The 72089-nt window shown below is 38.0% G+C and overlaps 4 protein-coding genes across 10 annotated transcripts in view; 3 read left to right on the forward strand and 1 right to left on the reverse strand.

The window, feature by feature from the left end:
* The first annotated feature begins 14498 nt into the window (after positions 1 to 14498).
* Positions 14499 to 16055, forward strand: LOC144980327 (MFS-type transporter SLC18B1-like). Its single transcript, XM_078927990.1, has one exon. It carries the CDS (start codon positions 14499 to 14501, stop codon positions 16053 to 16055), a length of 1557 nt encoding a protein of 518 aa, XP_078784116.1.
* A 15198-nt stretch (positions 16056 to 31253) lies between these two features.
* Positions 31254 to 46431, forward strand: LOC144979573 (uncharacterized). 4 transcript variants are annotated; one of them, XM_078926314.1, is made up of 4 exons: positions 31254 to 31358; positions 36042 to 36394; positions 39171 to 39297; positions 40487 to 42924. In XM_078926314.1, exons 2-4 carry the CDS (start codon positions 36146 to 36148, stop codon positions 42031 to 42033), a joined length of 1923 nt encoding a protein of 640 aa, XP_078782440.1. In that variant the 5' UTR covers positions 31254 to 31358; positions 36042 to 36145; the 3' UTR covers positions 42034 to 42924. The 4 variants fall into 4 exon arrangements, with proteins under 4 accessions (XP_078782440.1, XP_078782436.1, XP_078782437.1 ...); XM_078926310.1 differs by having other exon boundaries at positions 31304 to 31481; positions 40487 to 46431; XM_078926311.1 differs by having other exon boundaries at positions 31304 to 31494.
* A 4448-nt stretch (positions 46432 to 50879) lies between these two features.
* LOC144979574 (ubiquinol-cytochrome c reductase complex assembly factor 5-like) lies at positions 50880 to 55985 on the reverse strand. 3 transcript variants are annotated; one of them, XM_078926317.1, is made up of 3 exons: positions 55614 to 55700; positions 52957 to 53212; positions 50880 to 51198 (listed from the first exon to the last, which is right to left on the reverse strand). In XM_078926317.1, the coding sequence occupies exons 2-3, from the start codon at positions 53062 to 53064 to the stop codon at positions 51070 to 51072; spliced, it is 237 nt and encodes a 78-aa protein (XP_078782443.1). In that variant the 5' UTR covers positions 53065 to 53212; positions 55614 to 55700; the 3' UTR covers positions 50880 to 51069. The 3 variants fall into 3 exon arrangements, with proteins under 3 accessions (XP_078782443.1, XP_078782442.1, XP_078782441.1); XM_078926316.1 differs by lacking the exon at positions 55614 to 55700 and adding an exon at positions 55302 to 55320; XM_078926315.1 differs by lacking the exons at positions 50880 to 51198; positions 55614 to 55700 and adding an exon at positions 55730 to 55985 and having other exon boundaries at positions 53010 to 53212.
* Positions 55986 to 66820: 10835 nt separating this feature from the next.
* LOC144979576 (RNA exonuclease 4-like) overlaps positions 66821 to 72089 on the forward strand; it is a 14859-nt gene continuing 9590 nt past the window's right edge. The window contains exons 1-4 of one of the 2 annotated variants that reach the window (XM_078926320.1): positions 66821 to 66987; positions 68126 to 68528; positions 69100 to 69155; positions 71132 to 71217. In XM_078926320.1, the coding sequence (XP_078782446.1) occupies positions 68300 to 68528; positions 69100 to 69155; positions 71132 to 71217 (371 nt within the window). In that variant the 5' untranslated portion in view covers positions 66821 to 66987; positions 68126 to 68299. The remainder of the gene's footprint in view (positions 66988 to 68125; positions 68529 to 69099; positions 69156 to 71131; positions 71218 to 72089) is intronic. The other variant, XM_078926321.1, reaches the window with a different exon arrangement.

Below are 72089 nucleotides of genomic sequence, written 5' to 3' on the forward strand. Positions count from 1 at the left end.
TCGAATTGTGAATTCATATGAGACTTCAAAGTCATATAGTAGCACGCGATAAAGAAGAATCTCCTCCAGCGAGTACCAACAACAAAGACGATTAGGATGTTCAAAGATCCTCCGTAGAATCCCTCAGAAACAAGGCTAATTATTATTAGTAACCCTTCTCTGTGCGACCAAGTTGGCTAACTTCGGATAGGCCCTTCATAGCCCCATCCGAATCCCACCTTATCCAACTTTCCTATTAGTCAGCGGCCTCTTCCTCCTAATTATCCCCCTCTTCCCCGTCATAACCCTATACCTCCACAGCCGCCTCATTCTAATTCTATCCATCCGTCCCCGCGGCAACTTCATCAGCGCTCCTAAGCGCTCCCATGTGTACCGATCCCCTCATATTTACCCATATATCAATATCATCCCATCTTCCTCTCCATCATCATCGCTCCCATGTGTACCGATCCCCTCATATTTACCCATATATCAATATCCTCCCATCTTCCTTCTCCATCCTCATCGTAACATCCTCATCTCCTCCTCATTATTCTCATCACCCCCTTTATCTTTATCCACTTCCTTCTTTCCATCCGCCTCCTCGGCCACTTCATCACGCTCCTAAGCGCTCCTACTGTGTGCTGATCCCTCAATCATAACACACTTCCTTATCCTCAATGCTCCTCATCTTCTCTCCGTCACTCCTCCTCTTCCTCTCCGTCATCATCCCCTCTTCGTCTCCCTCATCATTATCACGTGTTATAACACCAATGTATACAAAATACTCCGGTGTCATAACATATTGTACCACCCGTCTTCCCTCAAATTAATATTTCCCTTGAACACGACAAATCTACCCTTAAAATTAATTGAACACTAACACAGTCAGAAACAAATTCACCATATTTATTACATTCTAATTATATAGGCAATAAACGTCATGTCGAAAAATCAATACAGAGAGTAATAACAACATCTAAAGTCACAACAACCATAATAATAATAATAATAATAATAATAATAATAATAATAATAATAAATAATAATAATAATAATAATAATAATAATAATAATAATAATAATAATAATAATAATGATCCTCCTCCTCCTCATCATCATCATACCCCTCACGATCTTAAGTCCGAGGATCAATATAATATATATATATATATATTAAATATATATTATATATATATATTATATAATATTAAATCAAATTGGAAATTGGCTCCGAATATGGTCCCAAATTAGCCAGATAAAATAAAGCCCCATAAATGAATCATGTGACCCTCACGCATGCTCATTAGCTACGATCTCCCTTTCCCTCTTAATTTAAAAATTCAATGTGGCCCATGGATAAGAGATATTACTATACGCCTTAATAATTTACACAATACATATATATTCCAGCTAAACGGATTAAAAATGTTTATCAAAACAATGGATTATAAACCCTAATTGGTAAGTACTGCCTCATCCTGTAAACACCTGTTACTGTTACGCTCCAATGCACACTGTGTGTAACAATATCCAACCCAACTTGTTGACAATCAGTAGGGACGAATTATTTCCCCGAAATAGATGAATTCAACACCTCCGCCGCAAACAAAGACTTAGGATCTCTATCCTCTATTTGTTTATTATAAAACTTAGCGAAGGTAGTCTCACTCGCCCATCCTATAGCCTTCAACACTGTCCCTATATCAATAGATTTACTAACCAATGAGGCCACCGCTGCTCTGGTGCTATGTGCTGAGAATCGACTGACATCAATCCCTGCCAATTGAAGTGTATTTTTAAGCCACCTGCTAATAGTATCTAACGAAACTTTATTATACGGCTTATTCAGACTAACGAATAAATGAGAAGGGAACGGAAATCTTTAGTTTTCTTAATATAGTCATTCATACAGCGTACGACACAGATATTCTCCTCTGAAAATTTAGGCAAACACATGTGAGTATTAGAAGTTTTCAAAAGTTGATCATATACCAAAATAATACCCTTATCATCCTGAGTCATACGGTCTAGGTTAAGCGCTCCTAGCGCCTGAACTCTTTGTCCTGAGGTTAAAGCCACTAGCATGACTAATTTATATGTGAGCAATTTAAGAGATAACTCCTCATGAGGGAATAAGCCCCTTAGATAGTTCAGCACTAAGCTAGCGTCCCAAATACTAGAATACCGAGGAAAAGAAGGTTTTGCGTTAAAGCAGCCCTTCATAAACTGAGTCACTCTCTGCTTATCATTCTCCCTAAGCTCGATTAATAATGAGACAGCGGACTTAGCCGAATTAACCGCACTGTAACTAAGTCCTCTAGAGTGAAGTTCTAACAAGAATTCTAATAAATCATCCAAACTCCCCTTAATAGGGTTTAAATTCTTCCTTCTACAATATTCTCCCCATTTCTTCAAGTAATTATTGTATTGTCTGTGGGTTGAATCCCTCCATGCCAGCAACATAGTGTCGATGACGCCTATACTCATTCCTTCCTCTTCCAGTTTCTCCCTGACAAAAGGCATGCTAACATTCTTAGCTTTGGGAGAGGATGAGGAACCTGTGGCATCCTGGGGTGGATAAGAAAATGAAATTTATGGTTAAGGCATAAAGGCTCTGTAATCAAAAGATCTTTCAATAATGGGAACCACACTTGACTGTCCCATCGAGGAACAATCATAAGTACCTTCTCTGTCTCGTCCCTCTTAATTTTATTAATAACTTTCAAGATAAGATTGAAAGGTGGAAAGGCGTACACAAACGATTCCCATTTAAAAGTAAAGGCATCCACTGCCCAGGCCATCGGGTCTGGATATAAAGAAGCATATTTATCCACCTTGAAATTGAGTCTCGATGCAAAAAGGTCTATCTCTGGATTACCACACTGAAAAGTGTCAGTAATAAACTGAAAAGTACTCTGGCTAATTGACCATTCTAAATTATCATTAATCTTCCTACTCAGCGAGTCCGCTGTTTTATTACTAGAACCCGGTATATGAGTAGCCGAAATCCAAACTGCCTTTGACTCACCCCATAACAAAATGTCCCTAGCGATCTCATTACATAAGGAAGAATGTGTTCCTCCCATTTTATTAATAAAAGATACTGCAGTTTTATTATCTATCCTAACTAATAAGTGGGTATTCTTAATATTCTGGCAAAGGGCTAAAATTCCAAACCATACTGCTTTAAGTTCTAAAACATTAATATGGAGGTCTGATTCCTCCTTTGACCAGACTCCCTGACAGGTCAATGACCCAAACACTGCTCCCCAACCGACTTTAGAAGCATCTGTAGTAAGTATGTGCTCGGGGTTAATAATGCCCACCTTCCTGCTAGATTCAAGTCCCTCTTCTAACCACCATGAAATATCTCCCAACCCTTCCTCCGAAATGAAGCACACATCATCAAAATTTCCGCATGTTTGAAGACTCTATCTATCTTCCAATAATCTATAATGAATAATTTATGGGACCTGGAAATTGCCATTAAGTCCGCTGACAGAGCTCCTGAAACTCCTTTGAAATACGACGATAAGAAAGGGGATATTCCTCATGAGATTTTCTCAAATCGTATGGAACTAACAATCCCAGGAGAGGTCTCTGTTTTTGAGCATATGCGAACATGCATGACTGTTTGGTTTTCGTTTTGAGACTGATTCCTGGCTCCCTGTTTAGTACTCACTGATAGGCACAGCACTTTTCGAATCCATAAGTAATGTTTACTGTCGTATGAGATCTGCAAAGTGAAAGTCTGACGGAGGTTACTGAGGGCATGACATTATTTGATCTTAAACCTATTTAGAATTATTATGTGAATTAGTAGAAGTAGTATCATCTTCTAAGAATTTGGTAAGCTTCTGATTAATCCATGGTGTCAAGTTCACCATTTTGAAATCTGTATGTTCGACAATTTGCTGAATTTCTTGTAACTTGGCCTTAATGAACTAGTTTTGTAGATGTCGTCGATTGTCCTAATGTCATGTTCATTATACCCTCTAACCGCTCCCTCACTTCTCTAACAATATGGAATGAGTCACTGACATCTCAAGGTTTTCATCTTCATATGAATTCCTTTAAATAGCGTGGATACGTCATAATGTAATCTTACACCCTAATGAACTTAATCTCTGTCCTTAGTAACCATAAACCACTTATTATGAACTAGTATACACAATATATTCTTTTGATCCTCTGTGATTTATCGTCCTAGATACACTGCATTGCATTGTGTTTCACGATAGTGCTTATAACTCCCCCCATCATCATGTCGTTATATACTCCGTCTTCATCTAGGGCTCTGAACCCTGACTTCGATCCAAAAAGGAAAAGCCTGTTCTATCACAGATACACAGGCGTGGTTTCCTAACGGCTGACACTCAAGGCGTAAAAATGTCCCACGATATCACACTGCAAATGATGCCTAGTTTCGGACACTCCCGAACAATCTGCGAGTGACGTCGATTATGTGAAGCATCCGCACATAGCACGCCCATGCCATCCTTGTCATTTGCTTGTCCTCCAAAGCCTGACCCTAGCATGCGCAATGAGATAACTTTAAGAGGCATGTGGCTCTGAAATTTTCTTGTCCTGACTACCATCCGCATGTGTGAAAACTTCTCTATTACAGGCAATAGGAGCTAAACGAGGACAATTTGATGGGACCTGGTATTTGTCCTTAATTGTTTTCCGCGTGATGTAGTCCAATCCTTTGGACAATACTGACGATAATGAGGCTGATATTCCCTCTGAGATTTCTAAATCGTTGGAACTAGCAATCCCGGAGAGGTTTTTGAGCATATCCGACATGCTGACTGTTTGAGTTTTCGTTGTTGGAGACTGATTCTGGCTGCCCGTGTTTCGGTCTGCACTGGATGGCCCAGCCACCTTTGTCGAATCCATAAGTAATGTTGGGGTACTGTGCGTATGCAGATCTGCACAAGACGAAGAGTCTGACGAGAGGTTACGTGGGGCATTAGAGCCATTATTAGATTTAGCTAGTTCTGAATTATTATTATTTTTAGGAGTGAGTATCATTCTCTAAGGGAATTTGGTAGTTGTGATCTACCTCCATGGTGGATAGTTGCACCTGTTGTGATAATCTGTTGTTTGACACATTTGGCGAATTGTTTGTATCTGGTGGCCTTAATGAACTAGGTGGTTGTGAGATGTCGTCGATTGGGTCCAACTGGTCCTGTTCCTTATACGCTTCAAACGCTTCCCTCATCTCTAAAATAGTCGGAATGAGTCCGTGAACATCTTCAATTGTTCTTTTATTTCTTTAATATCTTGATTAGTCATAATGTCACTTCCCCAATGTAACTTCTGTGGACATTAAAACCAAAGAATAATTATGAATAAATAAAATTTCTTGTTGGACCTTGTATATTATCTGCCTTGATAACACTTCAGCATTTGAAGCATAAGTGCATCAGCCACAGCCAGACATATTCAATGCTCTATATACTCCAGATTACAGAGGCTTAATCCAATGAAAAATTCAGATCCAGAAAGCAGAGATAAATGTCTACCTGCATACTATCCCTGGTCCGGAACAGAGGCTGACTAACAGTCAAAGCCCGACTGAATAAACCTCAAATGAACCTAGATTGCGTGATACAAGCAATCAGGCTGATGAAGGCTAGGCAGAACACCTATACCTCTTAGGTCAGGTCAGGCTTATCTAAGGCTGACACTCAGCATGAAATGTCAGTAATTATAGCAGAGATAGATGACTAATTTCGCACCATCTCTGGACCAGTGCAATTAACACTAACACAATCTAAAAGTCAGGCAAAACAGCAGAGATAGATGACTAAAGACATACTATCCCTGTTCCGGAACAGAGGCTGACTAACAGTCAAAGCCCCGACCGAATAGATTCCGATGACAATCGATTGCTTGATACAAGCAATCGGGCTGATGAGGCCTAGACAGGACACCTGACGTCTAAGGTCAGAGTTGTCTAAAGTGTAAACGGCAGAAAAACCGTGCCGGTGATAGGTGACTTAGAGCACACTACCCCCGGACCAGGACCAAAGATTAAGCACCTAGAGTCCCGTAGGTCATTAGAATCGTAATGACTAAAAACAAAGGATGATCAATCCTGGACATATAAGCTATGTCTGGAACCTCACAAGAGGGTTCCCTGGCATTGACAAATTATACCCATGCTTGCTCCAAACGCCATAGCACGAGTGTAGCAGCATGGATCTACCTAATAAATCGAAAGATAAAAAGGAAAACACACACACACACATATATATATATATTATATATATATATATATATATATATATATATATATATATATATATAACTTATTGTATGAATGACCCAAGCAAATGAGATACAAAAGTCTCAGATGTCTTACCTACTGACATGCCAAATAGCTAGAAAACGGCAGAAAACCGTACCATTGATAGATGACTTGCTTAGTCTATACTATCTCCGGTCCAGTGCCAAAGGCTTAAGCAGCCAGAGTCTGGAGAGTAAGTGGGTCATACATAGAGATTGCTTGATACAAACAATCTGGCTGATGAGGCCTAGACAGAGCCTCAGGCATCTAATGTCTGGGTTGTCTAATATACAACGGCAGAAAACCGCGCCGGTGATAGGTGACTTATAGTGCACACTACCCCCGAGACAGGACAAAGGATTAAGCACCCAGAGTCCCGTAGGTCATTAGAGTCGTAATGACAGTCAAAAAAGGATAATCAATCCTGGACATATAAGCTATGTCCGGAACCTCACAAGAGGGTTCCTTAGCACTGACTATATATACCAATGATTGTCCCAAACGCCAAAAACACGAGTGGCGACCTCATAAGTGTCCCTATCCAGACTCCACATTCCCTGTATCATAAATAATTATCCAACAATACCCACTACTATTACTACTTACCAAAAACATTTACTCCTATAAAGAATTTTATCATAATATTACTTATAAAACATTCCAGCAAATCGTAAGCATGAAGATATAATTTGTAGACATGGTCATCATCGTCAAAATAGTAATTGTTCGCCCAAGATATCAGAAAATAGTGGTATCCTAGTTGAAGGACTACAACTTCACATAGGACTAATCTAATAATATTTGACGACTCAAATTGGCCGATCTGCCGAAACAGTCACCTCACCAAGCATAAAAAGCATCCAAACCCCGCTAGCGATAGATGTCAGCAGCTGACACCTCAGGTCAATGTCGTCAAAAAAGTAATGTCAGCAAACTATGCTGGCGACCGATGACTAAGTGCCCTATTCCTCCGGGTAAGGACAATAGGTAGCACACCTAAGTCCCGTAGATCCTGAGAGTCGTGATAACAATAACTCAAATATAGTCCCTTCTAGACTTCTAAGCTATGTCCGGAACCTCATAATAGGTATCCCTGACCCAAACTATATCCCTGCTCTGTTCGATCTCCAACAGCACGAGAATAGCTGCATAATTTACCTAAGACAAAGGAAACAAAACTGCTGTATGACCCCAACATATGAGACAAAACCGCCTCATATGTTTATTAATGCCAAAAAAGCTAGAAAACGGCAGAAAACCGTACCATTGATAGATGACTTGCTTAGCCTATACTATCTCTGGTCCAGGGCCAAAGGCTTAGGCAGCCAGAGTCTGGAAATGATGTGGGTCATACATAAAGATTGTTTGACACAAACAATCTGGCTGATGAGGCCTAGACAGAGCCTCAGACATCTAATGTCTGGGTTGTCTAATATACAACGGCAGAAAACCGCGCCGGTGATAGGTGACTTATAGTGCACACTACCCCCCGAGCCAGGACAAAGGATTAAGCACCCAGAGTCCCGTAGGTCATTAGAGTCGTAATGACAGTCAAAAAAGGATAATCAATCCTGGACATATAAGCTATGTCCGGAACCTCACAAGAGGGTTCCATGGCATTAATAAATTATACCCATGCTCTCCACTCGTAATAGAACAAGTGTAGTAGCATAGATCTACATAATAAAACAAAAAGAAACTTTAACCATTATATAACCCACACATTTGAAACACAAAGCCGTCTCAAATGTCCTACCAATCGAAATGCCAAAAAAGCTAAAAACGGCAGAAAACCGTACCATTGATAGATGACTTGCTTAGTCTATACTATCTCTGGTCCAGTGCCAAAGGCTTAAGCAGCCAGAGTCTGGAAGTTATGTGGGTCATATAAAGATTGCTTGATACAAACAATCTGGCTGATGAGGCCTAGACAGAGCCTCAGACATCTAATGTCTGGGTTGTCTAATATACAACGGCAGAAAACCGCGCCGGTGGCAGGTGACTTATAGTGCACACTACCCCCCGAGCCAGGACAAAGGATTAAGCACCCAGAGTCCCGTAGGTCATTAGAGTCGTAATGACAGTCAAAAAAGGATAATCAATCCTGGACATATAAGCTATGTCCGGAACCTCACAAGAGGGTTCCATAATCCGGCATGTGGCACCTATGACTGCTCCAAACTCATTATCACGAGTGAAAGCAGCCCAGGTCTACTAACAAAACAAAAATTAAAAATTATGTGTGACATCCTTACAGCATCTAATTAATGAATGTTGAATCCAAGTCCCATGTATTCCCATATATATATAATAACCAGTTATCTATAAGTGTCGCCTATACATTAGGTATAATGAGCTATACTGATAAAAATGCCCCCAATCCTATAATGATAATTGATCACAAACCACATGTGTGTACCCATGTACAATCTCACTAATGTGTAAGTGCCATTTATTAGGCACCGTGTGATATACTAACATAATGATCAGCGTCCTCTACTTGACATAGTAGTCTCCAGCAGAAAATCACTCTGATACTATAAATGAAGTCTAGTTACTCCTTAAGTTGACCTATCTCCCCCACGTTATAAACTATAATCCGTGCTTACCTCTCCCATCACTTTATATTGTCATGATGTCATAGTCATACGTAGGCAGAAAGAAAACAAATCCATACTCATATCCTGGTAACGTAAAAATACTACCATAATGTTCCAGACTGGTAGAAAGTATATCATACATAATCACTGTAATATGCCATACTAAAAGCATACTAAGAATATTAAAGAACTATCAAAGATATATATATATATATATATATATATATATATATATATATATATATATATATATATATTTATATATACAGTTCCAAATCCCATATTGCCATAATATCATATATTAGGCATAACGAAGAAAAAGTCTTGTATATCCCTCCGATCTGAATTACATAGTGTAAAGGCCGTCTGATCATCTAAAACATTACTTCCAACAACTTCCGATGAATGTAAACATCAACCCCTCCTGTATTTATATTTTACATTCACTTACCTCTATGTTCTTTGCCGGGAAGAACTTTCAAAGTTTTTTGCTGACAAAAATAGTTGAAGTTCAAAAATCGTCAAAGTCAAAGTGAAAAAACAGTGTCACTGGATGTCGCCGTCCGACGTAAATGTAAAGGATGCACTAGCAAGTACACCCTTATAAAACCAAGACCCAACCGTCATCACAATCACGTGATTGGGTGTACAAAAATTATTAAGACGCTTCCCGTTATCACGGCCTCCAAAGTAATGCGTCCTTTGAGACCTATTTCATTGGAGGAATATTAAGTAACGCTAAAACCAGAGCATGCTCAGTGTACCCGACGCTGAGTAAATGCTACTTGATAGGTCGAGGGACAGTTGATGAACATGAATATTAATTATATTAATCAATATTCATCCCTTCTTCTGCTTTAGGGCCATGTTACAAATCCTATCGAATGACCAAACATATGAGCTACATGTATCCCAATCTTTCATTGGATCCCTCTAAAACTGGAGCCCCGCCCCCTGCCAGGTTCCAATCTAACCAAAGTTTGATAATACATAACCTTATATTCCCGTTAAATCTCACTACCCATGTAATATACTGTCATATTACAAGATCACAGGGGCGACAATGGACTCCACACCCTGCAAACGTCACGTTCTGACTGAGTAGAGATTCCTATCACAGTGCGTAACTAAAAACTTCCAAGAATTCAACCGACCGAGAGAATCAGTGAGCATCTCACGCATCTGACATAATCCGTTCCTGCAGTGACATAGTCAAAAAAAATTGTAACAGGACCGATCCTGTGACAAATAAACCTGTAATAGTCCAGGGTTGCCATCCAAGCATATTAGTATGCTATTATCCCCTGTGTACGGAATTAGTCCCGTTTTCCCAAATAACCAATCCCCGAATAATTGAATTATTTAATTCTGATCCTCCTATATTCCAAGTAATAACCAAGCCTCCTACAATATGCCTACCAATTAATGATTATATGATAAATAAAACATGTGATTGTTTCTATGTTCCATGAATTATACAAATTTATCCTGAAGCTTCTGGAGTATTTAACCACCCAGAACAGATTAAAGAATAATAGCAATTCCTGTAACTCACCAGCAATCCGCGATATAATAGAGGGGTTTCATTTATCCTATGTGTCCCCCTATCTTCAAATTACTTCCTACATAAGTACTCAAACACTATTATCAAAATGCTGAGGTTGGCAGCCCTGATAATATAGTCTTCCAGTCACCCCTAATATTGCATCAATTGAACCCCCCCCCCCCCCCCCCCCATTTCCCTTAGCTTCCTCGCCGCACCGAAACTTCATCCCTAGCGGTCCATTGTGCAATAAACGTGCCGCCACCTCCTATTGTCAGTCTAATTGAAGTCGTGCGGTATCCCGCTTCAACGCCTCAACCGTAACTTCCCGTCGTTTGCGTGCGTGCAAAACTCCCTTATCTCCAAACAAAAAATATCTACTAAACGATCCATGAGCCCTAAAATACATAAAAACGTATCTATTAAACTATGTACTTAAATTCTCCCTAGCTACCCCCCCCCCCCACCCCCAGATAGGGCCGTACACCAGACTCCTATGTAAACAGGCCTCCAACCATAGTGCAAAACAGAAAGCCGCGTACGTATAACGACTATCAAACTGTTAAAGTAATGGGTAACTTACCAGCTCTATGGTCGACTAACAGAATACACATAAACAAATTTCTACAACAAATGCCATATAATCCATCGAAATAACTAAACTATCTAAATAGACACCATAACATCGTCGCAATAATGATAAAACTATATCAGATAAAAATCCCTATGCTCGCTCGTTGGGTAGCACTAAAAATCTCGTCTGCAATACGAGAGAGACCAAAAATGCGTGTGATCAGTTAGGCTGAAAAATTCCAAGTGATTGGTAGCTGGGAAGTTCATCACTCATATGAATTCACAATTCGACCAATTGTGTTGGAATAACATGAGATATTCTGAGATAGCGTTAGAACTACAGAATGGCGATTTCTTTAAACCGAAACCCATTGAAACCTATCACATTATCTCACGATATTTCAGTAGTTCTCACGTTATCTCACGCTATCTCGGGATATCTCACATTAGTTGTTAAATGATAACGAATGCCTCATATATCATATTTTGTGCGTGATTCATACTCCTCAGCAGATACGTGAAAATCTCATGCCACGATTGTATGTCGTTGTGGGGAAGACATTCCACGAACATTACTTCTTTCTTATTGAGGTGTGAATAAAATGTTGGTTATTGATGCTATGCGTTTATAAAATAAAACAACTCACAGCATCCACCTGCCGGATAGAACGTACCAACACACAAAACTATATGTAACCTTGAGCGTTTCATGTCCGACTGATAGAATTTAATGAAATCTACTCATAAAAAGTGTTAGCTAAAAACAGCGACAAAGAGCTAAATGACGTCAAGTTTGTTCCTCCAATAATATTATTATAAGAATGCTGATAGAAAACAAATGAGGTCTAACCGGAAGTTCATGGGGTGAGAATCAGCTGGTTTTATCTCCACTTTGAGAAGATTTTGAGATATTGCATGCATTACAATATTATGTACGACTTTTTTAAAAAATATTGTCCGCAAAATTGTTAATGCATGCCTTTTTGAAATGTTTTTCTCTCATTATTTTTATATTATATTTTAAACGTATTTTTCAGTCTTATCATTTGACATTCTTTTATCAGTTTGGCTATTATGTATACATTTTTGTTAATGTTTATAATAATAATGTGAAATAAATTTTCAACTGCAATGAAAAAAAAATATAATATAAATTTTATTTTACACCTGAGTACGGTGAAATAATCTGAGTAAAGAGTCTTTTCCAAGGACTCAACTATGCGCCGAGAGAGACTCGAGCGCAGGACCTTCCAATCCGACAGCGAAAGTCCTAGACCACATAGCCGTATACAACAGTGTTCTACTGTAATACTCGGCGTCAGAAAAAGGCTAGGGCTATTGGTCAGTACTGACTCCCAGGCGCTAGCACATGCGGGTCAGTACTGACGAACAGACGCCAGTGCCTGGAGGTCAGTACTGACCAATAACCTGGTGTCTATTGGTCAGTATTGAACAACAGGTGCCACCGCCCACAGACAACCTCTCTTCGGTCTGTGCCACCGCCCGCCATTGATCAGCACTGACGAACATCGGACCTGTTCGTCAGTGCAAAGACCTCTTCGCACTTATTCGTCACTTCCAAAAGTATACCATTTAAAAAAAAAAACAATTAAAATTCCAGGCTCTCCAGGCCAACTTATCCGATGGCACAGAGTAACACTTGGTCACCTAGATAAGTTTGATTTCTAACGCGTTAGATGCCGTTGGGGCAACGATATGACTCGTTATTTCAAGCCACCGTAAGATTCTATTTTATTTTATGTTGTCCATTCTATTTCTTTGGGTTATTTTGTTTTTATTGTTTCTTTCCCCCGTATATTTTCGTTATAGCTTTATTTAAAGAAAAATATAGGAAAATGTGTTATAATATTTCCTGTTACGATTCGTTTATAATACTTTGTCCATTCTATTACTACTACTACCACTACTGCTACTACTACTACTGCTACTACTACTACTACTACTACTACTACTACTACTACTACTACTACTACTACTACTACTTATATGTCTTTTATCTTCCATTATTTTCTGGAAGGTTCTGTTCCCTGACGCTGACCTTTTCTTATCAATCAGATCACCCCCCCCCCCCCCCTGGGGCACCCTATCCTCTACCCACGCTGACATTTCATTCATACTGCAACCTCAACCACCATTGAGTACAGACGACAACGTTATTTTTCATTATATTTTATTTGTTTTCCACGTTTATTTGTGTATTGTTGTGTTAATGAAGGGTTTGTACCCGAAACGTCCATTGTCTGTTTTGTTCCCATACGAAGCCTTTCATTTTCACTCTTTCGTTAGTATTTTACGATCACCGGCTTCAGGCAGCCCTTACCGTTTTCTACTTTTCCTGTCTCAGTAAGATGCGAGCAAGCCGAATTTCAAATGACAGGAATGAAGAAAGACGAGACAATGAAAGAGCTTTCACTTTCAGTTCTAGCGCCACGCATCAGTGCAGTGAGCATGCGCGTTGGATGAACCGAAATATAGGGCTTCCAGTTTGGCGTTTCAACACCAAATTTGGTCTTTTTCTCAGGATTGGACAAGTTCACTTGTTTAATTAATTGATATATTTATTAAACAAATCTCACGTAAACCGACAAAAAGATTTAGTGAAAACAAGGGCTTCCCTGCGACTAGTATGGGACAGGAAATGCTGATTTATTTGTCGTAGAGCAAGTTATTTTAAAAAATGGCATTTTTCCATAATTTTGGTACCGTCAACGCCCGTGGCCAGGTCAGAACTGACCAATTGGCATCAGTACTAGTAATAGTAATAGTATTAGTCAGTACTGACCCCCAGACGCCGGTGCCTGTTCGTCAGTACTGACCCGCAGGTGCCAGTGCCTGGGGGTCAGTACTGACGAATAGCCACTCCGTTAGAAAAATGTGTATCATAAAATCATAAAGTTCTTTTTCATGTCATTTTTTCATCTGTCAAAGTACAATTATAGCCTCGTTTCAACTTACATAATAAAAATCTGCACAATTTACATAACAATACCTTGTTGTAGAAAACAAAAGACCTGGCATTGGCCCTTTTTTATTTAAATTCAGTCATATTAAAGTTATATATATTATTATTATCATGAAGAGTATATTTAAGTTAAAACAATATGTGATACAGATCTGTGTCGAGACCTAGCAGTTAATACCAGCTTAGTGTTTTTCGTATGAGTTTTAAGTTTCCACATCTGACGGCCACTGATACTTGTGTTTCATTTTCAGTTTCTGGTTTGATCTTAGGTTTTTGCCCTTGAAAAGGGATTATGCAACTCGCATAATAATAAAGTTAAGGCTATTGAATGTTAAATTAAATTAAATAATAATGTTTAATTAAGCTTTTAAATGAAGCAATGATACTCAAATTAATGTGATTTATTTCGTCATATTTTAAAAGTTTGAAATAAAACATTTTTCCCTTTCAATTATTGGATATTACGATTGCTGTTTTTGTTGTTATTTTTTTTTATTCGGATTCCTTCTCTTTGTAAAGAAGATGGCGCCAACATTCTTAAAGACCGAGACAACCTCTCTTCTTGAAGTTAAAAGAACAAGTAAGGTTAGCGAGGAGCAAGCTGGTCATCAAAATATAAGTGCTAGCGGGGATATTTTCGACACAAGTGAACATTTTCCAAAAAGAGACAAGCCAGGAAATCTTGAAACAGATGCCAGGGATATCGTTCCTATAAATGAGAATTTTGAAGACACTGGGCGTATATTAAAAAGCGATTCTAACTTGGACCAAGACAAATTTTCTCCAGAAGAAGGGAAAAGTTCGAAAAAAAGGTTCAAATTTGGAGAATTGAATCATCGAAAGAAATATCTTTTACTCTGTTGTATCTTGAGTAACTTTATGTCCGGCCTTTCGACATCTCTGCTGGCGCCATTTTACCCACAGGTTGCCCAGGAGAAAGGAATGTCCTTACTTCTAATCGGAGTGACAGTTAGTATTTTTCCAGTAATTATTTTTATCACCTCTCCATTTTTCGGTTTGTATATGACAAGGATTGGTCCGAAATGTCTCGTTATAACTGGGTTAATCATTGCAGGCGCGTGTAATTGTCTGTGTGGAACTTTAGACAAATTTGGACATGGAGTACCTTTCATCGTAGCCAGTTTGGTTTGTCGTCTGGTAGAGGGTCTTGCCTTTTCTGCTTATTGTAATGCAGTCTTCACAATATTGTTAAGTGAATTTTTAGAGCACGCGTCTTTCACCTTATCTTTTTTACAAACCTCTGGTGAATTGGGGATCATGCTGGGCCCGGGTATTGGAGGATTTTTAAACGAACTTGCTGGATTTGGTACTCCATTTTACTCTACAGGAATAGCCGTTATTCTAATCGGGTTGGTGTTACTCAAGGCGATACCGGATTTTACGGTGAAGGAAAAGGAGGGGAAAAAGACGAACCATTACATTCCCTGTAATGGATTGGTCCTGGCAGCCATCGCGAGTTTATCCACAATGTCAAGTGGTATCAGTTTCTTAGAAGCAGCGTTAGCCAATCATCTGTCCCCTTTAGGATTATCAACGGGAATGATTGGTTTATGTTTCTCTATTGTTTCCTGCATTTTCGTCATTACTTCCCCGATCTGTGGTTATCTCACTGACGTGAAAGGAATCCAAGCATATCTTTTGGTGTTCGGACAATTCCTCTTTGGGATCGGGTTCTATCTGGTTGGTCCTGGATTTATATTTCCTTTTCTACATCTTACAATTTGGGCAGTGGTCCCTGGTTTGATTCTCATCGGAGTCAGTTTTGCCATGGGAACTATTCAGGTGTGCAAGTGTTTGCTTTTGAGACTTCTGGAATCCGGATGGGAGAATAACATGGATACGTACGCAGCTGTATCGTGTATGACCAATACATCCTATTTCTTTGGGGCAATCGTAGGCCCTCTAATTGGATCGGCCATGCTTCAACAACAAGGATATTCATTTGGATACACAGTGATGGGAACGTGGAACATGGCGGCGGCTTGTTTGTGTCTAGTTATTTTCATATCTAGGAGCCTGAAGTCTAAAAAAATAGAAACAAGTAGCAGAAAGTTGTGAATTTTAAATTTGTGACACATCGCCTTCAAAACGGTAATATTATGTCGGAATGAATTAAATGACAAAAAAGTTAAAATATTTTTAAAATGTTATATTTTACTTTTTAGCCGCCTACAATTGTATATGCTTTCTTCTATATGTGAACAGAAATGTTATCACGTCCATAATATATTCATGGCTAGACATTTCGTTTTTTCGATCTAAAACCGTCCGCACAATATTGTTTTGATGCGATGAGTAACAAGTTAATGTTAATGTTTATAAAATCTGCAACCTAAAGAATATGTAGTCCACCGACTCAAATCAGTATTAATAAAATTTAAATTGAGCTGTTTTATAGCGCAATATCCACTAAACGTGCTCAAAGCGCTTTGCAAGGGGTCCCTGACCAACAGCAACACGTAACATGTAGAACGAAACATAACGCCTTTGAGGCGATGTTACAATTTTTTCCGACAGAGACACCGCTGTTCACGGCTATGTACTCATTTTACACCTGAGTACGGTGAGGGAATGTGAGCCTTTTCCAAGGACTCAACTATGCGCCGAACGGGGCTCGAACCCAGGACCTTCCGATCCGAAAGCGAGCGTCATACCACTAGACCACAAAGCCGCACATATTTCGGGATGGTCTAGGGGTCGCAATTGATTTTATAGCCAAAGATATGAAACTTGTTGGTGATTTCAATGCGTTATAGAATAAAGAATAAAGAATAAAAATTAAAGAATAATATTCAGACTTCTTTTTTTTCTTCTGATCATTCCAATAGAGAACAATAGTGCGATGTCGAATTACTGGTTCCAATCTCCTTGGAAGCGTAAAACCAGTCTTTCAGAGGACTGGATACATACATTGCACAATTGATCTTCTGGTTTCAGAGTAATGGCATCTTATTTTCCAGTCTAAATGAATGCTGGTCGTCAATAAAAGACCATCCATCCTCGCTTTTTTACGCCGCGTAATCATAAGATATTTTTTAATGAGCTTTTATATATATAGCGCATGAGCAATATCCACTAAACGTGCTCAAAGCGCTTTACAAGGGGTCTCTGGCCAACAGCAACACATAACGTGAAGGACGGGACGTGACGCCTTTTAGTCGATATATCATTTTTTTCGGACAGCGATAGCGCTGTTAACTGCCAGGTACTCATTTTACACCTGAGTACGGTGAGAGAATGTGAGTAAAGAGCCTTTTCCAAGGACCCAACTATGCACCTTCCGATTCTTTGAGGTAGGCGTTAGATGTTGCTCAAATTTCGAGATAATTTGCGGTGCTGCTCTGCGGCTGACGCCTGGGTTATTCCAATCTTCCTTTGAATAGACGCTAGAGACAAATTTCCCGTTGGGATGAATAAAGGGAATTTTATTTTTATTTTTTATTTTTTTTTTAGATGGTGTTATGTTAGATCTCCCACATTAAATAAATAATAAATAAAAGTCCCTTTATTCATCCAAGGGGATCTATTTGAAGTTAATCGGGTGATTTTTCATGAAGTTATGGTCAGATGTATGGGATAGGTATCTATCAACTTTTCTAAAATTTTATTTTAAAATATTTAGAAGTAAAATTAAGCTTTGATATTTCCCGAAGATGTAAAAAAGGGTTGATTTAATCATTTATGACAAGAACTCATTTTTTGATAATAATTGATCTTTTAAATAAACTTGGCAATATCTCAGTTCAAACCATTTCACCATCTGACTGATTATGTCATTCACTGTATCATATTGTTTATTGGACTTGGACTATATGGATGTGAGAGTGAGAACTGAGAAACACGCCGGTTGGATTACCTCGGCCTTTCGCATCAAGGAGGCAAAGAAGGAAATGGTCACTATTTTTTTCGGGAAAATGAGATTTCTTGTTTTAAAATTTTTGAAAAAAGAAAAAACAAAACAAAAAAAAAACATATACGAGAATTGAATAGTATATAAATCACCCATAGAGAAAAAAAAAAACAAAAAAAAAAAAAAACATTATATGAGAATTGAATAGTATATAAATCACCCACATACCCCCCCCCCCCCCCCCCAAAAAAAAATAAATAAATAAATAAATAATAATAATACAAATAAAAAAACTCTTACCGAAGTCATATTTGTCTTTATTGTTTTGTTGTTGTTTTTTGTTTGTTTTGTTTTTGTTTTGTTGGCAGAAGATGGGTTTTTTAAGCTGTTATATTAAATTTTGTTTATTACCCGTAATTACTATTCGTTATGCAATGGCGAACTGAGACATATATATTCTTTTACAGCTTTACAACAGTGTGACCTACATGTGGGTGACGGAAGTTGATGGAAGTTAAATCCAAGTCATATTCGCCTGGGAACTGAAACGAAGCTTGTCTGCGCGTGCGCTAGTACTATATTGGGGCATGAGGGGGGGGGGGGGTCTCCCGAATGACAGCATTCCGGAGGCCCTCCGCGGTTCTCGCTCATCGCTTCCGATAACGGCAACTATCTGTTTAAAATTACATTTCGGCATCTTATCAAATTCATCCCGACATTAAAAAAAAAGTTTAGAGGCAAAAACAAACAAACAAACAAAAGATCTATTGAAAAAAAAAAAACAACAAGAAAAACAATCGTCCTTCAGATCCAAAAAGCGTGTGGAGTCTGCCCATTTTCACAAATTTATTTGTATCAAATATTATCTCGTTTGTGATCCCAAATCAACGTGTACTTTTTTGTAGGTCTGATAACCAAATTGTTATAGGACATACTCCCAAACAAACGCAAAATATTATCCATTACAACAATGTTCATTCAAGTCCATAGTTGTCTTTGACTACTTACCTGTAAATATGTGTACTCAGTCTAAACCGTTAGAAATTTAGCATGTCTATAGATTAATACTAAATTGATACGACTTTTATCTTCAGACTGAGAACTGGACACAACCAGTTAAAGGAACATATGTGGAGGATGTCCAGAGCAGGTGCCTCTGGACAATGTGACTGCGGACTTGGAAATGAAAATGGACATCATGTCCTAATGGAATGTCCAAGGTACAACCAGTTGAACTTCTGGCCTGACCCAACCCCATACTCAAAGAAGCTGTACGGCAGTGAGGACGACCTCAGGACCACTGTGGGCTTCATTCACCAGACCGGACTGACCATGTGACGTGACGGGAACGAAGAAGAAGAAGATGAAGAAGATACGACTTTTGATACCAATTTTAGTCAGGGGGTATCGATGTTAAGTGTCCCGTCTATGTAGGAGAGTGGCATGTAGGAGTAGACAAATAGGAATCAGATAGTTACCCCATAGATCAAAAGTTATCTGGAGTCACATCTACCCTTTTATAGTCGGGTTTAAAGTTCCTGACAACTCGGCAGAAAGTAAGAAAAATGGTTTTAAGATTAAAGAAATAAGTAGTAGAAGTTGTGGTAGATTAGTGGCAAGTTATATAGGGATAGGTAGGTTCAGGATGTAGGTATAATTAGTCCCCGTTAAAGCAGAAATACTTTAATATAAATCAACAGAATAACCTCACACAATGGCAAGTTATTAAATAATTAGCCAAAAGAATAATGGTGCTTTTTTGATTAATTAAAGTTAGGCTGTGGGTAGATAGTTAATTTCATCCCGTATCGTAAACTATTCATTTTGTGTAAGGGGGGGGGGAGGATGCTTATCTGGTTGGGCGTGACTAGTGGCGGCGTTAAGGTTTCTTCTGGTTAGTTCGTGGAGGAGCCTTTTCCATTCCAGTTGTCTCAGTGGATTGCTTGTTAGATTCAACTCTTGATCAACTTGCAACCAAATAGGTATTTACTCGGTCCCCAGATGAATGTTTGGTCGGTACTCCGATCTGTGAATATACAGAAACAAATCTTTGACTAGTTGCAACATTTTTATATTTCCTATGAGTAGTGATGTCGTGAGGGATTTCAATTAATACCCTTGACATCACCACTGATCTAAATTTTGCTAGTCAGTAATTTGATTAACGGGATACATGAAAGTTAGTGGGATGGGGAAAGATAAGTAATAATGAGAGCATAATAATCAATACATATAAACACTGAATAGAACTGTCGCATATTAGCGATAGCACAGTTGTAAATGTAATTCGTGTAATGTATTTCATTCATTTGGAAGGCACACATACAATAATATATACATATATAAATATATAGATCAAGAGAGTGGATGAAATATTTTGTTATAATAACATAAATTATCAATTACTGCTAATAACATGAGTTATCAATTTCTGTTATTTTAGGCAAACGCAATATTGATTATCACTCACTACACATACTAGTTTTAAATGGCATTAAGTAATAATAACACAATGTAAGTCCACCACTATAAGGTGGATATATTTTTTCCATACCCCTGTTCACACAATAATTCTCGCTAAGAATAATTTCGAGTTCCCACTAGAGGATGTGAGTGATAGGAATGATGAAATGGGAGAGAGAGAGAGAGAGAGAGAGAGAGAGAGAGAGAGAGAGAGAGAGAGGCCTGACATAGCCCGGTCTTTGTTTATATTATAGACTTATCACGGGAGTTAGTGAATCACATGAACCAATGATGTTCCAGGATTCGGCAGTGCCAGGATTTTACTGATGTTTTTTCGAGACCAATCATATTCTGCGTACGTCATCGTGGTTAGCGTCCGGTAATCTTGTGTAATCCTAATTGTCTTTTATTATGCCTGTTGACCACGGGCGGTCAACTCCACATGGCTCTCCCGCCTATCGACTGGACGTTAATCAATGCAGCGAAATCTCGTAGTTATATAATAGCAGATGGCATTTTAATTATGCAAAGGGCAATAACAACAAGCATATGATCGACGCTGTGAGAAATATATATTGAGTTATTTACAATCCTGGGAAAGTTGAGAAGGATTTGAAATAGATCACTACATTAAGCCGGCATTTTGCATTTTGTTACCAGACTTTCAACATTGATATCTTCAATATCATCATTATTCGGAAGTACTCTAAAAAAATAAATAACAATATGAAATTGAATGTAAACTTCAATTTAATTACGAAAACGTTTCGGGTTTCCCCTTTATCAACAAACAGGACGAATGAAACACTACAGATGAATGAGATAATGTGGCAGTGGCGTTGTTAAGATGAATAAACAAAACATTGGTTGGCAGGAAATTAGTATGCTCCTTTGTAAGGAAGCACGAATTAAAATAGAATACTAGAAATTTCTAAAAGGTGCGCAATTAGTTATGTGATAAGAGAGGAGGCGGAGAGGAACTGTGTAATGCAGTTTAGAAAGTGAAATATAAAAACGTGTAGACTATTGTTGGAAAATAAATACAATGGAATTGGAAATAAATGTCGGTATAAGTATAATCATTAGTGGCAGTACTAGCAGCAGAAGCAACAGGAAAGACGTTAAAAAAATTAAGCCCAGAAAAAAATCGTCCTCTAATTATCGATCAAATAAAATGACCTCATCCTCTCAAAAACTCCCAAACTTAGGACTGTGAAATCCCAGGTTTGAGAATTTTTGACAAGTTTATGGTAAATTTAAACGATCGATAGTTGAAGGGAGAGTTTTCTGACCAAAATAGAAAATTTGTGGGAGTTTTTTGGGTTTTTTTTTTTTTTTTTGTTTAGAGTATGGTAGAAAATTATCATTAATTTTCATAAACGTTATTTCCCTCTTCCCATATTAAAGTCTTCCTGGTATTGTTTTTAATGTTGTAGGTCGTTAAATCATAATGATAGGGAGATTTATACCGTTATCATGATTAATAATCCTATCTATAAGGGAATTTTTAATACTCTGCATTGCTCATTCCTTACATACGGCAATACAATACCGTTGTATACGGGTAAATGTAACATGAAGCCTCCAAATGGTGGTATGTCGGGGAGGACAATCTATTCTTTATATATATATATATATATATATATATATATATATATATATATATATATATATATTGAATCGTGTTTGATACAAATATGGTACGAAAAGTGCTCGACATGCAGTAAAGGAGCGAATTATTATGATTTAAAATATTTACCACACTGTTGTGGTAAATATTTTAAATAATAATAATAATAATAATATATATATATATATATATATATATATATATATATATATATATATATATATATTTATTTATTATATATATATATATATATATATATATATATATATATATATATATATATATATATATAAATTATGGATAATTCTATTCACCATTGACTCAATTGGTCATCTAGATTTTTTTTTATCCACGGTATAGTGCTCGATCCTTAATCGGAGCTTGGATTTGGGAATCGTCATCTGGCCACGCTGTTGCCAGATTCATTTTCCCTGGACCTCCAAACTTTATGACCTTAATGAAACTTGTATTCATCTACTCAATAACACATATTATAAATTTAATTGATTATCAATAAAATCTGTTAGGGCATACTGATCCTTCCTTTGATGTTAAGAATAGCCATCTGTCACGAGACTCAAATCCTACTTCGACAAGTGGTACCTGAAGATGAACCCTTCAAAAACCGTGGCCACTGCATTCCATCTATGTAGTGCATGGCACACCCGTAAACTGAACGTCCCCGTCGGGGACCAGCCACTCCCATATGAGCCGCATCCAAAATACTTAGGCGTGACGCTGGACCGCAGTCTTACCTATCGGATGCATCTCGAAGGAGTTGCCCGGAAGATAGAGAAACGCAACAGAAAGCTGGCGGGATCGACTTGGGGTGCTAACCAAGCACACCTGAGAACGTCCGCCCTGGCACTATGCTATTCCACCGCGGAGTATTGTGCTCCAGTGTGGGGCAGAAGAAGAAACGTTGAGACGGTTGATGTAAAACTTCGCAAGTCGATGCACATAGTGTCAGGAACGCTGGCAACAACGCCTAGAGAATGGGGCCCGATAATGGCAGCGATCCAGCCCCCCGATGTCCGGAGGGAAACGATTACGGTAAACTGGCTAAATAAGATCCGAGAGGGAGGGAATGGGGATACCCCTCTGAAGCGCATTATGCACGGCGACCCCGTTTCGAGCCGAAATAAGTCCCGGCAACCCTTGTACGCATCTTCCCTGACTACGGACAGAGATGCACATACGAGATGGAAGTCGGTTTGGACGAATCCAATCCCTCGTGGGGGCGGGGACATACACTCCTCTAAGCTTGGTGAGAAGTTGTCAGGCTTTGATACCAGTAAGAGGAGACACTGGGTGGCTGCGAATCGGCCTCGGTCGAGGAGCTGCCTCACGGCAAGTGCGCTTCATCAGTGGGAACCTTCCACCTGTCCTACATGTACCCGATGTGGGCAAGAACCTGAAACGGCAGAGCATCTAGTTGAACGGTGTGTTGTGACGATGCTACCGGGCGGGTTAGCGACGGTGCACGAATGCGGACCGGACTTTGCTCATTGGGTCGATCGTCATAACATAGTAGTGTGAGAACCATAAGAGGCTGCGGCTGCTGCCATCTGGCCGCCTTGTTGTCATATTTATTTGCACGCGCCTACATACTTTATTATCGGACCAATTTTGATCGTTGATGGCTCAAAAGATTCGTCTCGATCTATGTTATTTTCACAGTGAAGTTGTATAATGATTAAAATAGATGAGACCATATCTTTTTTTTTTCTTCGCAAATGACTAGTGGTTTAAAGTGAACCAAAAGAATATGAACTTTTGGCTTTACCCACTTTACGACTACGTAATATACTCAATACCACATTTTATAACCTTTACCCAAGTCTCGTCTATAGATAGAACGCAGATGACGTCACTCTGGTCTTTCTTTTTTTTTTTTTTTGCCATCCACGTTTATGAGTAATTCCCACTAAACGGTATTAACCAGACTATAAACGTTTAAGGTTACACATAGTTTTGTGCGTTGGTCCGTCATATTTCCGGGCAATGTTGTGAGCTTCTTAGCCAAACGCACACTATCTATAAATCCCGTTTTCATCCATCATCAATAAAATTTTTAAAAATAAATAAAATTCTCTTTATTCATCCCCATGGAAAATTTTTTTCTTTAAGGTATATTCCGAGGGAAGACCGGAACAACCAAGGCGTCAGCCGCAGTGCAGCGCCGCAAAGTGAGCTAGAGCGAGGTGACTTGCTCAAGTCCACACAGCGCGGCGGGTGATTGAACTCGTTACCTTTCAGGTACGAAGCAAAGACCGTGCCACTGAGCCACGCTATCCCTAAATACCAGTCATTATGGGATGGTTGGACACAACTGGACTTTTGGGTTAATCCACTTAATAAAACTGTATTTAATTTATCCTACTCCATAATACTCTTAACTCTCTCCTTACCAGCTATTTTTAGAATTTTACACTGAACTTCATAGTCGTCCAATACAAAAATAGATTTTATCAAAAAGGTTAGCAACGAGTATATTCTATATTTTGTTCAGAAAAAAATTAGCTCTGCAACACAGTGTCGAGTTTTTATAGCTATAACTATAACAAAACGAAATCAGAATTAGAAAATTATTGGTTGTCTCGTAACGAATGTGGCGATTTTCCTATAGTTGGTAAGGACAGGATTAAACTTTAAACTAGAGGAGCCAAAATGAACGTATAAAATGGAGATAAAAATATTTTTAAAAGAGGTGGGGGATGGGACTCGTATAAAAGGGGAAAATACAATTATTGATATGTTAACATTTATATGTTAACTTTTAAGTGTTTCCTTTTATAATAATTCAATATTAATAACAATAATATAGGTAATCATATTTCTATAGCGCCTTTCATTCATATCTCAAGCCGCTTTTTAAAAAAACAACGAAACATTGTTTACCAAGAATAACAATAACATTGCAGGACAAAATCGACTAAAATCAAAACAATAAGATCATAAAGAAGGCGTAAAAACATCAACAACATAAGTCACATAAATAAAGTACATTTTAAAATTTCAATCAAATATTTAGTGAATATATTTATATATTTAGAGAGATTTTTATTTTTAAAACACATGTGTCACTCTCTTTATTTGTCTCTCCTTATACTCAGAATAAAATGGATGGATAGAATTAAAAATGAAGAAGTATGGAAAAGAACACAACAGAAACCAGTGGGAAAGGTAAGTAGGAAGAAGACGATGGTGGTTGGATTGGACACACCCTTAGAAAGAATGACTCCACTATAACAAAGAAAGTATTGGACTGGAACCCTCAGGGCAGAAGAAAGATCAAGGGGTACATGGAGAAGAATTAAAGAAGTTGATCTACAGAGAAGTGATAAGACATGGAACGAGATAAAAAAAAAAAAAAAGTTAGCTCAGAATAGAGAAAGATGGAAACCGTTTGTCTGTGGCCTATAGGTAGTATGCGCATGGCTAAGAAGCTCACAACATTGCCATCCGGAAGTATAACCGACCGACACACAAAACTCTGTGTAACCATGAACTTCTATTGTCTGGGTAATACAGTTAAGTTAGAAATACTCATAAAAGTGGATGGCAAAAACAATAACAAAGGCTTGAGCGACGCCAACTTCATTCTATCTATACCCTGGCCCAGGGTGAAAAAAGCAATTGATGATGATGATGATAAACGTTTCCCAAAATCTCGTCTATAAATTCAGTTTTTAACCTGCATCAATGTCGCCCCGACAGAATACCATTTTGATATAATATTATAGATACTGGCATTTGTATCATATTTAAATTTTCGCATTATTACCAGTTCGAAATAATAGGCGGTGGGTCATGCGGGATAACAGGCAATGTTGATAACGCTGTGGAAATGATGGCACTTTGAATTGTGACCCCTCGCCTCAAAACGGTATTATGTCCCGATGATTAAGGTGCTGAAAATTTATATTTCTAGCCAGAAATACCAGACTTGCGTTGAGTTTTTATGTTTTATTGAGGAGAATGAATACCAATACCATATTTTATTGTGCCAATTAACGATCATTCCAATTTTTGACCGGTTTAAATTTAATTTTGACTTTATAGCATCGTGTTCATCCCGACATAATACCTTTTTGAGACGATGGGTCACAATTACCCATCACAGTAGTAATGTGTCAATTAAATGTTTAATTAAATGAGCAACTAGATAAATATTCTATTTATTTTTTTAATCAACAAACACGCAAACATATTATAAAAGGCCACCAGGAGATAACATGATGATTTATGTACATGTGTCTTCTATCCCCTCTTATCTGTTTTTCAATTGTTTTCTGTCTTTGTCTTGGAATGAGATTGCTTGGTTTTATCCTGACTTGGGTCGGAGTCCTTGGCTGAGAGGGAAACAGTCGAATGTAGAGTTATAGTTTTGGGAGATTATATTTTTTTCCTTGTAAATTATCTCTCTGTTATGCATTGTATTATGTTTAGTTTGCATATTATATTATATGATTGGTAAACATTTGAGTGTATTCCTCTTAGTGGGGATTTGTGCTTGTGTCGGGATGACACTTTTAGGTGATCTCAAACTAAGTACTTTGACGGTGTGCTCTTGGAATCTACATCTGTTCCCTATTTGAACCAATTCCCCTATGTCGTACCTTTTCTTTTGTGCTTTAATTGTAATTCTAGAACTTTTTACTATCCCATTTTCTTCCTTTTTACTGGCGCTGATATGACCTTAATGTGTTGCAAGCGCCGTAAAATCCTTAAAAACAATAACAAAACAATGTACATGGCGACACCGGACCGTTAAAAACACGTTTTAATAGCGTCGTTGGAGGTCCCGAAAGCTCAGCTCGTAGCGCACTGGCTTCACAAGCAAAGGGACCGAGATCGATCCCGGGTGCAGTCGAGACTATTTTCTAATTCTGACCCCCCCCCCCCTCCCACCCTCCCACCCCACTCCTGTTCACCCAGCAGTGATTGGGTAACTGGGTCTGTTAGATCTGGCGGAAGTACTTTGCGATAGACTAGTGTCATATCCAGAGGGTAGCAAGCAATTGCTATTGTCCGTTTCACGTTATAGAAACCGGGATAAATTCCGGCCTCATTAGGCCCGTTGGCTTTGAAGGACTTTTTTTTTTTTTAATAGCGTCATTGGAAGGTAAATTTGCTTGCTATTCTTAAAATAGGACATGGGGAAAATGTTGTCTTTAAGGTCTGTTGCAAGGGAACACTTACTGGAATAACCAAGGCGTTAGACGTAGCGCAGCCCCGTAGTGTGAGCGGGCACCTTGTTTTTTTTTTAATTATTTTTTTTTTAAAAATAGTAATGCGATAAGGAGACATTCGATGGTACAACGCGAAAGACTGTATAGAAGGAACGAAATCAGCATCACTCGGCTCTTTGTTAATGTTTTTAAACAGCCATGCTCAGGATTAGTTCTCACTAAGTTATACTAATCAGACTAAACGTTACACGTGGTTTTGTGTGTTGGTCCGTCATATCCGGCGGGTAGATGCTGTGAGCATTATACCTCAACGCATAACATCAATAGTAATCATATTATTATGTTACCTGCTACCGGTCACATCATCACTGGGTAGTATTGACTGCTTATTTCCCTCCACATAAATCTGGTATTACTCCATTCCTCCACCCCCCCCCCCCCCGCCCCCCTCACACACCTAAGAAACGCCATCCTTCTAAAAAGCCGTTCAATAATAATAATAATAATAATAATAATAATAATAATAATAATAATTAATAATAATAATAATAATAATAATATAATAATAATAATAATATAATAAATAATAATAATAATAAAATAATAATAATAATAATAATAATAATAATAATAATAATAATATATAATAATAATAAAAATATATAAAATAATATAAATATAATAATAATATAAATAAAAAATAAAAAATTATAGATCTTTATTGTCCATAAATATGGCAATTTGTCATTTAGTTACACTTGTTATAACGTTAAACGATAACTGTAACATTGAACAGATATTTCACCCTACTTATTTTCTCTCTCTCTCTCTCTCTCTCTCTCTCTCTCTCTCTCTCTCTCTCTCTCTCTCTCTTCTTTCTCTCTCTCTCTCTCTCTCTCTCTCTCTCTATATATATATATATATATATATATATATATATATATATATATATATATATTTCTTCTTCTAGGTTCCATGCCTGGTCCAGGCTTCGGATACTGCATGAATTATCTCTCTCCATTCCTCCCTGTCTCTTGCTTTTTCAAACAGCTCTTGGATTGTTAGGTTGGTGAAGCCCTTCAGTTGGTCTATGAGTGTTTTTCTTTGTCTCCCCCGGGCGCGTTTACCAGGTATTTTTCCACAATTGCCAGGTATTCATTCTTATCTTTCTTTACTATGTGTCCGAAAAAGGATAGTTGTCGATCCACTATTAAGGGCATTAGTTTCCTTTGTTGGTATGTTTGTTTTAGCACTTCTTCGTTCGTTTTGTGTGCGGTATACGATATTCTCTGCATCCTTCTCAAGCATTACATTTCAAAAGCTTCAATGTTCTTTTGTGTTTCTGCATATATATATAGCGATGATGGCCTTGCGGAAAGAAGCTGTGAAAGACTGGATGAAGTCATAATTTGACGAAAAATTCTTCAGGCAGAGTAGGTATTTTCTTCCAGGTCAAGCGATGGGGAAAATGTATTCAGTGGGATAAAAAAAAAAAAAAAAAAATAAGATTCCCTTTATTCATCCCAAAGGGGAAATTTGTCTTTAGGGTCTATTCCAAAGGAAGACTGAAATAACCCAGGCGTCAGCCGCAGAGCAGCGCCGCAAAGTGAGCTAGGGCGAGGTGACTTGCTCAAGGCCACACAACGCAGCGGCGGGTGATTGAACTCGGTACCTTACGGGTAGGAAGCAAAGAAAGTACCACTGAGCCACGCTGCACCTGATGGTGATTATTTTGAGAAATAAAGCACTTTTCAATGTATGTTTTATGAAAATGGTATTGTCACAATAGGACAAACACTCTTGATTTGAATGAGCGTTTCCGGTTTTCTGTAGGACAGCTCTCGTATGTTGGAATGAACTAGGTCTAGAAAATAGATGGGTAGTAGTAGTAGTAGTAGTAGTAGTAGTAGTAGTAGTAGTAGTAGTAGTAGTAGTAGTGGAGGAGAGTGAGGAGAGGAGTAGTAGTTTAGTACACAGTAGTAGTAGTAGTAGTAGTAGTAGTAGGTAGTGTAGTAGTAGTAGTAGTAGGAGGAGGAGGAGGAGGGGTAGTAGTCTTAGTAGCAGCAGTAGTAGTAGTAGTAGTAGTAGTAGTAGTAGTAGTAGTAGTAGTAGGAGGAGGAGGAGGAGGAGGAGGAGGAGGGGTAGTAGTCTTAGTAGCAGCAGTAGTAGTAGTAGTAGTAGTAGTAGTAGTAGTAGTAGTAGTAGAGAGAGAGGGAGGAGAGTAGAAGTAGTAGTAGTAGTAGTAGTAGTAGTAGTAGTAGTAGATGTTGTTGTTGTTGTGTAAAGTAGTAGAGTAGTAGGTAGTAGTAGTAGTGTAGTAGTAGTATTAGTAGTAAAGAAGAGAAGAAGAGAAGAAAGAATAGTAGTAGTAGTGTAGTAGTAGTAGTAGTAGTAGTAGTAGTAGTAGTAGTAGTAGTAGTAGTAGTAGTAGTAGTAGTAGTAGTAGTAGAAAAACGGTATTATGCCGGGATGAATCTCACCTCTACGGCTATGTGGTCTTGTGGTATGACACTCGCTTTCGGATCGGATGGTCCTGGGTTCAAACCTCGCGCTCGGCGCATAGTTGAGTCCTTGGAAAAGGCTCTTTATTCACATTCTCTCAGCGTACTCAGGTGTAAAATCAGTACCTGGCCGTTGACAGCGTTGTCTTTGTCCGAAAATTGTAGTATCGCGATACAGGTGTCATGTCCAGTCCTACATGATAAATGTTGCTGTTGACCAGGGACCCCTTGTAAAGCGCTTTGAGCACATTTAGTGGATATTTGCCCTATATAAAGCTCAATATTTTTTTATTTAAAAAAAATGGAATGTAGAGACATCAGGATTTCTCGTAACGACTGGCACATTGGGACGTCACAAATATTCAGGTAGGCAAATTTCTAGCGTGGGTAATCTCGTCGATTTCCTCAGATTCTGCCCCTCTATAGATAGTATGTAGATGACGTCACTCGGGCCTTTGTTATTGTTTTTGCCATCCGCGTTTGTGAGTTGTTCTCACTAAACTGTATTAACAAGACTATAAAAGTTCATGGTTACACAGAGTTTGTGTGTTGGTCCGTTATACTTCCGGATGGCAATGTTGTGAACTCCTTGGCCAAGCGCATTCTATCTATAATATTCTCCAGGATGGAGAGGTGGGGAAGAGGCGCATTATCATAAGAATGAATCGTGTGTAATAAAAACAAATATAAGGGTTCACTGCTATTTATAATCTATATATTGCATAGATAGTATGCAGAGGACGTCACTCAGGCCTTTGTTATTGTTTTTGCCATCCGCGTTTGTGAGTTGTTCTCACTAAACTGTATTAACCAGACTATAAAAGTTCATGGTTACACAGAGTTTGTGTGTTGGTCCGTTATACTTCCGGATGTCAATGTTGTGAACTCCTTGGCCAAGCGCATTCTATCTATATATTGTATACCTCGGCTGCCTAGGGTTAAGCTAACAAATCTTTCAAAATTTTTAAAGAATAAGTTACTGTGCTGAGACATCTGTCTCATAGTGTGTGGGTCTTTGGGATTATCATTCTCCCAGAGATCAAGGGAATAAATCAAATTATTATATTCAAATGCAATGAAATAGATAGTATGCGCTTTGGCTTAGAAGCTCACAACATTGCCATCCGAAAGTATAACGGGCCAACACACAAAACTCTGTGTAACCATGAACGTTTAAAGTCTGGATAAAAGAGTTTAGTGAGAATTACTTATAAACGTGGATAGCAAAAAAAAAAAAATAAATAAATAAATAAAAAATTAAAAAAAAATAAAAAACCAATAACAAAGACCTGAGTGACATCATATTCATTCTATCTATAGATAGTATGAAGTTGACGTCATCGTGTCTTTGTTATTGCTTTTTGCAATCCGTATTTATGAATAATTTTCACTAAACGTTCAAGGTTATACCATAGATTGTGTGTTGGTCCGTTATAGTTCCGGATAGCAATGTTGTGAGCTTCTTGGCCAAGTGCATACTATCTATATTTTTGCTCACTTATCGTAGAATTGTTCCCCAATGTTTATAACGGAAGGTGGTTCATTTACATTTTGAGAAATTGATTGTAATCAAAATAACAATCCGCGACTGAACGATACAAGCGTGACCTGGGTGACCTGGAATCAAATCAAACGGGTCTCCCAACATTACCAAGAAACTTCACGGAAGTTACTGGTCGGCCATTGCAGTCATTGCAGTTGTTTAGAGTGGAATTTACGACTGTGAGGAAAACAGAATATTTATTTATCTGAAGCAATTTATTTGATTTGAGATATAAAATAAGCCCTGGGTACGAAATCAACGCGTGTCTGTGTAAACCGAATGCAACAACAAGAGGACATCGGGTACCAATCGATAGTAAATCTCTCTCTCTCTCTCTCTCTCTCTCTCTCTCTCTCTCTCTCTCTCTCTCTCTCTCTCTCTCTCTCTCTTGTCGTGAATAGATTTTTAAATCTCAGTCACGATGAGAAACTAAATAAATAAATAATATGCACAAGGCGTGTACCTATCTCCACATGAGTGGGTAGACGCGATTAGTCCGGGTATGTTCGTCCGGTAAAAGAAACAGAGTCAACACTTGACTTGATCATTTCAATCAAATATCCATTATGCGTTTCGTAGTAAAAAGAGCTTCGGAAATGAATGCAACCCCGTTTTTTATACCCATTGTGACATTGTGACGTCACAAACTCACGGGAAGAAACAACACAACAGTGAATGAATGGAACTCATCATGGCCATGACACTGACACCCAAGTTTACCCAGCATGAGAACAATTCACAACAACTTAATCGCCAAACAACAACAAACTGGAACACACTGAAACACAACAATAAATACGTTCCTACTCCCTCTCTCTCTTTCTTTCTCTCTCTCTATCTGTCTCTCTTTCTCTCACTGGGGAGGGCTCTTTGTTACTGTTGTTACTCCCTCTCTCTCTCTCTCTCTCTGTGTGTGTGTGTGTGTGTGTGTGAGGACTCTGGTCCTCTGACTCCAAGTTCCTTCCTTCACCCCCCCCCCTCTCTCTCTCTCTCTCTTTCCTCTTTCTTTCTGTCTTAGGATCCCCCCCCCCCCTCTCTCTCTCTCCTTCTTGGGAGATATTCCGTAAGCTCCTCAGGATAGCATCTCTTTCAATTAGTATTTTTTTGTTACGAAGTGACAATTCAGACTCGTCTGAATAGTCTCCCGTGGCTATTCGGTCTCAAACTCCAATGTGCGTGCGCATGCAGAGGGGAGGACGACACAATGTGGGCAGTAGGCAGAGGGTGGAACTAATAAAGAAATAGAAAAAGAGTTTAAAAGAATTTTGTTTTGCCCATATCACACTGACTCAGCTCATATCCCTACTTTGGACTGTAGAAGGATTGTTGCCTGTCTCACGCAGTGGCTATTTTTACAGTCCCGTAAAGATGGTTCTCGGGGCTATTTTTACAGTCCCGTAAAGATGGTTCTCGGGGCTATTTTTACAGTCCCATAAAGATGGTTCTCGGGGCTATTTTTACAGTCCCGTAAAGACGGTTCTCATGGCTATTTTTACGGCGTTGATGCGATTCTGTTCAATTATCCGCATAGTTATAGATTATCATCTTTTTGCAGTATTCACAAAACTTCACATATCATTTCTCCCGATATTTAGATGTACAGATCTAGAGGCGGTGAATGAAAGCAAATTTAATTTCATTTAACATATTTAGATCTAAAGCTAAAACTAAAATTAACAAACAATTAATGTAAAGTCAATTCTCTTAGCGATTTTTACGGTTACTGTCATTTTTATTACATATATATATTTTTTTTTTTTTTTGCATAAGTTATGTTTGCAGTACAGAACAGCCCGTTTTCTATCATCAGTGGGCAGGTTAGGTTGTATGTCTTGATTTTTTTTTTCTGTCAAACATACATAATATAGATCTATTATCAAACACTGAAAGTATATTTAGTTCCTGCTTGAGTCGACACCCCTCAAGATATAATACTTTACAGGTTGGCTTTTGTTTATACTTTACCAGTATAACCAGTCAGGAAGGACTAACGGTTTATACAATTTTAAAAGACGTAGACGACTAACATTCAGGGTGCAGTCTTCTCACGTGAGAGTGGGTTTGAATCCAATTTCAGAAAAGAGGCCGTTCACAAACCAATTGGACACATTTTGACCATAATTTTAGAACCCCCCCCCCCCCCCCCCAACCTCCCAACCATATTGTGGACAAATGACTACCCCCCCCCCCCCCCCCCCCCCCCCCCCCCCCCCCCCCAATGTGGATGTCCATGGTAAAGATGCACATTGCGAAACACCTCATGCTTAAATATTGTTCTTTTGAATAATATTTTTTTTAAAAAGAAAGTAAATAATGATGATGATTCTCTACCATGGTCGGTCATGATCCAAAAGAATAGAGGTGCCCAAGACTGATCCTCATTGGGGCGCCGAGGTGGAGAGGGCATTTTACTTTGGTCCCACCATCGCGTTGCTCCTACTCCTTTACCGATTGACCCAGTGTTTGTTCCGACCAGACAAGAGTGGTCGCTGTATTGCTCCTCCCTTCCCAGTTAGGAGGTTGTTTTATTGTTCTCCGCCAAAGCGGTGTTCACCTTGTGGTGAGACCCCTCTGCCTAGGCTTTGAGGTACCACTAGGGAAAGAGATAGATAGAGAAAAAGAGAAAGGAAAAAAAAAAGAGAGAGAGAGAGAGAGAGAGAGAGAGAGAGAAAGAAAGAGATTGGGAAAGAATGAAAGAAAGAGAGAGGGAGAGAGAGAGAGAGAAAATGAGAGATAGGGAAAGAAAGAAAGAAAGGGATAGAGAAAGAATGAAAGAAAGAGTGAGAGAGAGAGAGAGAAACAAAGAAAGACCGGGAGAGAGAGAGAGAGAGAGAGAGATTTTTTTGTTTGTTTGTTGCTTTAGGTCTCTTCCAACACAATTGAGGTTATATGAGAGACCGCTGAAACAAAAAAACAAGCAATCTAACAAAAATAGTACAAATGTAAATCAAAATCATAACCTAAAGATATCATAAGCTAAATTATAAATAATCAAGAACAAACAGGCAGAAGATTTACAGAAAAAAAAATATCCCCTGTCAAAAATACAATCACAAACCAAAGAAGCAGGATAGGCTAGTAAAGAGAAGAAGAAACGACATCACTATCGGATCGTACACCCATGCGAACATCATAGGTATACGATTCAAGGGTGATGCAGAGAGAGAGAGAGAGAGAGAGAGAGAAAGAAAGAGATTGGGAAAGAATGAAAGAAAGAGAGAGGGAGAGAGAGAGAGAAAATGAGAGATAGGGAAAGAAAGAAAGAAAGGGATAGAGAAAGAATGAAAGAGTGAGAGAGAGAGAAACAAAGAAAGACCGGGAGAGAGAGAGAGAGAGAGAGAGAGAGAGAGAGAGAGAGAGGGAGAAATAGAGAAAGAAAGAGATTGGGAAAGAATGAAAGAAAGAAAGAGGGAGAGAGATAGAAAAAAAGAGAAAGTAAAAAGAAAGAGAGAAGAGAGAGAAAGAGAAAGAAAGAAAGACATAGAGAAAGAATGAAAAAAGAGAGAGAGAGAGAGGATGCTAACTTGCCGCACCTGAACGAAGTGAGTGAGAGTTTTAGAGCCAATGGTGTCTACTCAGCCAATCTGTTACTATTTATAAATCTATTACCGCAACGCCGTAAAAATAGCCACCAGAACCGTCTTTACGGGACTGTAAAAATAGCCCCAAGAACCATCTTTACGGGACTGTAAAAATAGCCCCGAGAACCATCTTTACGGGACTGTAAAAATAGCCACTGCGGGAGAACATGTAATTTTTAAATTATTTATTTTTGTCCTGATTTTAGTTGGACATCATGTTATGTTGTAAGGAAAGCTTTTCCTTTAGACCACGGTTACTTTGACTGACTTTTGTTACTTTTGACAAGTTTTAACTATTTTCTTTTTAATTTCTATCTGGACTTCCAAATTGATTTATGATTTTGTCTTTCTCATCAAATAAAGCAGGTCTAGACTACCTGTTGATAGTTACTAAAATCGTAATTTTGATTTGCATTAATTTTATGTAATTATAAATATAATTAAAATATTAAAAAATAAGACAACAAACTATACTTCCACGGGAGACTATTCAGACTCGAGTCCGAATTGCCTATTTGTTATGTATAAATTGTATTCACTTGACATTTCCTCATAGAAGGTCATTTGTTATGACGTCAGTTTTTTGTTTTTCTTTCCTATCTTTCTGATGCAAATATACTGTCCCATCTCGTTTGACTTTACTTTATTGTATCATAACCATTCCTTGCTTTTGGGGTAATTATATAGTTTTTGCAATATTTTGACGTTGCAACATGGGGTTATGATTAATAAATAGAGAGAGAGTAGACGGAATGAGAGACAGACCAATTTTATTTGATTACTTCGATCAATCAAACTATATTTTGCTTATCTTCTGCAGAAAATCCTAGATTTTTGGCTGCTTTGAGAAAACTATTTTTTTTTAATGTACGTGGTATTTTGATTGTGTGAAAATATTTTTTTTTAAAACCCTGAAGTAAATATGAGAAAAAAGTGTATTTTGAAATGTTTCTTTAAAATTCAATTTAGAAAAGAAAAAAGGAAATTTCGGTCAACGTTTTGGGTGCCTTGGGTATCATTGTGTCATAGCACACACCTGTAAATACCAGAAAATCAGGGGTTGAGCATCCGTGCTAGCATTTGAGAAAAAATTAAGTAGAAATTCACCTAGAAATCAGGTCAAGCTCCGACAGTATTCAAGAAGTTAAAAGACCAAAAAAAATTTATTCAAGAGAGGTTCTTCTCTGTTGACCTTCTTTTTTTGATCTGCCTGAATTTCTTGCTACGTTATATTATTAAATGATATAGATTTGTCACTGATTTTATTTTCTCATCTTTCAGATCTTGGATAACTTTGGATTTGGAAAATGATGTAGTTAGGGTTGACAACCCTCTTAAGTGGCGTTGTGGAGTTTGAAAGATTGTCAAAGTCAAAGACGACAAACATGTCTTTTACTGGTGCCTCTTCAAGTTCAGGGGGGAAAATTCTAGGAAACGAATCTGATTCTTTCAGAAGGACTTCCCCTCCGTTAATGGCAGGTGACAACTCAGATACAGAAGAAGATACGGCAATGGAGGACAAATATTTTGATGACTATCCTGGTAATGATAATGGTAGCCCATTATCCAATGATGATGATGAAAATATTGAATCTGTTAGTGATGGGGAGTCATCGCAGGGGAAACAATCAAAGGTAATAAATGAGGTATGCTTTTTGCCAAAGTCAGATAAAAGCCAAAAGTGAATTGACTTTTATCCGAACTAACAACCATTGGAACTTTAGCCTTACAGTATTGTGCCATGATGTAAAAGTGAATTGAAAACAAAATGTAGAGAATATCCTGACCACAATCCTCGATACAAGATTTGTATGTTGTTGTTAAAATAGGTTTTTTAATTACACACGGTATTATAACTTATATTTTGGCTCACAACATTGACTATTTTATTTTATTTTTTACTTTTTTTCTCAAAACTAGGGAAAATTACTTGAGCATAACTCAATGACAAATGTATACTACTGGACCTTTCTTTGTATTTCTGTTAAGTAGTCCTTAGGTCCATGGAGCCAAAGTTTATCACAGTCTCTATAGTGTGAAATGGACAGTACTTGCTATCCTTTGGATAGGATGCTAGTCCTTCAAAGTACATTTCACAAGATCTAACAGATCCATCTACCCAATCACTGCTGGGTGGACAGAGGGGTAAGAAAAATATCTCGACTACACCCGGGCTTGTTCTTGGTCCCTTTGCTTGTGAAGTGAGTGCTCTACCAACTGAACTATTGGGACTCCCGTATTTCTGCTTTTAAAAACAGTGGGTGAGATCCATTTTGTTTTATTTATCACAATAATGTCGTTCATTTCTGTTGTTGTCTAATTAAATGTGATGTTCTTCATTACATTTAGAGAGAGGAATCAATAAAATGTTGACAAGCTCAACATACAAGGGTTGTTGATCGTCAATGATTTCTAGGATTCTAGCTGTATTTGTAAGAGTTCTATTTCTCGCAAAGTATAGTCTTTAATTTTTTTCCAGTTTTGCCAATGATCTGTTGATATTTGCAATTTAAACATTTACCAGTTACTCTGGCATGGTAGTTTCTGCATCGCTTGCGGCTGAAAAAAATTGCAAAATATCAATGATTTGTATTGTGGCTGCAAAATCTGCAATTTTTTTCAAATTTTCGAGATGTTGCAAAGAAAAACAAACAATAAAAGACCCCCCAGAAAAACCCAATATTTTATTTTAAAAAAAGAAATAATATTGATAGCTCGTGTAGAACGTGAAAGATAATTAATCAAAAGTAGTTTCTTTTTTGCTTATCACACTTTCTTCCTTTTACTGGCGCTAATATGACCTTACATTTGCTGCAAACGCCATGAAACCCTTAAAAAGAAACAAATACCTTTCTCTTTCATAAACTAATTATGGGTTTTTAGGAAAATAAATCGCAAATTTTGCACATTTTTTGCAAATTTTGCAGTTTTTAACTTGCAAAATTTGGGATTTTGCTTACAAAATTTTGGGATTTATTTTTGAAAAAAAACCGCCATGTCAGGTTACTCTTTCTCATTAATTGTGTCTCTTGTGTTAATAACCTGTATGGCCGAAAAGCAGCAGGACAACAGTATTGTCTTGGCTTCCTTTCCAGAAGGCACAGCAGTTGACTCCTGTCAGTGCTGTGTGACATTAATCAAGTCCCCTCCCCCTAGATCACTTTACAACGCTGCACTGCGGCGAATGCCTAGGTTATTCCAGTCTTTCCCTGGAATGAGCCTTAAAGACAAATTTACCTTTGGGGATTAGAAAGGAAATTTTTTTAATCAATTAAAATAATTTTTTTTATTTTAAAAGTGCCTCAATTGTTGTAGAACCTCTAAAACAAAATAATGAAACCAAGTTTGTGGTCATTGTTGTGCTGAAACAGAATTTGTGGCTAATTATTTTTTCTATCTTGATTTGTTAAGTCTTTCAAAATATTTAGAAAATGGCAAATTTTGTTGTCTAAATTTTGTTTTGAATCAATTCTGTACTTAACTATGATGTGAGTCCCTTCTCTTGCTCAAGTTCTTACACAGCAACTGTTATCTATTGTGCCTGTCATAGAGGCTATAACCAGTACGTCTTATTTTGCAGTACGGTTTCTTTTTCTCGGATCCAAGGAAATTCGCTATTTTGGAGTGGAGTCAAAGAAGTTTATTCCATTTTAAAAAATCATCCCCCCCGCCACCTCCTACCAATCAATGTATTTTGGAGTGGAGTCAAAGAAGTTTCTTCCGTTTAAAAAAAATTATCCCCCCCACCCCCTCCTACCAATCAATGTATTGGCAGTGAGAGAGTTTTTTTGCAGGCTGCAACAAATCTAAAAAAATCACTGATTTTCATTGCGCAAAATCTGCAATTTTTGGGCAAAGTTTTGCATATTTTCGAGATATCGCACCCAAAAAAAAAAAACAACAAAAAAAAACAATAATAATTTTTTTAAAAGGCGAAAAACAGTAGTAATTTTTTTTTTCTTTTAATTTGATAGCTCGTATAGAACGTGAAAGTGTCTCATTTTCTTCCATTTTACTGGCTCTGATATGACCTTCCATTTGTTGCAAGCGACGTGAAGCCCTTAAAAACAAACATGCCTCTCTCGTTAATTAACTAATTATGGGTTTTTAGGAAAAGTAATTTCAAATTTTTGCAATTATTTTGCAACTTTTGCTGTTTTTAGCTTGCAAGCTTTGGGATTTTTTTTTTTTGTTGTTGTTGCAAAACACCGCCATGTCAGAGAGATGTGATATGTGGTGGAGCATACAGGTAGTTTCTCACTCTTCAGAAATTAGCTGGAGTATCAATGACTCTTTATTATCTCAATTAATGCTGTAAAAAATGGGGGCTTTTTAGGCAATTGTTCATAATGTTCCTCTCCTTTTTAAATTTTTATCACCATCAGCAATTGATTTTGGTTTTCCTTTCAGGATTCAGATAATGACTACACAGATGATGAGAGTTCCCAGATGATTTCTGATACTGATAAACCCACCAGCACATGTGGACTAGAGTCACAGCCTGGGATCTCTTTTGAGGGCGACGAATTTGAGAATGGTATGGAAATTTATAGAGGATAAACGCTTCGTTTGTTTTTTATTCTCAGAAAATTGAGAGAGAGAGAGAGAGAGAGAGAGAGAGATCAAAGAGTTGTTTTGTTGTTTTGTTGTTTCTTTTCAAGATCATTTTCCTGTAAAGGAAATTTTAATTTGTTTGAGAAATAATAAAAAAGACAAGATTTATATCATTTTCTCTCAAATTATGAAATTATTGAAAGACATGCATCACAAGAAAAATAAGAGTGACAATTCAGAAGTATTTATAAAATCCTGTATTTTGTGTTGATGCTGTCTATTTACTTGAAATTCCGAATTTTTGGGGGTTTTTTCGAGAAAATGTCACATAGATTTTTTTCAATTGATGTCAAAAAGTAGCAATGACTATCCCGCACAAATCTTTGGGCCTCTTTTTCGCTCACGAAGTGCCCGAATTCGCGTCAAAATATGGGACGAAGCCGTTTTGTATATGTTATTTTAAAAAATTAATTACGACGCTGTTTATCGATGAATATGACTGAAAGTTGTCACACAGTTAGAAAAAAGGTCATTTTAGATTATGTCAAGCGACAAAACTCGTGCGATTACCAGAAGACCGTTAAAAATAGATTTTTACTCTTTGGAGTAAAATATTTCTTAAACTACCGGGCATGGAGGTTTTGTCTCTGACAAGGTAATACATGAACATTTCTTCTTTTTGGTTGTAAAATTTCATATGAACATGACGAGTACTTTTCCCGTATTTTACAAAACACCATCCTAATTTGCTCTTCAAGTTTCAATCTTTTAATCCACTTATTACGCAAGATACAACCAAAGGTAAAAAAAAATGCCGAAAAAGCGTCCCATATTTTCGCGTTTTTTTCCTCTTTGCGGGTCATCCAAATTAATGACACCTTTGAAACTGCATAACTTTTTTATTTATGAATGGATTTTCAAAATTCAAAAACATTTTTACTCAGTGGAGATAGGGCTTTGATTTTAGACGAAAAGTTTCCTCAAAAAGAGAAAAAAACATTTTTCATAGTCATTGCTACAAAAAGGGATGTAGTTCAATAATTGTTCAAGATCTTGGGTTATGTCCCTTGAGCTTGTTTACTTTAATTAATGTGTGTACTATATCACACTCATGGCTCCTTTCAATGTGTTTAAAACTCAAACTTTTATTTAGTTTCTCCTCTAAATTTCAGATGATGACATACATGGATGTGACGATCTGGCAAAGGAGCGATTGAATGTCGGAGACGACACTGATAATAATGATCCTACCCTTCAGTTTCCCACCGACCAAATTCCTTCTGACTCTCCTCAACAAGCCGATGAGTTGGATTTCCTAACATCCCAGCTTTACTCAAACTACAACCAAGACGCAAGCCCAAATAGATGCACAATTTGTTTAAAGACATTTGCCACTCCATCCTCTCTCCAAAAACACGTGAGAATCCATACTGGTGAAAAGAATTATCAGTGTTCGTTGTGCGGATGGAAGTTCTCTGTTCGTGCCAACCTCAAGTATCACATGCAGATCCACACGGGGGAAAAACCTTACAAATGCTCCACTTGTGGAAAACAATACTCTCAGAGGTCAGATCTGAAAATGCATATAAGACTCCATACCGGGGAACGACCTTTTGTGTGTTCTGAATGCGGCAGTGCATTTACCCGTAAGGCGCACCTTCAATCGCACATGAAAACCCATGATGGAGACAAACCATTCAAGTGTGAAACGTGTGGGAAGGCATTTCCTCACGTATCGTCCTTGAACGTACACATTAAAATACACACTGGGGAGAAACCGTTTGAATGCTCCACTTGTGGCAAGCAGTTTACCCAACGCTCAGATTTGAAAGTGCATCTCCGAGTCCACACTGGCGAGAAACCGTTTGAGTGTAATGTTTGTGGTAGGACGTTTAGTCGTAAAGCCCACCTGCAAGGACATAAGAGAATCCATGTCAGCGACAAACCTTTTAAGTGCGACCGCTGTGATAAGTCATTTCCCATTAGTTCTGCCTTGCAAAGGCACATAAGGGTTCATACTGGAGAAAAGCCGTTTCAGTGTTCTACTTGTGGGAAAGCATTTACAGAGAAAGCCTACCTTAGAAAACACATGAAAATCCATACAGATGACAAACCATATGAGTGTTCTGTTTGTGGGAAAGCATTTTTCAGAATTTCTCGGCTGCAAGCCCATATGCGAGGCCATACAGGAGAAAAGCCATTCAAGTGTACAGTCTGTAATAAGGCATTCCTATGCAGTTCTTACCTTTATGAACATATGAAAAGTCATAACGGCAACAAACCATACGAGTGTTCATTGTGTGGGAAAACATGTTCTCGTAATTCTGAATTAGAAGTCCACATGAGAACCCATACGGGAGAAAAGCCCTTTGAATGCTCCGTGTGTCCAAAGGCATTTCCTGAGAGCAGCGCTCTTCGCAGACACATGAGGACTCACACAGGAGAAAAGCCTCACAATTGCCCAGAGTGTGGAAAAGGATACACCAAAGGTAAAGGGTTACAAAAACACATGATGAAAGTCCATGGTATTGAAAAACCACCAGGTAGAACATACTGGAAGGGTTGGAAAGCTGAGCCATTACCCGTTAACACTTTGGACCAATCATTGAACAATGAAGACGTAGAAGCATTGCCTTGTGATTCAATTGACTCATCATTGAACGGCGGAAAAGTAGAATCATTACCTTGTGGTTCAAGCGATTCATTGACCTACCATTGAACAAAGTGAAAGTAGAGGTAGTATGACCTTTTGGTTTTAAAAAAAAAAATATGTGAAGACTCGTCAGGAAATGACTTAAAAGAAGAGATAGGCATTAGCTTGTGATTCAAATGCAGTGCAGTGTGCTTAAGATTAAACTCAACACCTCATGACTAATTCAATTCTTTCACTTTCACATAGCTGCCAGATGTTATCTAATTTGCGGATTTCCACTATTTTGATTTTCTGTGTGCTATTTCCGCCAAATTAATTAAACAGGCTCCTCATCTTTTGGATATTGATGGGTATTCCTACTACCATGCACATATACGAGGGCTCTTTCAGAAATAACCGAAAAATGCTCATTGCTCAGCAACCAGTGGAGATTTTAAAATTCTGTAAACGACATGATATTCCTTATTTCCTTACGGATATTCCCAGAAATTATGAAGTGCATCATTTTGCACAATGAATTTCTAGACGATTTTAAAGATGGCGGCCCACCTTGAAACTTGGTCAAAGGAGGAAATCAGAGCTGTCATACGTTTTTTTGAACGCCAAAAGTCTGAATCCTACCAAAATTCATAAAGAACTTCAGAGTGTATATGGTGAGCATGTTATAAGCGTACACAAGTCTATCACTGGTGTAATTTGTTTGAAGCCGGCCATTCCGACTTGACAGACAGGGAAGGGAGAGGGCGTTCGATAACTGCGACGTCAGAAGACAATGTGAAGCGAGTTGATGAGCTTATTCGTCAAGACAGGAGGTTGAAACTTCATGAAATCGCAAGCAGTCTTGAAATTTCGGAAACTTCTGCCCATAGAATTGTATTTGATGAACTTGGCTAAAGAAAAGTCAGCGCAAGATGGGTTCCTAAGCAATTGACAGACAATCATAAAGAACAAAGATTGGACTTCTGCAGGGACTTTTGAGAAGAAGCAAGAGCTCACGCAGGGTTCACGAGCATACTGCCAACGCCGGCGGAGACTTTCTAGGGTACGATGTGACTTTTCTTGACAGCATAGTCACCGGTGATGAGACTTGGTTGCACCATTGCACCCCAGAAACAAAGCAAGATTCGATGACATGGAAACATCCATCCTCACCTGTCGCGAAGAAATTCAAAGTCATGCGGTCAGCAAAGAAAATAATGGGAACTGTTTTCTGGGACAGTCGTGGTGTTATTCTGTTCGAAACCTTACAACCTGGAGAAACAATCAATGCTGCAAAGTACTGCCAAACTCTTGACAAGCTTAGGGAGGCCATTCGCAGAAAGCGCCCAGGGCAGTTGACCAACGGGGTCATTTTGCAACACGACAACGCTACACCCCACACAGCAGGAGTGACGCAAGGTTGGCTAGAGAAATATGGATGGGAGATTTTGCCACACCCACCACACAGTCCAGACCTCGCACCATCTGATTATCACCTCTTTGGGCCACTGAAACGTGAGCTGGCAGGAAAGCACTTTGATGTCATTGAAGAGCTTGTTGACCATATGCGGAAATGGCTACAAAACCTTGACGGAAATTTCTTCCGAGAGGGTATCTATTCCATGGTGCGGCGTTGGCAGAAGTGTGTCGACAGACTTGGCTGTTACATAGAGAAATGAAGGACGAGTCAAGGTATGAACACGTGCAAGAATTTTGTTGATAGCATAAAAAATGCGGATTTTACAGGCATTTTTCGGTTAATTATGAAAGAGCCCTCGTAATTCCCTTCCATGGCGTAGCTGAAAGACTGTTTTCTGATATTTTTTACTGAATTTAAAAATCTTGTGTTCTGCTGACCAGAGAGACTTTGTTTATGATATGTGGTCAGTGCATGACATAATCAGTCGGAAGGTGAAAATTTTGGATTTGCATATTTTTTTTTTTTGCAGTTTCTGAATGAATATGCTCCCCAGAGCATTTTAATATTTATTTGAAGTAAATCGGATGATTTTTCATGAAGTTATGGTCAGATGCAAGGGAAAGGTATCCAGCAAATTTTCTCAAATTTCATACTTTTTCAACTTGACGAGCCGTAAAAAATATTTAGAAGTGAAATTAAACTTTGTTATTTCCCGAAGATGTACAAAAAGTGTTGATTTAAACATTTATGACAAGAACTCATTTTTTATCAAAATTGACCTTCTAACTAAACTTGGCGGTATCTCAGTTCAAACCTTTTCACCATCCGACTCTCATTCACTGTAACATATATTTGAAATATGTTTCACTTTGAATATAGGCAGATATGTCAGTATCTTTTCATTTTCTGTAAATTTCCTAATTTTTTCATGATATTTATTGGGAAGCTTTCCTCCTTTTTTAAAATTTCCCTGTGGCAGCTGTACTTTTATGGCATAAATCAAACAAAGTGTTGACTGGAGCTAAATTCTAATAGATATTATTGACACCATCAGAATTAATTATTTTTTTTAATGGGTCTAATTTTGTGTGGTGACTTGATTCGAGTCGACCTCTTATTGATGCCATAATAACTTATTAGATACGCCGTGGAAGCTGACTTCTAGTTTGACTGTTAGTTTTGATTGATATGATGCTAAAGCTGTTTAACCTGACTTTAATTTGAGATGGGATAAAATTTGCATACTGAATACTGTCAAATGGGGTCAGTCTATCTGAAGGGGGAACTTTGCCTTTGTGAATTTGGAGCATTTTTCAGTAATCTCAGCTCTGTTCTGGGTGGTGACTTCCTATGGTGGGCAGGAGGTCACTTGCTGTGTCTTCTATCCCCCTATATCTATTTTTTAAAATATATATTTCGTTTTCTGCATTTATTTTGGAATGAAATTAAAAGGGAACTAAATCTATTATTGGTGGTGATTTTGAGCGCGGGGGGGGGGGGGGATCTTTGTCTTTTATCCAATAGTTTATTGTTATTGCTTTTTTTCTGCAGCTTTCTTCCTTGTTTTGGAGAGAGGTGATTGATGAAATGGCCGTTCAGATATTACAAATATTCCATTTTAAAAACTAAAACGTAACTTCTAAATTTCTATTTGGGTTAGTTGAATCTGCGTCTATGTGGTCTAGTGTTATGACACTCGCTTTCGGATCGGAAGGTCCTGGGTTCGAGCCTCGCACTCGGCGCATAGTTGAGTCCTTGGAAAAGGCTCTTCACTCACATTCTCTCACCGTACTCAGGTGGTCACGTCCTACATGTTAAATGTTGCTGTTGACAAGGGACCCCTTGTAAAGCGCTTTGAGTACATTTAGTGGATATTGCACTATATAAAGCTCAATTTTTTTTATTTAAAAAAAAAATGTAATGTCTACAATTTTCTCTGCAGGTCTTTTTTTTTTTTATAAGTAGGTATTAGTTCTTTCACCTTTTACTGTAAAAGTAAAAGGAGTCAGAGCCATAAACACGCTTGCCTATTTGAAAATTTTAAAAAACATAATTTTTAGGAGATAAAAATAATAGTAGCTAAAGTTAACATATAGATCATTAATTTACCTTCACAATGATTAAATAACACTTTAAAAAACCTTAAAATCATGTATTCGGCATCAGCTTTAATTTTCAATAAGTTTTAATGACTAAGAGATGCGCATGAAGTTTTGAAATTTGAACTGAAATTTCTTAATTTTACTAAATTTTCGTAGTAATAGGCGGGTCTGGCCATACGGCTTCTGGAGCCGCAGCTTATCTGGTTTCTGTAAGAGGAACGGACATCTTCAATTATTTGCAATCCTTAGGATAAGATGCTAGTCCATTGCGGGTACTTTTTATCTAAAAATATGGCATAATATAGGGATATATCTTAACAGTAACAGACCCATCTACCCAGTCAATGCTGGGTGAACAGGGGATGGTGGTTCATAAAAAAAAAAAAAAAAAAATCTCATCTTCCCCTAGGATTGATCCAGGTCCCATTTGCTATTAAGCAACTGATCTCCCAATTGAACCATCGGAATCCTATACACTAAAGCCTCTGTATAAATATATATGTCTGTGGCAGGAAAAATGAGCAGTTCATGTAATGAATAGAATCTCGTAAGATAAAATTCCTTCTATACTTTATTCATTTATTGAGGAAACTTTTTAGGGTTTGTCTCAAGTGAAAACTAAGATGAAAAACCCAGACGTTTTGACTTGAAATTGAAAATAAACTTCCAACAACTGGTCATCCCTGACACAATAATAAATGCCATAGAATGAGATAAAAAAAGGTAGCTGAGGACAGAGAAGGTTGGAAACTGTTTGTCTGTGGCCTATACCCTGACCCAGGGTGAAAAAGGCAAGGGATAGGGGGTGGTGGTCAAAAGATCAGCTGAAAAAAGCTGACGTCAATGGTCCCAAGCGTAAAAGGTGTTATGTTTATTCAATTGTTAATATTATGTTGATTGAATTGTAATTGTATATATAATGATCATAATATGATGTGAAATAAATATACAGATGAAAAACAATCCATGTACACAAAATGAAAATTATTATTTATATTATGACCCACTGGCCCAGATTTAATGATTATCATCTGGGCCTCCCTTTAGTGGACAGGAAGATCGCTTGTTTTCTATTTCTATCCCCTTTCTGTTTTCCAACTTGCTTTCCTGGCTGGTATTTTTGACCTCTCACATTGGGCAGGGAGGTCGCTTGCTGTGTTTTCTATTTCTATCTCCCAATATCTGTTTTCCAACTTGCTTTCCTGAGTGATGTTTTTGACCTCCTCGTGAGCAGGAAGGTCACTTGCTGTGTTTTCTATCCCCCTATATGTTTTCCAACTTGTTTTACTGGGTTGTTTTTTTCGAACTCTCACAGTGTCCAGGGAGGTCGCTTGCTATGTCTTCTAATAGAAATAGAAGTTCTATCTCCCTATATCTGTTTTCCACCCTACTGTTTACCTTTGTCTTAGGATGAGTATGCTTCATTTTGTCCTGGCCCAGGGCGGAATCCTTGGCTGAGAGGGAAACTGTTAAATTTATAGTTATATATAGTTTTGGGAGATTTTATTTTACCTTGTAAATCATCTTTGAGTACTTTGTCTATTTTTTGTTATGAATGTATGATATTTTATAAGCATCCGAGTGTTTCCTGTGCTTATGTCTGGATGATCCCTGGGTGGGGGGATTCCTGACCTGCCATATAGTGTGCCGGTAGGTCATTTACTGTGTCTTCTATACCCTTATCTGTTTCCCCAACTTGCTTATCTGGGTGGGGCTCCTGACCTCCCATAGTGGGCAGGGAGGCACTTACTGTGTATTCTATCCCCCTATTTCTGTTTTCCAATTGCTTTCTGTCCTTGTCTTGGATTGAGATCACAGTTTTGTCATTAACCTGACCAGAGTCCTTCTGGGTGGGGTTCCTGGCCTCCCATAGTATTTACTGTGTCTTCTATCCCCCTATATCTGTTTTCCAATTGCTTTCTGTCCTTGTTTTGGAATGAGATTACTGTACTTAGTTTTGTCATGAACCTGACTGGCAGGAAAACAGTAGAATGTATGGTTATAGCTTTGGGAGATATTTTTTTCCTTGTAACTTGTAAATCATCTCTCTGTATACATTGTATTTTTTTTTTTTTGAACATATGATTTGTAAACATTTGATTGAGTGTGTTCCTCTCTGTGTGGACCTGTGCTTATGTCAGGATGAGACTTGGGTGATCTCAAACCATGCAAAGTGATCGTGTGCTCTTAGAATCTGTTCCCTATTGTACTATTTCTCTTTGTCTTACTTTTCTTGTGCGCTTTTAATATAATTGTAAATCTATAACTTTCCAATTTTCTTCCTTTTTACTGGCACCGAAATGACCTAAATGTGTCGCAAGAGCCGTAAAATCGTTTTTAAAAAACAACAACTTGCTTATTGTCACTGTCTTGTAATTAGTTGAGTCCTTTCCCTTGACATGGGTGGGGTTCCTGACCTCCCATACATACTGTCTTCTATCCCCTAATATCTGTTTTCCAACTTGCTTTCTGTCTTTGTCTTGGAATGAGATTACTTGGTTTTGTCCTGGTCCTGGCTGGATACCCTGGCTGAAAGGGAAATGGTCAAATGTATAGTTAGTTTAGTTAGTTTTGGGAGACGATATTTTTTCCATTGTAAATCATCCTTCTGTTATGCACGGTATTATGTTTTTGTTTACATATCATTATGATTTGTAAACATTTGAGTGTATTCCTCTTAGTGGGGACCTGTGCTTTACGTCAGGATGAGACATTTAGGTGATCTCAAACTAAGTACTTTGATAGTGTGCTCTTGGAATCTACATATGTTTCCTATTTGAACCAATTCCCCTCTGTCTTACCTTTTCTTGAGTGCTTTCATTGGAATTCTAGAACTTATTACTATCCCGTTTTCCTTTTAACTGGCGCTGATACTGATATGACCTTAATGTGTTGCACGCCCCGTAAAATCCTCAAAAACAAACAAACCTTTCCCTTGTCAGCGTCCTTGGATGAGGGGGAGGGAAACAGTCAAAGATATAAGTTAAATTTTGGGAGATTATATTTTTCCCTTGTAAATAATCTTTGTTATATTTGTTGTTTTGAATATGTAAGCATATGAGTGTGTTCCTCTTAGTGGGATCCTGTGCTTGTGGCTGGAGGAAAATTTAAAGTGACCTCAAACTGTGCACAATGATGGAAATTAGGTACATCTTTTACCAATTTGAACCATTCCCCTTAGTCTCACTTATTATTGTGGGCTTTTAATTGTAAATCTATAATTTTTAACTATCCCATTTTCTTTCTTTTTACTGGCGCTGTAATGACATAAATGTAAAACGTTAAACCCTTTAAAACACACGGCAACATATGTCTGGATGAGACATTTCAGTGATCTCAAACTAAGAACACTGATAGTGATAGTTTGCTCTTGGAATTTGGACCATTCCCAAGTCTTTTTTCTCGTGTGCTTTTAATTGTTAATCTATATTTTTTTTGGTCAACCACTTCTCTTCTTGACTGGAACAGAAATTTACTGAAATGACATGCCTTGGTAAATGATTTCTTGAACATCATCCAAAGGATTTCCATCTATGAGCACTGTGTTGGTTCCCATGACTTGAAGTCTTATTCTTGTTTATTTTATAGTCCAACTGAACTTGCTACCATGTGCAAACTTTCAGTCTTAGTCTTTGTTTGTTTTTAAGGATTTTACAGCGTTTGCAACACATTTAGGTTATATATCAGCGCCAGTAAAAAGGAAGAAAATTGGATAGTAAAAAGTTATAGAATTACACTTAAAGCACCCAAGAGAAAGTAAGACAAAGGGGAACTGGGAACAAATAGGGATCCGATGTAGATTCCAAGAGTATACCACCAATGTACTTAGTTTGAGATCACCTCCAGTCTCATCCGGACACAAGCACAAAATCCAACAAAGAGGAATACACTCAAATGCTTCCATTATACATTCAAAATAACAAATATAATAATACATAACAGAGAGATGATTTACAAGGAAAAAAATATCTCCCAAAACAATAATAATGCATTTGACTGTTTCCCTCCCAGCTAAGACTCCGGCAAGGGCCAGGACAAAACCAAGTAATCTCATTCCAAGACAAAGACAGAAAGCATGTTGGAAAACAGATATAAGGGGATAGAAGACACAGGATGTACCCCCCTGCCCACGATGGGAGGTCAGGAACCCCACCCAGTAGTCTTAGTTTAAAATCACCTAAGAAATTCCGGTTCAATCCGTAGTTAGAGTTGAGGCAGACTGCTTTTTTTTTCGGGATGGATTTTTCTTGTATTTTTCTCTCTGCTTTATCTGGCACTGCTTGCATACACACTTTTTCACACCTTTACTCATTCACACTTTAGTCAATGTATGTTAAGTGCTTTACCCTCTGATGAGAGATAAGATAATTGGCACCCTTCCAATCACTAACCACCAACAACATAACTCAACTTTTTTACAAACTAAAGACTAAGACACCATTCCGGTAAGCAAAAATAGTAAGAAGGCAACAAAAAACATGAAAAGCTGATTAACATATAACTTGAGTTTCACATTTCGTAGCAATTTATTCTTCATTTTACATACCCCAGTATACATTAAAACTTCGACTTTCTCATGACACTTATTATTGTAATTATTATTACTACTATTATTATAATTATCATCATTATTATTATTATTATGATTATTATTATTATTATTATTATTATAGAAAAATGAGAAAGAAATAGCATTTTTCTGTTGAAATCTTTAGTATTTTTCTCTATAAAGTCATGGGGGCCAAATGGACCCCAAATCAGGAAATCGTACTTTCTAGTATTTTTCTCTTTGAACCATTTGGACCCCAAATCGGAAAATCTCAAATTCCAGATGAGCATGTTCAGTGTGAGTAAACTATGCACGTGACAAACATGAAATTTGGCATGGTCATGGACCTCATCATTTTAGGAAAAGTAACCAAATTTCAGGTCCCTGTGTCAAAAATTGACTGTTTTATGAATTAAAAACACCCCCTGGGGTCTTCTTGGCCCCCAAGTATGAAAATAGGTAAGTTACCGGCGCCGGTACACAATATTTTTACGAGATTTGGAGAAAAATAGCCTTTTTTTGTGGGTTTTCCGCAAAAGTTGCACCAATGTTGCAAAAAAGCATCAAAGTTGCACCACGGTTGCAAAAAGCGACAAAAATTGCAAAAAAACACAAATTCGCGTCAAAGTTGCAATCGCGAATTTCTGACAGGACAGGAAAGAAAGAGATTGAATAATGATGATGATGATAATAATAATAATAATAATAATAACCAGGAGGTAACTCTCTCTCTCTCTCTCTCTCTCTCTCTCTCTCTCTCTCTCTCTCCTCTCTCCTCTCTCTCTCTCTCTCTCCTCCTCTCCCCCCCCTACCTTCTCTCTACCACTCTCCTCTCTTCTCCCTTCCCCGCTCCAATACCTTCTCATTTACACACTCTCCTCTCTGTCTCCCTGTCCTGTCTCTTTGTAATACACTTCTCTCTCTTCCCCTCACATACACTCTCGGTCTGACTCTCTCGCTCACACACTCTCTGACTCTCTCGCTCACACACTGTCTGTCTCTCCATCTCTCTCTTTCACACATAACATGGCCACACTCTCATAGAGTTGTTCTCATCTAGCATTATTGGAGAAGTTAGAGGATTCCTCTTGTCCATTTGAATCAGAGGATAGTGATGTTCGCTGTTGTTCTTTGGTAATTCTCAATTTCTCCTCCTCAATTTCTACTCTATCATTTAGATCCTGAAATATGAGGGGGAAAAAAAGGCATGTAAACTAGTTTAATTTAGTATAAGTATAGATTAAATAACTGTCATGGTTTGGCCACAATGACTCATGAAGGTTTGTACAGAACGGTGATGGAGGAAGACAAAGGGAAGTTTGGATGGACAATATCAAGGAATGAACAGGAATGACGATGGAAGAACTCTTGGAGAAGGCCAACAATAGAGAAGAAAGGTGGAAAGTGGTGAGAGCTGCATCCATGTATCCATCCATCATGGGATGGATGAATAGATTAAATGGCGCTTGAAACACCATAAGGTTATGGGTATGCTTTGTATATAATAATATAACATCAAAGCATTTCCTCCATTATTTTAATCCAACGCCTTTCAGTCTAAAGATGAGTAGGGGGCTACCTTTGACTATGTCTTCAGTCTCAATTCCCCTTATTCAATCCCTCTATCTTCTTCGTCTTGGCAACATGAAAATCTCAAACACTTTCAATCATAGGCCAACACAGAAACCTCGAAAAAAATGGACTTTAACTTTCGTGTTCATTCAAAAAAATTATTTTGCCTGATATCTGTATTGAATGGAAATGAAAGCTATCACTGCATTCCATGGGGTGTTAAGTGAGTTAGTTGATGAAACAGGCATGCATCTGTCTGGAGTGTGTGAGTGGAGGGGTGGGGGGAGCTGCAAAGCATGACCAGTATCATACATACACGACGGGTCACTTTATATATATATATGTAATTCTAATGTGACCCAGTACCTGTGGGAGATTATCAGGGAAGAAATGGTCTGAGGTTGTTACTGTTATATTAAAATCAAACAAGTATGTAATCGGGGATGGGGTGAGAGGAGAGGCGCGGTGGAAATATGTGAGGAGTAACAGTGATTGGGTACCAGATTCATTTGTAACTACTTCACATACTAAGAGTTTTTATCAACAATGTGATGAGCTGGCTTTATTGTTTTACTAAAAACACACAAATTGGTAGCTTATTCCACCTAATGGGACGAGCCAGACTAAATACTACACCTAATTCTAATGAAACCTTACCAAAACCCGAATGGTGACCTCCCTGCCATTCTACTTCATATTCTTTGCAAACAATATTCCCGTCCCGACTTATTCAGTATTTTTGTGCTGCACTGTATATTCATGATCTCACCGAATGCAAGGGCCCCATCTTAGACATTTATCTTTAACCCAAAAAAAAATAATAATAAATGACGTCTCATCTCCCATAGTTACATTTCTTTAACAAAAACTGCTTAAAAGTCTCCAAATCAACTTATGGACCCACAATCATCTTAATATAGAAAAATGAGGTAGTATAAAAAAAAAAGAATAATTTACATCATTGAGTACTACGTAGCTCTGAAGAGGAGATACAAGACGAGAACAAAAGTTTTACTATAGGTAGGCAGAAATGAAGTAGGTACCATGAAGATGAAGCAAATTCATTGGTTTATACATTAGTTGTGATCCTAGACAGTGAAGAGTTAGTTTATTTAATAGGTTCATTATTTTTTTTTATCATCCATTTTTTTAAACCAGAAAATGCACTTTTGAACTTTTCTTGCCTGTCTAAGAAATGAGGTTTTAAACTGTTTTTATATGAAAGTGACAGCAGTAGAACTAGGTTTTAAAACCTTAGAAACATTTCCGTTCAAGTCAAAAATTTGGTGGAAGCTTTGTTGGTAGAGCAGATATTGATATGGCCAGGTCACCTATTATCACATTTCAAAAATTTATCTAATACATACCCTGAGTGGTCGGTAAATCAGATGAACTGTCTGAGACCCAGCAAGCATAGACAACATGACAGCAGCTGTAGCAGTTATGTATCGAGGCCATGAAATGCCAGCTGGCATTGTGAAATGTAAAAAAAATAAATCACACAATGATCAACAATATTTAAAAAATGTAAGGTCTCTAAAATGGCACCAAGGCACTAAAGGTTTTCTTCTTCAAGAGCTTCTTCCGCTATCTTTTTGGCTTCTTTTTTCTGATAAACGTCATCTGTGAAAAAAAAAAAATTATTGAAATCTTAGCATCACATTAGAGCTTTCTTCTCGTATGTTTGGCTTACTTATTTTCATCTCTCCTCATGGAGAATTGGGCCAATCTTCTCACATGTAAACTGACTGGGTGGGGATCCTGACCTCCCATAGCGGGCAGGGAGGTACATACTGTGTCTTCTATCGCCTTATATCTGTTATCTCATATGCTTTCTGTCTTTGTCTTGGAATGGGATGACTTGGTTTTTTCCTGGCCCTCGTCGGAGTCCTGGCTGGGAGGGAAACAGTCAAATGCATAGTTATTGTTTTGGGAGACGATATTTTTTCCTTGTAAATCATCTCTCTGTTATGTATTATTATATTTCTTATTTTTAATGTTTAATGTAAGCATTTGAGTGTATTCCTCTTTGTTGGATTTTGAACTTGTGTCCGGATGAGACTTATAGGTGGTCTCAAACTAAGTACTTTGATAGTGTGCTCTTGGAATCTACATCTGATCCCTATTTGTTCCCAATTCCCCTATGTCTTACTTTTCCTTGGGTGCTTTATTTGTAATTCTAGAACTTTTTACTATCCCATGTTCTTCCTTTTTACTGGCGCTTAATGTGTTGCAAGCGCCGTAAAACCCTTAAAAACAAAAACAGTGTAAACTGACCAAATTGACATCCAGGTAGTTTCAAGTTTTCATATATGACACAGCTGTGTCTGGGTATCTGGAACTGTAAGAACTGGTAAAAGGTTGTTTACTAGAGTCCTACCGAACAAAGAGCAAACTGTTCTTTTAGTCCATCTTTTGCTACAGTATCTAGGTTACATTCCATGGTATAGGCCATACACTGTAAAAGGACTAATCTTTTTCATTTTCAACGTTTGGAAAGAAAATATCGAATAAAGGTTATTATGTAATAATTTTTATCTGAAATTTTATACAGACTAGACCTCAGAGTTACCTATTAAAGACTTCATGCAAAGAGCAAACGTTGAAAAAAAATGGAAGGTATCAGTAGGGAGCTGTATGATTCCTTTTAATCAATGAATCTGAGGTTTTCTGATACCAAAAAAACCCCCCCCCCCCCCAAAAAAAAAAAAAATAATTCTCCTCAATGCTACCTCAGTAAAGCACAAACTGACCAGATATACACTCTGTCTTGTTCTAATCTAGGTTAAATTCCATGTTACAGTTATAGGCCTTGCACTATTGAGGGACTAATCTTTTTCATTTTCAACGTTTGAAAAGAAAATATTTTGTATTAAAAAAATCAAAAATAACATAAAATCTCACACAGTTTACAAAATATTATGTAATATATTACTACTACATGTGTACATCTGTTCTTATCATCAGAGATATAACTTACTTTTTGTAAATATTTAAAGAGTTGTCCTTTTCTTAACACACTCGTAAAAAGGCATGCAATTTTACTTATACCTCCTATATTAAGGGAGTATGATGATCTTTTGGTCAAAAGTAATGATTGTTTTAATCAGGCTAGAGAGAGAGAGGGGGGGGGGGGGATAGTGTGTGAGTGAGCGTGATAGAGAGAGAGAGGGAGAGAGAGAGAGAGAGAGAGAGAGAGAGAGAGAGAGAGAGAGAGAGAGAGAGAGAGAGAGAGAGAGAGAGTCTAGTACTACTCTTCCTGAATAATTCAAGAATTTTTTTTTTTTTTAACTTTATATATTTTTTCAAAATGGACCTATAATTTATAAGCTCGCCAAATGTACTACGTATCTCGCTACAGCTAAATTCCAGGTGAAGACTACATCTTGTCTTGTGTCACTTTTGACATTCGGCGATGGAAGTGTCACTGAAATTCATGCAACTGAGCACAGGCGCCAAAATATGACACAAGACAATATGGCTATTTCTCCGCCGATCCACCACTTAGCGACCTCTGCACTTTTTTTATTAGAGGAAAATATTTGACACAGCAAAATCAACTGAAATTCTATGAGAAAATCCCCAAACCCCGGAATTCCGTGGAAGATTATTATCAATGTATACTTTCCTTTAAGCCACAAATTAATGACAGTGAATTCAAAGAGTAAAATAAATATAATAAAGCCAATAAAAAGCTGTTTAAAAATCATACAGCTACAAGGAACGCTGTATGGCTTTTCTTTAAATTAAAAAAGTAACTTTCTTTCATCATTTTTAATCATCGCAATAATATTGATCTGTCATAGACGTGAGCTGAGAAAGTCGCTCCTTTGCTTTTTTTTTTTTTTTTTTTAGGCCCTCACCCTCAACCTCAGTCTTAATCATAATGTGGGGGCGTCTTTTTGATTTTGATTTTGAATGTTAGGCGCATCTCTCCATCTAACACTAACAATGTGAGTATTTGTGAGAAATACTCGGAATACTATTGGTATGTACGTGCCATCGGAATACAATTGGTATGTACCGCATTTTTGGAATATCTCCCTTTATTGGCATGTCATGAGTATGAGCAGTCTATAAAACATGGACTCTACATCTTTAAAAAACAATTATATGCCAGTGGTCAGTGGCAAAACTCACAAAAGTTGACACCCAAAGGTCGCCAATTAATCATTGCATATTCCAAAGTTGCTCCAAGTAAAAAGAAAAGTGGCATGAATCGGTAAATTCCAAACGTTTTACGTCCTGGCCATTTCTGTACAAACTTCTCAATGAATGTCACTCGTCTTGACATCTCTCTTGAAAATAGATATACAGAGGCTTCAAAACATATTGTCAGCAGTCGGTTCTCTGGTTCATTTGTTATTTTCACTTTCATTTCATTTTACAACACAAAAGGTCAAGGTCATAAAGTCAGCATGGATAAAATCTAGGAACTGTGTTTTCAGTCCACCAGTGGACTGAAAACACAGTTGTGTATTCAGCCCACCGGAAATAAGAATATTTCAAAAGGACTACATATTATCGACCTTAATCGATAGTGACGACACTGATACTGAGCCTGTTTTAGATTAGGCATCATCAGAAATGGACAGGCATAAAATTTATGGCAATTTGACGGCTTAATAATAAAATTTACAGCTCTTTATTTACTCTCGGAAAGTCTTGATTGAGAGTTGCTCGAAATCGGGCGCCTGGGATTCTTACCGTGGCTGCCAGAAAGCCATTGGTGTCACGTTACTGTCGAACGAGCTTAAGTCTCAATGGGATATTAGCTTTAGGCAACCATGAGTTGTTATTTTTCAAACTTGTTTCTATGCTATCTTGTGATGACAACGCCTCTCAGTCGTCATATGAATACTACTCATCATGGTTATATAAACCCATGGCAGGCCGCCAAACGTCACTTGCTATCCTTCACATGATGCAGGGTTGATTGTGTGAAGTACTTTCGGGGCGGGAAGATAGCAAGGCACAGTGCAGGCTACTGTATTGTGTAAGTCCGTGAATGGGGACCAAATCATAGTACAGAGAAGGCAAATCTGATGTCCCCCCAAAAAAGTATAACACAGAGAAGGTCGAAACTGTGTTATACAGGCCGATACAGAATAGAACAAATTTAACACAGGAGACCAAACACTGCGTTGTAAAATATCAAAAGCTGGTCGGTCGGTGACGAATTGAAAAGCGACATAATATCACATCTCAACAAAAGAGTGTGATAGTAAAAGGTGCCCGTTAACAATTGAGTCGGTCAAGTCTCTATCCAGATCCAGAAGGATAGTACAAAGTCCTGTACGTAAAACAAATAAGTTGAGAAGCACGGTTGTTCTCAATACTTGTTGGGTCGTGATCGGTATATAGTGAAGTAGTGTCCATGCTACACACCTTCACGAAAAATCAGAACAAACCTCTGTCAAGATTTCAGAGGAGCAAACCCGAGACGACAACAAGACAAGATTTGTTTGTGTGTATTGTATTGTCTTTACATGTTACTGAATATGTACGTTTTGGTTGTCAAACCTTTCATTTTAGTTTTGACATTTATTTCTCATTCACTCATATGTAACAGAGAGCCTGGCCCTTAGTAGCATTGCCCAGAGACACCAACTTTAAATTTGGATCACAGGAATTTCAGACATCACTCGTAGGAATTTCAATGCCGAAAGAGGAATTTCCGCACAGAAGAAAGGGGAATTGGGATGGTATTTGGCATTGTGTTTACATATTGTACCTATAGTTCTAAATAGATCACTGATTAGAAATATATTATGATACATAAACACAATTCCAAAGTTTCCGTATTTCAAATGAAGTAAAGCGCCAAAACCTAATGGTAGAGATTGTAGCACTGGTAGTAGTGAGGATGATGTGGTATTGGTGGTTGTAGTAGCAGTGGTAGTGATGATGAAGATGTGACAGTGGTTGTTGTTACTCTTAGTAGTTGTAGTGATGATGATATGATGGTGGTGGTGGTGGTTGAAGTAGTATTGGTAGTGATCATGTGGTGATGGTGTTGGTTATAGTAGTAGTGGTAGTGATGATGATATGGTGGTGGTGGTTGAAGTAGTAGTTGTAGTGATGATGATGTGGTGTTGGTATAGTGGTGTAGTAGTTGTGGTCGTGATTATAATGATGTGGTGGTGGTTGTAATAGTAGTGGTAGTGATGATTATGTGGTGGTGGTGGTGGTTGTAGTGATGAAGATGAGGTAGTAGTGGTAGTGATGATGATGTGGTGGTGGTTGTAGTAGTGGTGGTAGTGATGATGATGATGTGGTGGTGATGGTGGTTGTATTACAAATGGTAGTGATGATGATGATGTGGTGGTGGTGGTGGTTGTAGTAATAGTGGTAGTGATGATGACGTGGTTGTAGTACAAATGGTAGTGATGATGATATGGTGGTGGTAGTTGTAGTGGTAGTGATGATTATGTGGTGGTCGTGGTTGTATTAGTAATGGTAGTGATGATGATGTTGTAGTGGTGGTATTAGTAGTAGTTGTAGTGATGATGATGATGTGGTGGTGGTGGTTGAGGTTGCAGTAGTAGTGGTAGTGACGACGATGTGGTTGTGGTGGTTGTAGTTGTAGTGGTAGTGATGATGATGTGGTGGTGGTGGTTGTAGTAGTAGTGATGATGATGAGGTCGTGGTGGTGGTTGTAGTGGTAGTGATGATGATGTGGTAGTGATTGTAGTAGTGGTGGTAGTGATGATGATGTGGTGGTGATAGTTGTAGTAGTAGTGGTGATGATTTTGTGGTGGTGGTGGTGGTTGTAGTTTAGCCTTTACCGCCACTCCCTAAAACGCACCCTATTCACCACATGTGTGGTCTTTTAGACCCGCCTATAGCTAAATAGAGATTTATTTCTTACGTCTCATTCGCCACTCGCGGGTCCTCTTAAAGGCTCCATACACGCCCGGTTTTGATCCTGGTTCGTACCCCGATCAGGCAAACCGGGGTGAAAACGCAATGTGTGTGGCCAAATACCGGGCCGATAAACCTAGGTACGGTCGATCGCCCGCAAACCCCGCTTTGCTTAATATTTTTCGAGGCGATCGGCGATCGGGGGCGTGGCAGTATAAAAAATTGGACAATTTTTTTTCGGATTTTCGCTGTTTTGACGTCAGATTCGTGATCAGCGTCGAATTTACAATAGGTTTGATACCAAGAACTATGTTTTTACTCCAAAAATTGATGAAATTAGAAATAAATTTTAATTGATATTGAGGCTATGTGGCCGACAGAAAAGTGCCCCTCCCTGTTTTGTGATGGATCAAGTGGTATGACTCTCGCTTTCGGATCGGAAGGTTCAGGTTTCGAGACCCGCTCTGAGTGGCGCAGAGTTGAGTCCTTGGAAAAGGCTCTTTACTCACATTCTCTCACCGTACTCAGGTGTAAAATGAGAACATGGCCGTTCGTTGTCTTTGTTGGGAAAAAATGTCACATCGCCTGACAGGCATCATGTCTCGTCTTTCAAGTCTAATATTGCTGTTGCCTTGGGACCCCTTGTAAAGCGCTTTGAGCACGTGGATATTGCGCCAAATAAATGCTGTGTTATTATTTTTTTTAATAATATTTTTATAAATGTTGCGCCAGGAAGAGGTAGATGGCAAAACTTTCGTTCTTGTTCATCGTAAAACTTATAAAGGATTTCATACAAAATAAAAAATAGTTTTCATAATTTTCAATGTAAAGCCCCCCATAGACGCCGACATCCGCTGGTAGCGGGACGGATGACCTATCGCTTTGACCCCATCCCTGCGTTTATCGCAGATGATTTTTGCCCACATACGGGGAGATATTTTTTTGAGGCGATCGGCGATCGGGGGCGTGGCAGTATAAAAAAGTGGACAATTTTTTTTCGGATTTTCGCTGTTTTCACGTCGGATTCGTGATCAGCGTCAAATTTACAATAGGTTTGATACTAAGAACTGTGTGTTTACTCCAAAAATTGGTGAAATTAGAAATAAATTTTAATTAATAGTGAGGCTATGTGGCCGACAGAACCGATCCCAGTTACTGTCTGTTATTCTATCTTTCGTCTTGCCACAATAGTGATTACTTCTCACTAAATTATATCAATTAGACTGTTGAAGGAACGAAATTGACATCATTCCACTCTTTGTTATTGTATTAAGGCAGTCATTTTGGTAATTAGTTCTCACTAAATTATATCAATCAGACTTTTAACGTTCAAGGTTACTCGTAGTTTTGTATGACGGTACGTTATTTCCGACTGGTGGATGTTGCGAGCATTGTACCTAAACTCATAGCATCAATAACCGTCCAAGATATTCGCATCATATGTAGCAATAGCTATAATAATCTAACATGTCGAGAGAGAGAGAGAGAGAGAGAGAGAGAGAGAGAGAGAGAGAGGGAGAGAGAGAGAGAAAGAGAAAGAGAGAAAAATTTACTTGCGCTATATATACCGCTATATTCAATAAAGGTGCTCAAATCACTTTATAAGGGTCTTTGGCCAACATAAAAACATGTTAGACGAGACATGACTGTTAAGCGATATTGCAATTGTTTCCCGACAGAGACGATGCTGTAAACAGCGAGGTACTCATTTTAACAGTGAACAAGGTGAGAGAATGCAAGTAAAGAGCCTTTTCCAAGGACTCAATTATGCGCCACTCAGAGCGGGACTCGAATCCAGTACCGTCCGATCCAAAGGCGAGTGTCATTTCACAAGATCACATGCATAGCCGCACAAAAAAGTGATGAGAGAATAGATTCATATGTATTGAAGGAGGAGAGAGCGGATGGAGTGAGTAAAGTTCTTGGATATTTATAGAAGGAACCAAATTGACGTCACTCATCTCATTGTTATTGTTTTTTGACACCCATTTTTATGATTAGTTCTCATTACAATATATCAGACTATAACGTTCAAGGTTCCATGTAGATCTTTGGGCTGGAGTGATATTTCTGGCTGGCGGACTTTGTGAGTATTTTAATTTAACACAGAGCATCAATAGAAGGAATGAATTTGACGTTAGTCAACCCGTTGTTATTGCTTTTAGACAGCATTTTATAATTAACTTATCACTAAGTTATATCAATCAGACAATGAACGTTCGCGTTTGCAGTTTTGTGTGTTAATATGTTATACCCCGATGGAGATGTCGTGAGTATTTTTCCAATACGCATAACATCAATACATTTGCAATCCGATTTAAGTTTAAAAGCAACGTAGACCACGGAAATTTTTCCATTTTGTGGACAATAAAGATTTTTTTATTTATTATTATTATTATTATTATTATTATTATTATTATTATTATTATTATTATTATTATTATTATTATTATTATATTATTATTATTATTATTATCATTATTATCATTATTATATTATTATTATTATTATTATTATTATTATTATTATTATTATTATTATTATTATTATTATTATTATTATTATTATTATTATTATTATTATTATTATTATTATTTATAAAACAAATCGACAGTGTTCCCGTGGCAGGTTAAACGGGTACTCCTCGGGACTACTCGCATTCGCACCCCCCCCCCCCCCCACCACCACCACCACCACCACCACACACCCGCACACAGCTCTTTTCTTTTTTTTTTTTTTTTTTTTTTGGGGGGGGGGGGGCGTTGTTTGTAGATTATAATTCAAGGTTACAATGCCCACCCCTGTCATCACGTAGTCAAGGCTTTTTGGCATCTGCCAATCCCAAATGTCTGTGTCAAGGTCGACCGTCATGTCGCGTCAACGGGTGAGGAGGAAAAAAAAAAAAAAGAACTGGCATATTATTATATCATTACATTGAAAATTATGAAAACTATTTTTTATTTTGTATGAAATCCTTTATAAGTTTTACGATGAACAAGAACGAAACTTTTGCCATCTACCTCTTCCTGGCGCAACATTTATAAAAATATTATTTAAAAAAATAATAACACAGCATTTATTTGGCGCAATATCCACGTGCTCAAAGCGCTTTACAAGGGGTCCCAAGGCAACAGCATTATTAGACTTGAAAGACGAGACATGACGCCTGTCAGGCGATGTGACATTTTTTCCCAACAAAGACAACGAACGGCCATGTTCTCATTTTACACCTGAGTACGGTGAGAGAATGTGAGTAAAGAGCCTTTTCCAAGGACTCAACTCTGCGCCACTCAGAGCGGGTCTCGAAACCTGAACCTTCCGATCCGAAAGCGAGAGTCATACCACTTGATCCATCACAAAACAGGGAGGGGCACTTTTCTGTCGGCCACATAGCCTCAATATTAATTAAAATTTATTTCTAATTTCATCAATTTTTGGAGTAAAAACATAGTTCTTGGTATCAAACCTATTGTAAATTCGACGCTGATCACGAATCTGACGTCAAAACAGCGAAAATCCGAAAAAAATTGTCCAATTTTTTATAATGCCACGCCCCCGATCGCCGATCGCCTCGAAAAATATTAAGCAAAGCGGGGTTTGCGGGCGATCGACCGTAACTAGGTTTATCGGCCAGGTATTTGGCCACACACATTGCGTTTTCATCCCGGTTTGCCTGATCGGGGTCTGGACCAGGATCATATCCGGGCGTGTATGGAGCCTTTAATGATATAATAATATGCCAGTTCTTTTTTTTTTTTTTTTCCTCCTCACCCGTTGACGCGACATGACGGTCGACCTTGACACAGACATTTGGGATTGGCAGATGCCAAAAAGCCTTGACTACGTGATGACAGGGGTGAGCATTGTAACCTTGAATTATAATCTACAAACAACGCCCCCCCCCCCCCAAATAAAAAAAAAAAGAAAAGAGCTGTGTGCGTGTGTGTGTGGTGGTGGTGGTGGTGGTGGTGGTGGGGGAGGGGGGGGGGGGTGCGAATGCGAGTAGTCCCGAGGAGTACCCGTTTAACCTGCCACGGGAACACTGTCGATTTGTTTTATAAATAATAATAATAATAATAATAATAATAATATAATAATAATAATAATAATAATAATAATAATAATAATAATAATAATAATAATAATAATAATAATAATAATAATAATAATAATATAATAATAATAATAATAATGACGATAAATAAAAAATCTTTATTGTACACAAAATGGAAAATTTTCCGTGGTCTACGTTGCTTTTAAACTTAAATCGGATTGCAAATCTATTGATGTTATGCGTATTGGAAAAATACTCACGACATCTCCATCTCCATCGGGGTATAACATATTAACACACAAAACTGCAAACGCGAACGTTCATTGTCTGATTGATATAACTTAGTGATAAGTTAATTATAAAATGCTGTCTAAAAGCAATAACAACGGGTTGACTAACGTCAAATTCATTCCTTCTATTGATGCTCTGTGTTAAATTAAAATACTCACAAAGTCCGCCAGCCAGAAATATCACTCCAGCCCAAAGATCTACATGGAACCTTGAACGTTATAGTCTGATATATTTTAATGAAAACTAATCATAAAAATGGGTGTCTAAAAACAATAACAATGAGATGAGTGACGTCAATTTGGTTCCTTCTATAAATATCCAAGAACTTTACTCACTCCATCCGCTCTCTCCTCCTCCAATACATATGAATCTATTCTCTCATCACTTTTTTGTGCGGCTATGCATGTGATCTTGTGAAATGACACTCGCCTTTGGACCGGACGGTACTGGATTCGAGTCCCGCTCTGAGTGGCGCATAATTGAGTCCTTGGGAAAGGCTCTTTACTCGCATTCTCTCACCTTGTTCATTGTTTAAATGAGTACCTCGCTGTTTACAGCGTCGTCTCTGTCGGGAAACAATTGCAATATCGCTTAACAGTCATGTCTCGTCTAACATGTTTTTATGTTGGCCAAAGACCCCTATAAAGTGATTTGAGCACCTTTATTGAATATAGCGGTATATATAGCGCAAGTAAATTTTTATCTCTTTCTCTTTCTCTCTCTCTCTCTCTCTCTCTCTCTCTCTCTCTCTCTCTCTCTCTCTCTCTCTCTCTCTCTCTCTCTCTCTAGACATGTTAGATTATTATAGCTATTGCTACATATGATGCGAATATCTTGGACGGTTATTGATGCTCTGAGTTTAGGTAAAATGCTCACAACATCCACCAGTCGGAAATAACGTACCGTCATACAAAACTACGAGTAACCTTGAACGTTAAAAGTCTGATTGATATAATTTAGTGAGAACTAATTACCAAAATGACTGCCTTAATACAATAACAAAGAGTGGAATGATGTCAATTTCGTTCCTTCAACAGTCTAATTGATATAATTTAGTGAGAAGTAATCACTATTGTGCGCAAGACGAAAGATAGAATAACAGACAGTAACTGGGATCGGTTCTGTCGGCCACATAGCCTCACTATTAATTAAAATTTATTTCTAATTTCACCAATTTTTGGAGTAAACACACAGTTCTTAGTATCAAACCTATTGTAAATTTGACGCTGATCACGAATCAGACGTGAAAACAGCGAAAATCCGAAAAAAAAACGTCCACTTTTTTTATACTGCCACGCCCCCGATCGCCGATCGCCTCAAAAAAATATCTCCCCGTATGTGGGCAAAAATCATCTGCGATAAACGCAGGGATCGGGTCACAGCGATAGGTCATCCGTACCGCTATCAGCGGATGTCGGCGTCTATGGGGGGGGGGGGGGGGGGGGGGGGGGGCTTCAGACTACTGAGGATTCCTCGGAAACGTATCGCAAAACGTCATAGAAATAGTAGAAGAAGTAGTAGTGGTAGTAGTAGTTGTAGTAGTAGTAGTAGTAGTAGTAGTAGTAGTAGTAGTAGTAGTAGTAGTAGTAGTAGTAGTAGTAGTAGTAGTGATAATAGTGAAAGTAGTAGTAGTAGTAGTAGTAGTAGTAGTAGTAGTAGTAGTAGTAGTAGTAGTAGTAGTAGTAGCAGCAGTAGTAGTAGGACTAATGATAATAGTGAAAGTAGCAGTAGTAGTAGGAGGAGGAGGAAGTTTCTATGAAACTGTGTGTGTGTGTGGGGGGGGGGGGGGAGGAGGAGTCCCTGGAGAGTGTTTTGAATGGGCAAGATGAGGAGTGTATGTTAGTGCGGGGCGGTCCTTGGCAAGCTTAAGGACCACGGTCCTACGGTCCTTGGGAAATGAAGACCGCACCGGTTCTAGGACCGGTCCTTTTCGACATTGAACATTCCTGAGAGACTGTTGAAAATTCGAACCGGTTTGACCTTTGAGACCGTGGGATCGTTCAGTCTTGAACCGTTAAAGACCGCTACACGATGAAAACCGTGGTCTACAGGAGTAAAACACACGAGTAGTCACACTCATTTCAAATTGTAACCTAATTAGAGAAGAGGGGTGATGCCTTCTTTATTTGCTCACCGTACTTCATTGTTACTTCGATAATTTAATAAAATTTGAAATTTATCCCCATTAACGGAGATAATGGCATCGCCCAAGGCGTTGATCGAGTTGTTCGTGGCGTTGATACACACACGCAACTCCTACCCCCCCCCCCCCCCCCACACACACACACACATTAGAGGGCAGCGAGCATTGAAGAGTAAGAGAGAGACGTGAAGTTATAATAAGAGGGGGTGGATGAGGTAATAAGAGGGGTCGATGGTGACTTTTCGCCAGATCTAACAAACTCAGCTACCCATTCATTGCTGAGTAGACAGGGATTCAGAAAAAACTCGACTGCACCCAGGATCGATCTCTGGCCCTTTGCGTATAAAGAGAGTGCTCTATCAACTGAGCTATCGGGGTCCCCAAATATTCTATTGGACTTTTTTAAAATTCAGACGTTATAACTGGGTTTTTTGGAAGGAAGAAACTAATGAAACTCATATTATTTGATTAGTAAAAACACCAAACGAAATTTTAATATTATTGTATTATTTTAAATGACAACACTGCGATAGAAAGGAGTGGTGACAAGAGATGGACAAAAGAAAACAAAAATCGGATTTGCTACTTGCTAGGTTCGACACACACACACACACACACACACACACACACAAACACACATCTTTAGTAGTCACATACATTTCAAACAATAACCCATTAGAGAATAGGGGTCATGCCTTCACCATAGATCATTGTCATTGCGATCATTATGGTGTCGTAAATTTTGAAATTTACCCCGTATAATGGAATCGTCCAAGGCGTGCGCCTCCTGTTCCCCCCATCTCACACCCGAAAGGGCGGTTTGCGGAGTGGAGGGAGGTGGTCGTCTGCCTCTATGGTCGTCTGTGTCGTTTAGTGTATGGCAAAGGGGGGTGGGTGCGATTAATTAAGTGGGATGGGTGGTGATTGGTGGAAGATAGGCTACCGAGGCAACGAATCGCTGGGGAAGTAGACCGTTGAAAGTACTTGAAAGGTGATAAGAAGTGAGGACCGCCGCCGGTCTTCCCCTATGGGACCAGTCTTCGGTTCACAGCTAAAAGACCGTGGGACCGCGGTCTAGACCGGTCTTCAGCGCGGCACTAATGAATAGCTTACAACGCCTTTTAGTCAGAGACTACCGATATAGTCTCAGACTATCGTCGTAGTCTAGCTTCACGAATTCGACCCCTGGCCGTTAACAGCGTTATCTCTATCAGGAAAATTGTAATATCGCCTAATAGGCGTCATGTCTCTTCCTACATGTTAAGTATTGCTGTTGGCTTGAGACCCCTTGTAAAGCGCATTGAGTGCTTTCAATGGATATTGCGCTATATAAAAGTTCAATTTAAAAAAAAATCTTTTCAGTTATAAGAGCACCAAGTTCCCAAATAAACCACAATCTTACCTCTGGTCTGTGCGCCATGATATACGTCAAAAATGCCAATAAGGAGTCGGCGAAGGGCACGGTGATAGTAGGCCTACAGCAGAAGTTGTAAATACGAAGGTGCACTAACCAAACTTTCGCACCGTATAGACCACAACATTTAAAAACTTTTCAACTGAGGATGTCTTTCCTTTGGTTAAAGAGATTTTACTAATTATGAAAAAGATTTAAAGAATGAAAAATAATTTCAAGCTTTAAAATATAATGTTATTCGGGTGAGAGAAAAAAAATGTTTAGCATTAAACACACGGTTCGATAAAACTTAAAGATCGCTGAGAAACGATTTAACTAACCGCGCGATTTCACCGGAAGCGAGGACGCGTGACGCATGCGCAAAACCAGGATTGCGTTCTCTCTGTAAGGGCATGTGCGCTCTGTACGGGCATGTGCGCTCTGTACGGGCATGCGCTCTTCAAAGCGGATGTTGATATTAAGAACGAAAGCGAAAGTAGAATCAATGGCTAGTTTAGGACTTAGGATTGTTGGGTTCTCCTCACGTTGTATTTCTAGGTGTCTTTTGGGTTTCCTTAATTTCGCGGAATTTGGTAGAGTGCGTTATTTCTGTTTAAACGCACTGTGTCAGTACCCTCCGGCTGAATCTACAGGTCTCGTTTTCTCAAGTGTAACCAATGACTGGCCTGAACTGCGTTTTCAATTTCATTTCTTCATTCAATCAAATTCAAGAAGTAGAAGAAGAGCTCTCGGCTCTCACTGTCTCGGACTTTCAGTTCGTTCTACACATAATCCAATCACAATTTGATGAATGAGCCACCAAATTAAAGGAATTTGTTTGCCTAAACTTTTGATACAATTTCCGTTGTTCTCCATAATTTCATTATAATGAAACTAAAACCAAAGTTGGAATCTTCTACTTTCTAATTTTAAATTTTGTTGAAAAACAACACACAATTATTACCATCCATATATTAAGTTTTCAAATGACAGCATAAAATCTGGTTTACTATGATGCAGTATATCATCCCATTGATAAAACCATTTGAATTTTGTCTCTAGGTTATATAGAAGCAGAGTTATTCGATATTTAAAAAAATTTTATAACCTAAAAGGCTGCCTCTATTCTCACCCCCCCCGCCCCCCCCCCCCCCCCCCCCCCCCCCCCACCGGCCGATTGGATTACCGAAAAAAAACGTCGCCGGCTTTTTGCGATTTGGATTTGATTGATTTTTTTTTTTTTTTAATTGTGCAACTTGTGACAAGAAACTTAACAAATTACTGCATTACAACCTTTGGATTAAACATACAACAATTGTGGACTACTATTATGAAGACTAGCATCGGGGGGTGAGAATAGTCACTTCGAACTTAAAAACACCCCAAAAAATAGGTAACTATAACTATAGGAATCGGCCTGAAACTGGGCTCCAGCTGACTGAATAAACGAAAGGGATTCCCCTGAAACACTTTACGTCACTAGCTATGAGTCAATTAACGACGCTGTATAAAACCGATATCTAATGTTACATTAGTATTAGGTGTTGCTCTATTAGTCTGCCACAGTATATGCAATGTCAATGTTAACCAAATAGCACTGTGTTCTTGAATAAAACGGCAGTGTTATAGAGCGAGATCTAGTGTTACATTAGGAGTTTCTCTATTAGAGCGATATCTAGTCACTTCCTATAGTTATAGTAGAGATGAGAAGGTCGTCTTCGAAAAATTTTTAAGTGAAAGATAAGATACCTAATCATTGGAACTGAATTTTGTCACTCTGTTCATTTCCAGGGTTTTTGATAATTTGTTTGTAAAACAAGGTGGAATAAGTTGCTGATGCTGATTAAAAAACTTTCTACTGTCAGATAGATCAATCTGACTTGATTTTAGTTTGAACATTTTGTGTTTGATAAGGTGAAGGATATTAAGTGTGGGAAACCGTTTTTTCAACTACAGTATAGAAACATGGCAAAGTCAAAATTCAAAACAAAACCAAAGAAAGAGCAATTAATGCATCATGAAGAATCCAAGAAATCACAACATGCACAGCCCAGCGTGAACCATGACACTGGACTTAAAGCAACAAACCAAGTTTTCAAAACAAAAATGGACTCGAATAATATTGGTGCTATTGTAGCAAATGAAACAGAAGCTGGTGTCGTAAAAGATGAAATGAAAATGAAAAAAAGAAAAGGTTTGTATTTATTTGTTTGTTTACAACTATTGTTTGATGCATTACTACTTTTACTACACTTTTGCTACTTCCTCGACTACTACCTCTTCTTCTTTTTACTACTACTACTACTACTACTACTACTACTACTACTACTACTACTACTACTACTACTACTACTACTACTACTACTACCACCACTATTACTATTTCTTCTAGGATTTTGGGTGGATAACATAAAGGTTTAGGTTGTGTTCCATTGAAAGAAAGTTTTGGAAAACTTGCAATTTACTCATAAGCAGTAAATAGATTATTTGTTATTATTATTATTATTATTATTATTATTATTATTATTATTATTATTATTATTATTATTATTATTATTATTATTATTATTATTATTATTATTATCATTATTTTTTTCAAATGTCATTTTTAGATTTTAAGAAGTTATATTTTTCCTACTATATTCCTACTACACCGTGAGTGGGTTTTATGTATCATTTATTTATTTCTTATTAATTTTGAATGTTTGATTTTTATTGACATTGTGCAATAATGTCTCTAATTATTAATTTTTTTCTTTCACCAGGATTCAAGGAGAAAAAGAAAGTGACTGGTCTTAGCAATTGGGCAGCTCTATGTTCAGTAAGTATTGATCATGTGTATATCAACAAATCTGAGTTGCTGTGGTAAAATTTTTTATTTCATTTTATGATACAAGGAAAACGATCGTAAGACTAAGTCAGGTTTCCATAATCAATAATAGAACAAGGTTGCCATTTTCCCATATATTCATAGAATTCAGTATGTTATAATTATAATATCTCAGTATATTTTCTTATCACCTGTTAAATGGAAAAAAAAGTTATTAAATAACATAATGTCTTTTTACTGGAGTTTAGCACTCAGAAAAGGGTCGGTCTATGTGTTTGCACGTTAAAGTCCAGTAAATTTTTGCCTCTTGAATTGGTTTGCCTCTTGAATTGGCAACCCTGGTAGAATCACCTGCCTCACCAGCAGAAGAACTTGTATCGATTATGCAATTGTGATCTTCTCTGACCTACCATTCCAGGTACTTTCCGATAGACTAGTGTCCTACTCAAAGGGTAACAAGCAAGCTTAACACTACAGTAGTGGAATTAAATCTGGCTTCACGGACCTCTAAATTATTATTTATAATGCTCAGTTATTCAGTTATATTTTTTGCGACAAAAATAAATAATATAACAAGACAACAGTAAATCTTCAGTTTCTTCTGATTTTGAGTCATTATGTTTAAAGCAAACTTTATAGAGAGTTGGTACCAAGGACAGGCAGTCTCACCCATAGTTTTGACAATTTTTCAAAACTTCAAAACATACGAACACACCTTCTTCCCACGAACAATAAAGTGACTGGAATGTCTTACCACCAGACATAACAGAAACTTTCAGAACAGTTTTGAATGCACTAGCTTGTCAAAAGTAATCTGTGAGTGTTCCCTGTTTTGATTGGACTATAACTGAACATTTGCAATGATTGACCTTTCGGACCTTTTGCCAATACAAACCATTTAAGATTGTGTGTACACTTTCTCTCATTAAAAAAAACAAAATCGCCAAGTTTCGTTGAGCACACACAGTGCCAGTTGTTTCAGGTCAGTCCTTGAAAAAAATATGAATGATCTTCAAAGAATAACTAATTCTCATATGGCGCTTACTGTCAAAACCTTACTTTTTTTAAAAAAGACTTTAGTTTTCATTTTGCGCAATATTCACTAGACATGCTCAAAGTGATTTACAAGGGATCCCTAGCCAACATCAGCACTTAACATGTAGGACAAGACATGACGCCTGTTAGGAAATATTACAATTTTTAGGGACAGAGACAACTGTTAATGTTAATGGCCAGCTACTCATTTTACACCTGTGTACAATGCGAGAATGAGATTAAAGAGCCTTTTCTAAGGATACAACTGTGCATTGCTCGGACTCGACCCCGGGACCTTCTGGTCCGAAGGCGAATGTCATACCGATAGATCAGTGCTTCACAAAAACATATCATATTGTTTTAAATGAGCACAATGAGACAAACACAGAGGGAGAGAGGTACTTTTTGAAAACCCGAAGACTTGAATTAAAGATACATAAAAGAGATCTTAACTTACTCAATCCTAGAGATTTTTGCTACTTTTCAAAATTGGAAAAAATGTATTAAAAATGAGCATTTACATAGATAGTTATATTCAACTTTCATTAACATGCACAAACTAAAGACATTAGCTTTGATACTCTGCCTATAATTTGTCTCAGAAAAATGTACTAAATAGGCATGGGATAAAAGTAACCTGGGTAAACTGCAGATAAAGTCGGTGTTAGGGTTGAGTGAGTTAATATAAAGAAACATGGCAGCCAAGAAGCTGTTGGAAAATTGTTTATATAATGTGCAAGATATCCCAGCTGGCTTTGAATCTCACATATTTTTAAAAAAATAAAAAATGAATATATTTAATTTAAGTTTCTTTACTTTGGCTGTAATAAAATGTAACAGTTATCATTATCAAGATTTTTTTTTTTTAATTTTTAAAAATATCTTTTAACCTTTTATTTATCATGTATTTTTGTGTATGCTATTTGATAAAGGCTTGGAAGAAAGACCCCTGTGCCAGAAAGACTCACAAAGTGAAAAAATCAGATGACTCTAAAGATGAAGGGCCACCAGCCAAGAAGTAAGCAGATTTTTATTACCTTTTCTTTGTGATAGCTCAGTTGGTACATCACCCCCTTTACAAGCAAAGGGATCAGGGTCGACCCCAGGTGTATTCGAGATTTTTTTTCTGATGCCACCATCCACCCGTTGACAACCCTGGGGATAGCTGGATATTTTAGATCTTGTAGAAAGTACTTTGCAATAGGACCCTATCCTATCTTAGGGGTAGCAAGCAATTGTTGATGTCCATTTAACACGATAAAAACTAGGATACATATCAGCTACATGGATCTCATGGCTATGAAGGACTTTTTTTTCTTTTTGCTCTTTTTTCTCTCTCAAACATTTTGCAGACTGGTTCTGTGTGACTACATAAAGCATCAATAAAATGATATAACACAGTATGGAAATCTCTGACAAGTCAGGACCAGTCTGTCTGTTTCATATTTACACGTTTTCAGCATTTCGGTTTTGAGTATTTACAAAGACTATGAAGAAGAATGTGAGAGAAGTAAAAACGAGTGGTTTATGTAAGTGTCATTATATAACAAGGTGCAGCGTTTAGGGCATCTTGTCAAATTCAACGGTGGAATAAGGTTCCATTCTGTGTTTCTGTAATACGAAGACAAAGCCAGCACTTCATATTGTTGATAACACACGCAGTATGCCGCGTCTTTACCTAAGAATTTGGTACCTAATCACTTTTCACGCCTCACCTTTCTCCTTCACACCTCCTTCTCTCACCCCGTCTCCAATTACTTTTTGATTTTGATATAACAGTGCGTATGCTCTGACCTCAGGCCATTACTGCCTCGTGAGTCTCCCACTAGTGCTGGTACGCATTAGAATCAGTGACGCAACACTGGTCATACATGCCTCACAACTACCCTC

This window comes from Berghia stephanieae, chromosome 9 (genome assembly GCF_034508935.2).
Source record: "Berghia stephanieae isolate SIO BIC M18660-M18661 chromosome 9, UCSD_Bste_1.3, whole genome shotgun sequence".
Classification (NCBI taxonomy): domain Eukaryota; kingdom Metazoa; phylum Mollusca; class Gastropoda; order Nudibranchia; family Aeolidiidae; genus Berghia; species Berghia stephanieae.

Excerpts from the sequence above, each read along its gene's own strand:
- LOC144979573 (XM_078926314.1), top strand. The coding sequence starts at position 36,146 with ATGTCTTTTACTGGTGCCTCTTCAAGTTCAGGGGGGAAAATTCTAGGA. Across the intron at positions 36,395-39,170 it reads CGCAGGGGAAACAATCAAAG|GATTCAGATAATGACTACAC; the intron begins GTAATAAATGAG and ends TTTTCCTTTCAG. Across the intron at positions 39,298-40,486 it reads GGGCGACGAATTTGAGAATG|ATGATGACATACATGGATGT; the intron begins GTATGGAAATTT and ends TCTAAATTTCAG.
- LOC144979574 (XM_078926315.1), bottom strand. The coding sequence starts at position 55,967 with ATGAAAGTGAAAATAACAAATGAACCAGAGAACCGACTGCTGACAATA. Across the intron at positions 53,213-55,729 it reads ACCTTTGGGTGTCAACTTTT|ATGACGTTTATCAGAAAAAA; the intron begins GTGAGTTTTGCC and ends TTTTTTTCACAG.
- LOC144980327 (XM_078927990.1), top strand. The coding sequence starts at position 14,499 with ATGGCGCCAACATTCTTAAAGACCGAGACAACCTCTCTTCTTGAAGTT.